At 37.7% G+C, this 72,089-nt stretch overlaps 2 protein-coding genes across 3 annotated transcripts; both read right to left on the reverse strand.

Annotated features, from left to right (window-relative positions):
- Positions 1-7,035: 7,035 nt before the first annotated feature.
- Positions 7,036-35,073, reverse strand: LOC134535699 (cytochrome b-c1 complex subunit 8). Its single transcript, XM_063374896.1, has 3 exons — positions 34,974-35,073; positions 27,386-27,551; positions 7,036-7,212 (listed from the first exon to the last, which is right to left on the reverse strand). Exons 2-3 carry the CDS (start codon positions 27,534-27,536, stop codon positions 7,118-7,120), a joined length of 246 nt encoding a protein of 81 aa, XP_063230966.1. The 5' UTR covers positions 27,537-27,551; positions 34,974-35,073; the 3' UTR covers positions 7,036-7,117.
- Positions 35,074-43,373: 8,300 nt separating this feature from the next.
- On the reverse strand, positions 43,374-45,077 carry LOC134535698 (uncharacterized). Of its 2 annotated transcripts, XM_063374895.1 has the most exons (4): positions 44,774-45,077; positions 44,471-44,611; positions 44,136-44,224; positions 43,374-44,008 (listed from the first exon to the last, which is right to left on the reverse strand). In XM_063374895.1, the coding sequence occupies exons 1-4, from the start codon at positions 45,075-45,077 to the stop codon at positions 43,499-43,501; spliced, it is 1,044 nt and encodes a 347-aa protein (XP_063230965.1). In that variant the 3' UTR covers positions 43,374-43,498. The 2 variants fall into 2 exon arrangements, with proteins under 2 accessions (XP_063230965.1, XP_063230964.1); XM_063374894.1 differs by having other exon boundaries at positions 44,471-45,077.
- Positions 45,078-72,089: the final 27,012 nt, after the last annotated feature.

The raw sequence follows: 72,089 nt of genomic DNA on the forward strand, positions 1-72,089 counted from the left end.
AGATATTCACGGTGTCTGACCCACTCAGACGAACTACGGTCACCGAGCACCACCTACCGACCACCCACAACAAACCGGTGTATGAGCCCCCCAGAGGATACGGTTTCCGGGAGCAGGTCGCAGAGATGCTTCGGGATGGTGTTATTGAACCGTCGAATAGTTGCTACAACGCCTGCATTGTACTCGCGCCGAAGGACGGGTCACTGCGGTTCTACGTGGACTTCCGGCCACTAAACACAATCACGGTTAGCGCCCCGCCACCCCAGATCAGCGTAGAGAACGCGGTAGCAGGACTAGGACGAGCAACGGTGTTTAGTACCCTCGATCTCAAATCAGGGTACTGGCAGGTTCTCATACGGACCGAGGACCGCGAGAAGACCGCGTTCACCATCCCCGACGGCCGCAAATTCCAATTTCGAGCGATGCCATTCGGACTGAAATGCGCCCCCGCGACGTTCCAGGGGATGATGACGCGCGTACTAGAGGGCTATGTCGATCGCTTCGCACTGGCTTACCTCGACGACGTAATCGTATTCTCGGAGACCTGGGAGGAACACATCCGGCACCTCACATTAGTCCTAGAACGCCTCGCTACCCACCACTTGACCGTCGCGCACCACAAGTGCCACATCGGGACACAGGAGGTCGAGTTCCTGGGGCATGTCGTGAGCGCCGCGGGTAACCGGCCGCAAGCGGGCCACCTCACGAAGATCGCCGAAGCCGAGATACCACGAACGCGGAAACAGCTACAACGCTTCATCGGCCTGATCAACTGGCTCCAGTGCTACGTCCCTAACTTCTCGAGGACAATAGCCCCCCTGACGGACCTCCTGTCACCCCAGTCACGGTACAGATGGAACGACCACGCCTAGCGCGCATTCGAGGAGATTAAACTCGCCTTCACACAGAGTCACACGCTCACAAGGGTAAACCCAGAACGTCGCCTCTACCTACAGACGGACGCGAGTACCCTCGGAGTGGGCGCGATACTATACCACGTAGGCCCAGATGGCGAGCGTGAGGTCACAGACTACACTAGCGCAAAGCTCGGCTCGGCGGAGCGCCGATATCACAGTAACGAGCAGGAGTGCCTAGCCGTAGTCTGGGCCATGAAAAAGTACCGGCCACACCTCGAGGGAAAGAATTTCACACTTAGGACAGATAACCGATGCCTGACGTGGCTGCACACAATGCAGGGCAGGAAGGGCAAGCTGATTCGGTGGGCCTTGTTTCTCCAATCATTTGATTTTGAGGTAGAGCATGTCCCCGGCACCGAAAATCAGCTGCCCGACCTGTTATCACGAGAACCCGACCAGAACACCGAACTGCGGGACGACGACGACTGGGACGCCATGTTACCACCAGTCACACTGAACCCACTCGAACACGGCGACACGACGTGTAGCCGCCTCACGGCCGAAGCCAATGACGAGGAGGGACCGCCCAACACTGCTGCCGACTTGTATCGACGCGTATGCCAGGCCCAGGAGACATCACCCGACGCCGACCGCCGGCATCGACAGATCCCCGCGGCCGAGCACGGTACCTGGCGCGTACAGGACGGCGTAGTAATGACACGGACCCCAGGCAACCATGGCGACTGGCGGACCTACGTCCCCACAGAGGCGCGAGAGGCCACGTTACGATTCAATCACGACCACGACCTCGCCGGGCACCCCGGGACAGACATGACCCGCCGCGAAGTGGGCCGACACTACCACTGGCCGGGCCTGACCCACGACATCCGTGAATACGTACGCGAGTGTGAGGTCTGTCAGAGACGAAAGGCACGTCGACGGGACGGGGAGGAGCAACAACGTCCTAGGGAGCCCACCACCGCCTTCCAGACCATTGCGCTGGACGTGATGGGTCCCTACCCCCGCACGCCCCGCGGGAAACGCTTCCTGCTTGTCGTGACAGACTTGTTCACGCGGTGGACCGAAGCGTACCCGTGCAGCAACATCAGGGCCACCACTCTCCTTCACATCCTGACCAACGAGTGTCTGTCACATTGGGGCTACCCCCAGTCCATCTTAACAGACAACGCCAGCCAGTTCCTGGGCCGTCAGTGTAATACATCGATACGTGTGTGAGCGTTCCCCTGGCGGCCTTCTGCCTGAATTAGTCAATGAAACCATATGACATAATTATTCATCCCTCGTGTTGCGTTATTACCCCCACCAGAGCAATCCGGCAAGAGACGAACAGTCGCTGGTGTGACGTAAAATTTAAATGAAATAATTCCTAAACATAATAACTTCAATTTGTAGAAGGGACGAATGACCTTGGTTCAGCTTTAATAATTAATGTAAGAATTTAACGTCATTAAATTCTCTTATTTAACATGTCACATTGGAAACTAACGTAATGAGGTCAACCCTGGCGCGAGGACCACCGAGCCTCAGCCGGACGCCATGACATGACGCCAGTACAGCGCGACTCGTGGACCGGGGCGGACGCACGTCCCACGGAGAGACATCATCCATTGTCTGCATTGAACTCACTTCTGGTAATTATAGTCACTTCCTCGAAACCTCTTTTTACTAATCTCTCCGTGCGTACCCGGTCCAATTTTCGGTCCAGGACCTAATCCGGCCGCATAAATCTAAAACCCCCCTGCACCAAACTTGGTCCGCGGGGTAGGTTCAGCATCCGGCACGGGCCGTCTCCCGAGGAACAGAACTTTAGTTAAAATCAGTCGCTCCGGCACTGACACCACCCGTAAGGGAACTTTGAACGAATTTAGCTGCGGTCCGCGCTCCACTACCGTGGACGCGAACACCGCCTCGATACGTAGACTTACGGGATTGGCCGCCTCCAATCACCCTCACCCCTCGTGTGAGTAACCAGGCTCAGAAACGCCTAGTGCCACGCTAATAAGTAATAGTTAGTGACTTTGTACGGCGCCTTGAAACTGATCGTTTTCGTTTGTAAACTTGTGCAACGCACCTCCACGTAACATTCATAAACTTGTGCAACGCATCTCCACGTAACATTCATAAACCTGTGTAACGCACCCTCGTGTAACATTTCTTTTGTAAACTTGTGCCACATTTTATTAAGTAACTTTCAGACTTAGTTGTGTGTAATTGTGTAGTTTTTTGTATTTTGTATATGACGCACGTCATTTATTGCCTCATTTCAGCGTATGATTATTTAACCCTACGATTCCCAACCACCGCCGAGTAGGGAATTCCTTAAACCCACGCAACATCGCCGACGGTCCTAGTGGGCCACGCAGGGCAATCGATCCCACGACCCACCTACCGACTAGCACCAGAGCTAGTCTGGCGCCCATCCGGACACATTACATTCACAGCAGCCACTCCCGCTAGGAACCGCACCGGGACTCGAGCCCGAAACCCCGGACGACAGCAAATCTTATAGAGAAATCATCTACTGGACTGCAAAGATGGAAATTAGTTGATTTATCTTGAATTTTAAAAGCTCCTATGCAATAACAAGTTAAAGCATATATAAGAAATGAGCCTCTAACACATTGCAAACGTAACCACAGAGGGGTGCTGTTAGCCTGGCATGCCTCGGTGCAGTCTGCCTCGGACGAATCAATTCTCTTCACACTTTTGGGGGCGATTCAGACATTTAATTACCATAAATTTGGGAGAAGTAGAGTGAAAATTGATTGAACACTTTTTTTCCTAGCTAAGAACAATTAGTAGCAAGGCTAGTATTTTCACTTGTCTTTATTTGTAAACTGTAAAAAAAATGAAATTAAAAACTAATGATTTAACAAACTGCAGTCATTGTGGTTTAGTTCAACAGACTCGTGCACAGCAGTCTGCAGTGTCCCAAGCATCGCTGTTTGGCTCCGTGTTGTTTCTCGCTGCAACACTTACGGGCCTTGAATTGCCCAGTGTCGCGAGCATTCCTTCTATTGACTTAATTTTGCCTTGCGTAATTTAAGTACTGAGCACCTGTTCCTGAAAGGTGTTAAGTTTGTTGCCTATGTGGTGGGGTTCTAGGTATTTTTGTGTAAAAGAATAAATTATAGTTAACTGTATTTTGCACATGTGGACCTTTTTTTTCTATAGAGCTGTATGAAAGCCTCTGAATTTCTGTCAATTATCTTAAATTGGTCGTGATTACGAACAAGAGCCCTAGGCCAAGTTTGTTGTGCGTTAACCAATGGTTTGAAGTGTGCTGCAAATTAGACATTCTTCTCAGCACCATGAATATTCACTTTTTTTTTGTACTTTGATCAGTATAAAGAGGCTCATCTAGCTTCGGTATCCTAAGGGGACCTTATAGGTGTGACCGCAGGGGAGGAACTGTTCCCCCTCGTCTCTGCTCCTGCCGGCAGCTGGGCTCTGCCAACTTCGTCAGGCACGGCAGGCATAGCCCCTCCTTGAGCTTCTCAGGACCCACATCCCCTCCTCATCTTCTCCTCCCGTGAGGCTTCTACCTGCGCCCACGTTGGCCCCCATGCTCCAGAGGAACTGAAGCCCCTTAACTCCCGCCAGTAAGCTACCTCCCCTAGACATTACATGCCGCTGCGTCTCTGAGCGCCACCTAGCAGCGCTGTAGCTAACTAAGGTCGGCGTTACTAAGTTTAGTTTCACTTCTCTGCCACCAAGCACCACTAAACGGATGGTCCTCCTCTAAAATAACCCCCCCCCCCTTCCCAACATGCCATTCAGCATTGAGGCCCTTAGTACAACGAATACCCCTCCACCCAGCCTCAACTTTTTCTTTTCGCTACTTACCAGTCTTCTGGCCAGCACACTGGAGACTAGAAAGACCATAAGGCAAAGAATATTATATAATCTTGTCATAAAAACCATGATAAAAGGCCCCTTTTTTTCAAATGTGGTGCCTGGACAAGTGCAGTGAGTGCTTGCGGGTTGTCTTCCTCGTAGGCGGTGCTCACCTTGCATAGTGCTGACTTGCTTGTGGTGCCTGATCATGAGCAGTGACTGTATTTTCATGTATTTGTGTATGTTTGTGCTAACCATTATTTTTTTGAACTGTCAGTGGGCATGTCTCAAATTTAAAATATAATATATGTATAAAATAACTTATCATGTCCGTGGTCCTACACGTGACCAATTGAAGACCTATTACTGTGGTTATTTCACAATTTATTTTTAAACATTTCTTGGTTCATTTAACATCTTATCTAGGAGTTTCAAAAATACAATATCCAAAACAAACTGTAATTTTTCAATCACTAGAACATATTAAAGAAGTATAACAAAATGTATTTGATTGTTTGTATTGTTTGATTGTTATTTGCTGTGCCCACCTTAAATTTTCCTCATTTGTTGGTGGGCATGGTACAAATTATAAATATTAATATTTTTTTTAGTAATTTTTTCACTACGATTTTTATCGTTTCTAACTTTAAATGAATCTTGCGGATTTTAGTTGCATTCATGACGCAGTACTCTCAAAATTCAAGATTTATTGTCATGCAATATATTTATGCAACACACATTTTTGAAGCAGTTAAAAGATATCATTTAGCGATTTCTTGTGCTTGTTTACCAACCAAATATACAAAATTAAAGCTAGATGCTTAAAAACTCTTGAGCATTCAATTTCATTGAAATAAATTAAGCTGGAGGCAAGTGTCTAGGTTTCAGGAGATATCACCTACAGGCAGAAGTGTGATCTCAAAAGCCATGTACTCTCTGGAAATAAACTTCCCGTCCCATGCTAATGTAACCCCACCATTTGTACTTTAACATCAAACATTGTATGTGCTCATAAAATTAGATGGTTACTATATACTACCAAACTAAATACCGTATATACCCGAATCTAAGACGACCCCCAAATTACAGCCTCATGTTTACAGGAAAAAAATTTTTTTATTGTATCAAACACATGCCAACAAATTAGATATAAAATTGAAAATATGAATGTTACAAAGGATTTCAACCACCACTTTTTTTCCCCATCATCTTGAAGTTTTTGTCATAGAATTCTCTTTCCCTTTTAGTAAAACGGCTTGCAGACGTACCTCTAGTTTCCAGGTGGTCGGCCATTTTCACATTATAATTTGTGTTTAAAATGAAAATAACATAACTTGCGGAACCATTCGTCCAACTGAAAAAAATAATCACAGCAAGGAAATACTAGGTTTGTTTGACTGGAGGTCTCTCGTGCTCCTCGGGAGTTGAAAGAGTTGGGAGCAAGTTGACCTGAGGGCAAAAAGAGTCGGTAACTTTTAATACACGAAGAAAACGCTATTTGTTGTAAAACAATGATGGCGGAAAATATAGCAGACATCGTGAGATATTTGTTTGGAAATGAAAATTCATCTGAAGATGAAGCTGCTATTGATTTACCATATATTGGACTACAAATTATGAGAGAGCTTGATGAAGGTAAAAAATATAAATATTGCTTTTTGACTTAAACCTCCTGTTATGCATTAGCTAACCTGTACTAGGAAACAATTGCAATTCTTGTGATTGTTAAATAAAGGACGCCAAATAAGTTTTATTGAAATGTTTTTCCGCTTCAATGTTGTCATCTATTAATATATTACCGTCATCACATTATATAGCTTGATAACATATTGACTCCATCGTGAAAGTCGCGCCAAAACAACCAGCAGACGACTTGCCCTCGCAACTCTTCCTCGAGAGGAGCAGCATCGAGAGCATGACCTGAGTGACCTGAGAGCAACTTGCCCCCGCGAGTAAAACGACCATCCGCCATACTGTTTCCGAAAAAGGGCGCCCCGAGTGTTGACAGGTCAAAAAGAGACCTCGAGTCAAACAAACCTACTGTATAACCTACATTAATGTTTTTGTACAAGAAACTAGTTGATAAGATGGACACCATCTTGTGCTATAGAACATTCCAAAAACATCGGTCGTAACTTGTGCAGCAGTAACTGCTGCACAACCCGAAAACATTGACTCAAAATAGGTATGTTTACCTAAAAATCAGTGTATCTGAATCTAAGGCGACCCCTTTGTTTTGGATTATAAATTATGGTAAAAAATGTCGTCTTAGATTCGGGTATATACGGTATATAAAATAGGGACAAGAATTTTAAAATAGTTAAATAGACTTTGGATTTATTCTATTTACAAACACACTAATTAATTAAATACATTGTTGATATAGAATAACTTCAAATTCATTACTGGTCATCTTTGAAGTCATCTGGGTTCTTGCGCATCAACTTATCATGTTGCTGTTCTCCCAGTTGGTAAACTAGCAGACCGAGGATCACAGCTGGAACCAAATACATACATCTTCAGGTACATCATTCCGGTTCTTTTTACCTTCATGTTCACAAGTAATACGGAAAGTACACTAGGTGAGAAATATTAAGCAGGACTTATAGAAATTTCCATTTAAGTGTGAAAAAACTACAAAATGTTTTTAATACTGTGAGTACACTACTAATATTAAAGCCATATAATAACAACATGACTATATCTTACAGAAAAACCCTGTTAAAACGTTTTTCAAGGGGACTAGACGCAAAAAACTTCTTAACAGGGAAAACTTCTTAAAAGGGAAATACATTTGCTTCATAAAAACAAATTTTACTCAAATGACATACAGCTTAAGCTTAGCTCAAAATTACACTTACCAATTTTCATCGGCCTGCTTGAAAAACTATAGAATTATATCAGTGAATTTAATTATTTAAAATGAATTTTTCTAACAAGCAAAATAAAATAACAATTATCAAAAGAATAGCAAAACAACTAACATTTACTGTTTGGAAAAATACTGCATTAGAGTTGTTTGTTTAAACACATCATCACAAAATTGTCCAGTTCCCATAAACTCTTCCTCTCACTATCTGGAACCGCTTGTCCAGGTGGTCAAGGGTCAAGGGCTTCAGAGTAAGGTGGCATGGGAGTGGAATCACCATCGCCAGTCTCATCCTCAGCTAAGTCCTTGTGTTGTGCACACAAATGTTCAATGGTTTGTGGCTCACATGGTAGAACCCCAGCATCATCAACTGAGACATAATCTTCAAAAGTGCATGAAAAATTTAGTTGCTCTTGGAGAGTTTTCCTATATGCACGGCATGTAGAAGCACATGCAATTGATTCAATGTCCTCACATGCTTTTTCAGGGAAAATATAGTTAACTTGTTGAGCACCAAAGCCTGCTTTTCTGAAGCAATTGCTAATGATGGCTGAGTCAAGCATTTCCCATGAAGCAGCAAGAAAATGCATGGTGTCCAGGATGTTGATTTTATAACCACTCGTTTTGCTACTTTTCATTCTTGTTATACCATCTTTTATCGCATAATCGTCGCACCCATATTTTAGGCCATCAAAATTTCGATTAATAAATTTCTCGCGTAAACGTTGCATGATGTTTTTGGTCCCACTAGTAGCTTCCGAGCGCTCTGTGTAGGTATCTTTTCCGTATAAAACGGCGTATTTTAAAGTAGAAATCTAATATTTATTCGGAAATTAACTATTTTACTTATTTAATTAGCGGAAATACGAAGCTGTCTGATGTGTAAATTTTCTTTTAAAGACATTTTTAAAAGTTATTTCCTTTATCTGATCATCTGCATCTCCATGGTGTACTGCTTATGGACATGAAGCCAGCGCTAGTTGGCATCCTTCATGTTTGGTTATGTTGCTTCCCGTATAGAGCGTGCACACGTAGTTGAATATCGATATCTCGCTGATTAGGTGCAATGCGCGCTATCTGTTGACTGCCTAGTTAACTACATTTGATGGCCTGCACTCTTTCGTGATAAGTGTGTCTATGACGATAGTTAATGCGTTAGTTCACGTCACATATTCAAGTGGCTTATGTTCGGGTCACATATTTTGTTTTTTTATTTAAAGTTGAAGAAAGGTTTTTGTTGTATGAATTAATATAAATTGTTTGGCGTGCTCTTGTATAATCCACCTTTTTTTTTATTATAAATAAACATACTTTCCATGAACTGGTTTTGTTTATATGAATAACTTTACCTAACAAAAAAAAGAAGCATTTATGCGTTTTTCCGCATAATCGTCGCGACCCTGCTTTTCAAACTTGATTTTGGTATAAAATGTGTGACGATTATGCGAGAAAACACGGTAAGTCGTAACACAAGGCGCTTACGAAAATGCTGTTTCAGAATTTTTATAATTCCCTGGTCCATGGGTTTTAGCATGGATGTTGAATTTGATGGGAAAAATTCAATCTGGATATTTCTAAGGTTGGATATTTCCTTGGAATGAGCAGGACAGTGATCCATGAAAAGCAAAATCTTCTGATTTTTGCACCCTATCTTTGCATCCAATGCTCTCACGTAGTCTTCAAAAATGCTGCCTGTCATCCACACAGACTTGTTGTTTGCATACTTGCACGGTAATGTCTTTATGATGTTAAAACACAAAAGGTTTTTTTTGGTTTCCCCATTACCAACAATGGTAACTTTTCAATGTCATCCATGTTGGCACAATAACACTGTCACTCATTCCTTAACTTTGTTTGCCTCCATGGCATGTTTCACCTTTTAAAACAAAGGTTTTTTCCAGAAGCATGTTGCAAAACAGACCACATTCATTGACGTTGAATACGTTTTTTGGTTAAAAGTCCCTTATAATTGCAGGCAACTTTGTGTTTATCCAACTCTGGACAGTATCATCACACACACTCTCAGATTCCCCACTTACAGTTCCATACACAATTAATTCCTACTCTGTTCTTAAATCTGTTGAGCCAGCCATTTGAAGCATGAAATTCAACACACAAGTTATGTGCTATTTGTACAGCTTTCTGTCTTAAAATGGGGCAGTCCGTTGGAATTCCAAGTGCCCTCTGTTTTTTTAAACAACACCAAGAGTAAAATTTCAAATTCTTCGTATTTACCAATCTTCATTTTTTTACACTTTGACGTAACATTATTAGCCAAAAGTTGGTCACGCTTCATCATGATTCCGTTCAAAGTAGACGGCGACATCCTGAGTTCTTTTGCCATACTCACTCTTGGTATCAAAGGATTTGCATCAACTTATGATATTATTTTCAGTTTTTCTTCAAACAATAACGCCTTCCGTAGATGCGATTATGCACTGTTTGCCACAACACTAAACATTTATTACGCTTCATAACCTTCAAATCACACCTAAAAAGATTGCAAACCCAAAACATGAGTAATGGCTGGTGGTAAATATGGTTTGCTGCGTATTAATCAGGTGTTATAACTCGAATAGTAAAAAAGGCGCGCAGATGAAATAGCCTCTCAGTCTATAAGAATGCAAGCAGATGATTGGTCGAAATTAAAACTTGTAACAGCGTACGGAGTCCATCACAGGTTTCAACGGTCATGCACTATTCGTCAGATGTTCTGCCTTGAATAGGGGAAATGGAGTACCATGGTTGCTACAGAAATAGAATCTTAGAATTCCCTGACTTTTCCCTGTTTTCCAGAAATTTAAGAGAAAAATTCCCTGACTTTCTTATGAAGTACATACCATAAATATTAACGTGCATATGATTAAATGTAATATAAAAATTTCAACATGAGGTAAAATAAGGTTTTTTTATTGTGTTATTTTGACGGCAGAATTGCGAAGGAATGTGTTTTTTTTTCCTTCGACATGGCTGGTGAGAGCTCTTCGGCCCATATTGCCGAGTTGAATACTTTAGTAGCACAAAGTGCAGTACGCAGAATTTATGTTTTTAGCAGAGGGTTTGATATGCTGAAACTGTGACTCCTTGAGCCAATTCTCCTTAAAAGTTATTTTCTTCGACATCTCTAAGCTAAAAACAAAAGTACATATTAATATTTTCAGGTTAGGTTAAAAAATTATTGTTTATGAATTCTTAAAAAAATATTACTACACAAATACAGAAACTATTACAAATTCACACCTAGCAATATAACGGGCCTACTTAGAGGATTACAATAGCAGCATTACAACATGCAATAGGGCCTACTCTTACATTCTTACAATGTTAACTAATGATTCTGGGGAAAAACATGTTCAGTTATGCATATTTTTTTATACACAATGTAAGTGTCACGCAACAGAACTCACGGATTATAACGGTTGAAAAAAAAAAAGTAATTAAAAAAAATAGTTAGAAAAAATGCAAAAACATAACCGCACACAAAAACCACGTGTTTTCGTATCAGCTTGGTAGTTTTCAAAATGAGAATTGGTATTGCTTCTTTATCAAAATGCACTTTATTTTCTTATGATCGCATCAAAAACTAACTTCACCTGAAACAACGCCTTTAAATTCATGTAATAAGCTTTGTACTCATCTTATTCCACGTGAAAATAGCCTTCAAAAGATAAACGACGCCATGCCCGTTCTGTAGTTCACTGTATGGAACGGAAAAAAACACAAAGTCTCAAGGGCAAATTAAAAAGGATCAAAACACGAACAAATGAAGGCCGGGTTCGCTAGTGAACAAACGAGTGCCTGGATTGGCCAGAAGTTATGGTGGGTGGTTGTAACAGCCTATTACAACGGACATTCGTAGACCAAGTAAAAAAAAGTTGCAGTTGCAGTTGCAGTGTGCCTTAAGCAGCAGCCTTTTAGCGGAGTCGTTCGGTAGCGGTACGAGCGCATCAAAACAAAGCTTTGTTTGAATTATAAGCAACTTTAAAATTTCCAGAATTCGTATAACTTTCCCTGACATTTCCCGAAATTCCCTGACCATTTTAATTTCCCTGACATTTCCCGGTTTTCCCGGTTTTCTAGTCCTGTAGCAAACATGAGTACAGATGGAACAGCCTCTCAGTCTATACAAATGCAAGCAGATGATTGGTCGTAATATACACTTGTAACGGCGGCGGCGTCTGGCAAAGGTTTCGACAGTCTTGTATAAGTTCAAATTATTTCATTATCGTTCAGAAATAAGTTAATTTTTAAAAATTAACAATAAATAGAATTTAAAGATAAACCCTATTATTTTATTTTATTCCACAAAAGCTGAACATTATATGCGGGAAGCATCTATTAACGCAAACGTTATGAATGGGAAAAATTATCATAAGGATTTATGGAAGTGACCAAGGAAATAATTTTGTGAACTTAATAAGCAGGTTAAAGTATTATGCTGCTCGTCTTAAGTGAGTTCTACTGCATTTCAGACCTCAAAATATAATATTACTAATGTTTCCACCGGCGCAATTAATATTTTAATAATGATGTAACAAGAAAAATAAAACTTAAAAATTTTCTGTGTGTGTGTTACCGGTGGTACACATACCACTAGCGGTGTGTGGCAACGTTGCAGGTGGTATGTGATCAAATGCTGTCAAGTTAAGTTCCATTGACCCTGATACTGAAAGTTTGATAATGGCCAAACAGCAACAACTTTCCCACTAAACCCAGGTGTTTTTTTATGAATCTTGATTTTTGTACTCAATTTGAAATAATTCTATAATTGTTTGTTTTCAGAACTATTGGTTATAAATAATACTGCCGTTTTGCAACAAATTTTATATTTTTCCTAAATTTCAAAACTAACTATAGCTTATATATTATCTAAAACTAATAGATTAAGTAAACCTAGTGCCTAGTATACACCAATGTTTCTAAAAATGTCAAGTGGTACACAGTTGCTAAAATGTTGGGAATCTCTGAAATAGGGTAAAGTATGCCATCACTCGAATTGCTCTCATCTGTAGAAACAAGAAATGGTATTCAGGCCAAAGCGGAACAATTTTCTCTAATCACTTAGTACCTACATTACATATATTGCCTTTGTACAACTTCTTTGCTATCATAGAACATTTTCCTAAATAATGGCTTTGCGTGCTCACCACAATTGAACGAAAAGTAATGTTCTTTAAAAATTTATACTTGACCCATTGCATCATTTTCTTTCACATGTACCATGGTCTGCATTTCCCTCGTATAATTTTTGCACTGCTCACAAACACCAAAAACCACTAAAAATGCATTTACATACATGATATTAATTTAAAGATTAAAGTAACTACAGCAGCACTCAAGTTCATCCTTGCCAAATGAATGAGGCCTAGGCTCAGGCATCGTACAATAACCTTAGGCATGTTTGTGTATTTTAGATTATACTTCATTTATTCATACTTATGTATTTAGTTGTAAGTTTATTTGATTGGTTATTTTATATTAATTAAACCTTAAACTGCTAAGCAGAAGGTACATAAATTTAATTAATGAATGTAAATGAAAGCCTCAACATTTGTTTGATCTTTTGAGTATAAAAGTACTTTAACGTGTGCTAAGAAAACGTTAATCAAGCTACTACAGTGGTGGCGAGCGTCTGGAGACAACGGAAGTGCGGAGCAGTGTGCCGCAGCGAGGCAGCGCAGATCACTTCGGGAGACGTGTGTTGCTGTGCGAGATGACGGCCCCAGGTGCCAGCAGATGGTGGGGATGTTACTGCGAGCCCCGGCTACTCACACACGTCCGAAAACGTAGGTAAAATATACACATGTTAATAATTTACGATTTTTAATTGTGTTGGTTACTAACATTAATTTGGTAATAGTTCCATGATTGTTTTATTGCAGAATTGTAATCCTAGTGTTACCTCTCTGACATTAGCAATGTAACAGTATTAATGTTAAATTGTAATTTTTTTTTAATTGTTCCAAGCTAGCAACCACATTGTATGAATTAATGTAAATTGGTGAATTTTTAAAGCTAATATTAATATTTTTATGATAGGATCATTGAATGTATATAGTTAAAATGACAGTGAAATTCACGTTGCCCACGTAGGCCTTTACATTCATTGGACTTACTGAAGTATATTTTGCAGTCATAGTAACATCCACATGAAAATTTACCTTTTGATTATGACATTTTGATCAACTAGAGACTTAAGCATTCAGTGATCAGTGGAAGACCTGTGGTCTGAGTTGAATCTCATGCACAATTAATACCCTGAGTGAAAAGCCTATTGAATTTAGTAAAAACTTCAATTATTGTGGACCCAATAAGAAACTGTATTGAAGGTACTAACTGACATTCCTATAAAGAAATCTTGACTAGACATTTGTGCCCTACCTAAAATCCTGGAATTAACCCCCTCGGGCCTGCTAATCATAAGCTCTGTGTGATGGATACAAACAATGGCATAAATTCAACTGTCCTAGAAAATAGTAATTTCATTTATTTAGTACAATGTACATGGGTGATTATCACGAAAGTGAGTATTTTAAAGTCCCAAACAAATTCTAGCTTGACTTATTAGTTGGGAAAAATAATTAAATTTGTGTATTTTCCTTTCATAACACACTGTTATGACATCCTAAAGTTATATTATTAATGTAATGCATTATGCATTAAAAAAATTAAATGTACTAAATATGTCTTTCTCCTGGTATGTCCCACATCTCAGATAGTGCAACTTACTGGTATGTCATTAATAGTCTTATTGAAAATTGGCACATTTATATATTTTTCCTTTAATATAAACACTTCAATGGTAAGTTTAATTTTTTTTCTGATTTTTATAAGCCAAGAGAAATTTATTATTCAATTTGTAGTTCTGTCCCAATATTTCCAGGTCATTCTCCTGTAACAAGGGAAGTTTCCTGAAAATAGGTTTCAATGATGAGACATTTTGTATTGGGTTGGTACACTGAATATTTTTTACTTTTTGGAGGGAAAGACATTGCAAGAAAATGTGTGTGATTTGTTGCGTGTTTTCTGAAGAATAGCAAAGTTTTGGATTCAGGTAAGTGACTGTTTCTACTGTCATTTTCCTGTAAGCATTTTCATCTTAAGTTCAAGTAATAAAAGTTTTTATTCTAACTTAAAATGTAGATATATTAATTGGCAATTCATTGTAGGTGAAATATAACCTCAAATAATGTTCTAAGACTTCAGCCATGGAGTAAACCAATGATAATGTCATTCTCCTGGTATGAAAGTCATTCTCCTGGCTTTTTAAGGTTCGGATTTTACCAAGAGAATGATTCAAATCCAGGATAATGACACACTCAGGCCAAAATCTTTTTTTCTTCTCTACATTTGCCTAGCAGTAAATAAAACTTTTAAAGTATACTTTATCATACGCATGCAATGAGGGCCTATTTGACAATAGAGAGAGGAACAACTGAAGAAAAACGAGATACTGAAAAAAGCAGAAGAAGAATGTACATTTCTCTCCAATAATTCACCACCAAGCAGTGATTCGGAAAACATACGGGAAATACCAGAATGTGAACTTTCAAATTGTTTCACACATTCTAAACTTCAACCATTAACAAATGACTCTACCAGTTAATCACTTAATGTAGCTTCTACGTCTTGTGCGAAAGTTGATGGCAGAAGGAATGCCGGAAAGAGAAGAAGGAGAAAAGAACTTCAAAACCTTAAAAATAAATTGCGTGAAGGTGAAAGAAAAGCAGCAAGGTATCGAAAGCGATACCTTAGATTGCTTGCAAAAATCGAAAGTGACAAGAAGAATGCTACACCTAGAAAGAAAGTAAATGGTTTCTTGAAAGGGCGGAAGGTTGATAAAGATATTAAACGAAAGCTGTTTTTTGGAGAAGTATTGGTACGTCAGCTCACCCAGAATTACAACCAAATAAAATCTCACAAGACTAAAAACAATTTCAAAAGAGTTATTGCTGGAAGAATAGTGAAGAAATACAGATGCATGACCAATGTATTCAAATTTTTAAAGAATAGAAGCAAGAATGTTGAAGAGAATATCAGAAGGAAGTCTAATGAAATGGCAAAACAAACAGTAATAGATTTCCTCTCACAGGATGAAAACAGCACACAATGCTCTGGAAAGAAAGATTTCATAACAAGGTGTTGATTGAAGAAACAAAAGAGATATTTGAACGGTAGTTTAAAGGAACTGTATGTAAAATTTAAAAATTTGGATTTGGGTATTAGGCTGAGTTACACTACATTCTGTCGATTCAAACCTTTTTGGATTGTTGCACGCAAAGTAAACAGTTGGAATACTTGTTTGTGTATCACTCATAGTAACATGGAAATGTTAACAGAGAAGTTGCATGTGAGTGATGTGATAAATGCTAAAAAGCCAGAGGAAATAATGGAAATGTTGTGCTGTGAAAAGAATAGTGAAAAGTGTTTGTTGAGAAAGTGTGATGAATGCAAAGATCAAGTGATTCTTTATAAAGAATTAAATTTGTCTGATAGTATTGTTTATCACAAATGGGTAACAACAACAACAAAAGAAACTCGAGTAGTACAAGGAAATGAAAAAGTATTTCAAATTACAACAAAAACTGAGATCAAAACTGACATTGGAAATGCTGTTCATGAATTAGAAAGTACTATTGTTAAATTCATGAATCATGTGGCGAACATCCATCATCAACATCAATACATCAAAGAGTTGAAAGAAAATATAGGTTACGAAGAAGCTCTTTTCCACGTGGATTTCTGTGAGAATTTTTCAGCCAAATATTCAGAAGAAGTACAGGCAATCCATTTTGGCGCTTCAAGGCGGCAGTTTACATTACTTACTGGTGTTGCTTATTACAAGGCTGAAGACATGGGAAAAAACTTTTTTTCATTTTGTACTCTTTCTGATAGTCTTCGACATGACCCTGCCGCTATATGGGCTCACCTTGATCCAGTGGTAAAATATCTACTTCAGCAGTGCCCCCGAATAAAAATTGTTCACGTTTTGAGTGATTCACCATCCACACAGTACAGGAACAAGAAAAACTTTTACTTGTTTCAATCTGTGGTGTAACGATATCTATTGGTAACAATGACAACTTGGAACTTTAGTGAGGCTGGCCATGGTAAAGGAGCACCGGATGGTGTCGGTGGATGTTTGAAACGAACAGCAGACAGCATTATCGCACAAGGAACCGATATTACAAATCTCCCTACCTTATTTGACAAATTGGAAGAAAATTGTCCAAACATTAAACTTTGGAAAATCTCTGTGAACAATATTCTCAAGTTTGATGAGATTCTGCATAAAGGAGGAAAACTTGTGACTGTAAAAGGAACAATGAAAGTCCATCAAGTGACAGTTACTTCTACACCCAGCACACACAGTTACAGAACACTGATGCTTGCAGTGCACACTGGATCAAAATTGCAAGCATTTTGGGATTGTGTTCTCAAGTGACTCACAAAAGTCTCTCATGTTGGTCAAACAAGGTAGGGCATGTTATCAACTTCGGTATCTTTTTTAATTACTGTATGTACTATTCAACATTCAGTTTAATAGCTGATTGTGACATTACATCAGGAAATAGCATTCTAATGTAGCCTAACTGTTAAATTGGCATCATCCTACATTCAAATAGTTATATCCTGTAATCAATTAAGTGCAAAGGGTATCAACATAACTTAATTGAACAAAAAATTCATAAGTATATGATTTTAATAAATAATTAATTTACATTACTAACAGTTGAAGTCAAACGACATAATGAGCGGAATGCAGTAGGTACTAATGTATGTGAAACTAAGATGTTTGAATTTTTTTCAGATACAACCTCACAATATTCAGTTGGGGAATGGGTAGCAGTCACATATGAAGGTCAAACCTGCCCAGGAGAAATTACGTGCACTGACAATGATGGAGGAAAGACAGTGACAATCAATGCAATAGAGCCAACTAATTTAGGAAGAACAGCTTGGAAATGGCCTTCTCCAAGGGATATTCATGTGTACATGATTGATGATATCCTACGGAAAATTCAGCCCCCAGTTCCATCAGGGACTAGAGCATCTCAGTTTGTATTCTCAGATCCTATATAAAAACTGTGCAAATTTTGTATTTGTATCATGAATTGTGTTTACAAATTAAACCATCATACAAGTTCAGTTTCTTGTCATTCTCCTAGAAGTTGTCATTCTCCTGCCTCCCAAATTTCAAAATTGGTATTCAAGTATTTACAGACATCAAACTATGTGACCAATAGATAATTGTAATTAAGTACCCTTTTAAGATGAACACTGATTTTTTCCAAAAAAATTTAAGAAGTTTAAAAATCAAAAATATTGTAGTACCAAAATCCTTACTTTCATGATAATCACCCACATATAACTATGTATTGTGCATAGTTTTTATATGTGTAATCCTTTAAGTATTTACACGATTGTTTGTTGTATTTGATTACTGTATTTTGCATACGTTTCGTTAAGTAGTTCTAACGATATTGAAACCCAGTAAAAGTATTATCTATTACATGGTATATAAACACTAGTGAACTAATAGAGAATAGTATATGGTGTATTACTACATTACTTTAAGTAACTATACTCATAGTAGATCCAAATATACAGATGAGTCACAAGTTCAATTAACCCTATTATAACTCAGATTGGCTCGGCTAAGAGACAACCTGACATACAACATTCACAAAACACTTGAAAAATGATAAATAATAATAAATTTCACCAAAAATTGATGCTATAAATTTAAAGGTTTAATAATTTAGTTGGCAGTTTTTTACTGAAGAAAAAATATGTAATAGAAGTTTTATGTAGACTTATTTTTTTAATATCTTGCATAAAAACAAAACACCGTCCACCATTATGCAATCATAACAACAGATCCACACAGTTTTCATACAACAAAAATAAAATTTTCCTGCTTGATATGTGAATGTGACGACATCCGTCGTGTCCATCCTGGTCCCTAGTAGTGCGGGGGTTAAGGGTATGAACCTTGCACTTTTTGATAAAAGCAAGCCACTTCGTATACTTTATAATTGAACACTTCTCAACATTTTTATAAGTGGTGCTCCTCGGTAGCCCTCATAGGGGGGCCGGTACCGCCCTTAAAATGTGCCAAAATTAAGTTTTTCTCGTTTATTTGAAAAACGGCGGTTCCGGCGACAAATATAGCCATACTCAAAATGAAAGATATTTTAATTTCCTACAATAATGTTCCTTACTATTTTTTAAGAAGAACTTACCGTTTGGTAGATAAATAATAATTAACATTTAGAATATATTGATGAAGTAAGAAAACCAAACTCAACTACATTATTGGCCAATAGTTTTTATAAAAACTTAAATACCTACATAGAACAAAATCATTTGTATATTTAATGGAACATATATTAATTACAATAATTAGTAATCGAGACTTAAAAATAAAGTTATACTACAGAAATTACAAAAGTCGCGCATTGTGCCAACTCCTGGAATGGATAATCCAGAACAATTTGAAATGTCTCGGATACTTCTATGTTTTGCGTGTTGACTAGATGTTATAATTATGAAGACTTTGATAAACACAAATCTGTATATGAATTGCATATTTTAATGCTACAAAAGTTGCAACAACGTATTTTGTTTATGTGTTTTGGAAACTATGATGAGAAGAATAACAGAAATACATATAGTTACCATATTTAGTTGCTTGATGTTTCACATAACAGTAAGTTAAAAAGGTAATAACAGTGTTTTAAATTTAAAAAAACTAATTTAAAATCGAAATATTTATATATACAAAATTATATACAAAAATAATCACTTCACATCAATAAAACTATGTTTATATTCATTCGAACTTAAATGTCTTTTAAAACATGGCAAATATAATGCAAAGTTTGTTCCCAGTTATGTAGGCCTATTCCTGTAATTAGTACGCTTTCCATTACCTATTAAATCAAAGTATTGGTTAAATTTCAACATTTCTTTAAGACATTGTAACAATAAAACACAAATTCCTGCCACCCAAAACATGCATTACTACTACAAATAAGTAAGTAATTACGCACATTAAAATCATTTGTAGTCGGAACTGCATTCACCACCACAATTGCACAAAGCAGTGCACTTGAGTTGTACTTTTCAACACTTTCAGTGTGATGATTACCCTTAACTTGCATCCACATCGCACTAATGCAGACATAGACTCTGAAGATTGTGGAAGAGTCATTCAGACTGGCTGCCATTCATCAACATCTTTCCTCCAGCCATATTCTGCAGGACTTGGGATATATGACAACACATATTCTAGGTTTTAGAACAAGTTTCAAAACATCACACCGAAAAAATAAATGAAAGTTTAAATAAAGGGAAATACATTTTATTCTCACCTCAGGCCGTGGATTTGCTGCGTTACTCCAAACACAACCTCCTTGGTAGGCAGCACGCTTGACATGTAGGTAAAGGGCATCCAATGTAGGAGGAATCGCTTCCATTTGCCTGCCTTTCTTGGTAAAAAGAATCTTTCTACATTCATTGACACTATTCAACTGACTTCTTCTGTCGGACATTACTATGACAAATTTCTGAATTATAGGCATTGCCTCACTAACTTCATTTCTTGCCATGGACAAAACTCCCCATATAGCCTCACGAAATGCTTTCCAGGCTTCCCATGCCGTTTTCTTTCCCTTTCCGCTGAACTGCGACACTGTGTCACAGCCAGTAAACGCGTGGAATATGGGTAATGCAGCTGACCTCTCGGGGCCCAAGACTGATGAGATTTTATGAGCTGCTACAATACGTTGATGTTTTCCAGTTCCAATGGAAACCCGCAGTTCTTCCAAGTTCTGAATCTGACTCACAAAGCATACAGCAAGTACAAGTACGTCAGTGTTCACGGTTCGTATCATAATTTTGGAACAACCTCGTGCTGCAGCATCTGCAGCATGAACTATGAGTCTGACATCGGCCTCCTCATGTGTACAGGTGCATAGACTGTCCATATCTTCACGTTGTACAGAAGTAATCACATTTGAGTGCAGTGTAGAATACACTTCTATGTCAGTAGTTTTACATGCTTGGATGGTGTGTTTTCCAAGATATTTAAAAAGCTCTGTTTTATTCTCACTATCTCTAAGAAAACTTTGCCAACTATGAGGAATTTTGGTAGAACTCATGACTCGTATTCTTCTTCCACTGCCTCGTTTTGTATGTACAAAATTCTTGAGGCTATCTTTGGTACACAAATCCCAAATTATATCAAGCCTTTTGGCTGGCAGTGAAAATATATATGGAAGGTATTCATCATCCAAATAGTCATGAAATGTTTGTGCACCTTTAGGTTGAAGCATGTGAACAATTGCAGCTGCATCCAAAAGTATTGCATTCACTGGAGGTAATGTTGAAACTGTAGCCTTTTCCGAACTTGAAAGTATGCATTGTATTAAATCTGATTTAGATTTACATACACGTATTTCACCACTAACCGACAGTGAAGGTGGAAAGCACTGATTCTCATGCTTAAAGGATTCATCAAGATGACAGTATCGTGTTTGACAGGCTATGTATACTCTACCATAAACGGAGCAGTCGTTTTTCAGGCCAGCGAATTTGCCATCCCCAACTTTCTTGGTGGAGTTTTCAGTTTTACTGAATGTAGGAAACTTATTTAGTTTTATGGGTTCCATTATACCCAGAGTTGCTTCTTCCAGTCTTTCATTCACAAAGCGCTCATTTAACTGTTTTCCCTCTTTTACAATAATCTGGACAAAATTCGCAACTGTACTATTTGCAACCTCCCTTGTAAATAAATTATAAAGTTTGGGGCTGTCTTCCAGAAATGGGTTGCCAAGGTTATCTATCACCGCTCCCAAACATTTTACATCTTTCTTAAAACGACTCTGAGCCGAATTGGTGTCTTGATGATGTTTGACTACTACATTATCAGGATCAGCCGAACATGTTCCAAATGTCTGAACTATAACATACAGCTCAGGACTAACCAAAACCCATTTGTTTCAGATTTAGAATTTTCTGTTAGGCCAGCTATGCCACCATCGCCATTCAATACAGCATTAACCTGTTCATGAGAATGATCTAAGGCAATGTTTGAGAATTTACTTTTGGATTTTGTTGCCACAAATGCACCAGATTAAATTTTTTTTTGCGATTTCAGGATGATCAGGTTCCAAGTTAACCATATCTCTAATATGAACTGAAAGCCATCGAGCATAATGTGTGTGGTCTAAAGCAAAAAACCAGGGCAACAGTCTAATCATAGCTTCAATGTGTACTTGTCAAAGTCAGCTTGACGTATGACACGAACAAACTGTAATATTATTCTCTCCAGATGCATTACTAATCTCCAGAATTTGTGTTGAGGATAGAGCTTGCACCTTTCTTCATCCCAATCTTTAAAAACTAGCTGACATTCTTCATCGCATGTTTTCCTGTAAACATTATATGCCTTCCTTTTCGAGGAATACAGAGCACAAAGAGTAACTTGATGGGCATTTGCTTTACCTTGAGTCGTGATTTCAGCTTGTACAACAAGCATTTACCCAACCACTGTCCTCAAGCCAATGGCCGACTGCCCTGAGCGCAGTAAGTTCTATGTAAAGTTCTCCGAGCATAATAACAAAATATGTTCCCATGTATTTCTGGTTTCAGAAATAGTATTTCCTTGGCAATAGCATAAAGTGGTTGATCTACAGATATAACTGGCACAAAATAATTATACAAAAGTCTTCGTATCTCTTAAACAGTAAGCCCTACTCAAAAAATAAAAGGGAACAAGTTTGAAGGAAATTTAAATATCTTTCAGTTTATAAATAACTGTTTTTGTCGTTGGAGCCACCGTTTTTGAGATAAATGAAAAAAATTGAATTTTCGCACATATTAAGGGGGGTGCTGGCCCCCCCAGGAGGGGTACCGAAGGGCACCACTTCTGAAAACTTTCAGGGGGGTGTATTTATTAATTGTACGAAGTGGCTTGCTTTTATCAAAAAGTGCAGGGTTCAGCTGATTTTTTGCTCTTAACCCCCGCACTATAGGCCCGCTGTTGCCCAGAGTGGAGTGTAACAAAGTGCTCTGAGTGGTGCTTCGAGCGGTGAGCGTACCCGAGCGCGGCGGCTGGTGTGACGGACCGTCTCCCACGCATATCGTGCTCACCGTGCGCCGGTGCGTGGGAGGCAGTCGTAGCTCGTCTGAGCGCTGCTCCGCGCTTCGCAGCTAGCGACTCGTGAGTGGTTCGCCGTTACGACATAGACCGAACCACGGACATACATGGACCGAACTACGGACCTACATGGACCGAACTAAGTGGGGTCTCGAGGGGTCGCTGTTGTAAGCCACAAGGTGAGAACCCGTTCACTCCCCGAGCTCCAGGCTGGCCGGCGCTCTCGTCACAACAGGGAATCACTCGCACCAGGGGTCAGAGAGCCAGGTGTCGTCAAATGTTTATTAATATTCGTAATACTCACTTCCCCATTTTACATTTCCTAAATAAGTGCCGAAGTCCCTTGGCATCGACGGTACAAGCCAAGGACAGAGGTGTCTTTGGGACGACGGCCGACATCGTGGGCTGAGTGCTGAAGACGGTGGTCAATGAAAATTCAAAACAGATATCCTAAACGAGGTTGATTACCGGCACAGCCCGAACCACAACCATACAGTTTGTCCTTCAGCATGTAACCTTGCAAGACCCTGTCCCCAGCTGATTATAGCCTTCAAGGTCGTAGTGACCTAGTTTTTCATATTTGTATTTTATGCTTGGTAATATGTATTCTTGTAATTAAATTTAATGTTGAAGTATTTTATTTTGAAAAGCCTTTTAACAATAACTTTATTGGTTTTCACTTTGATGGCTTGATTATTATTTATGTAGGGGTGGGCGAAGCTTCGAAAGTTCGAATTCGAGTCGAACATTTGTTATATGAGAATTCGTACTTGGAAAAAAAATTATTCAAAGTTCGAAAAATAGAAAAAAAAAAACATTTCAAGAGTTTTTAAGCTAATCTTTTACTATACATACATTGCCTAAAAGTTAAAGAATGCCTACGATCAATAACATCAACTTGGAGTTAATTTAGCATAATGAGAACACACACATGCTTAGCCTAACCCTATATGCCTGATCATTAAAACTAACCTCAACCATAATACAAATATGTTCGTTATACTTCGTTCAACTTACATTGGCGTAGAGTTAAATAATTGTCAGTATGGTATTTTGCTGAAAAAATGGCAAATAGCAACTCCCAATGAATTATTTTCATATTTAGAAATGTGCCAGATTCATTCCCGACTTCGGTATTAGTCTTAATTTTCCCCCACAACGGCTCTTTTTCCATGCATAAATTACGTCAATAATGATTTAACGTGATACAATATTACCAACGGACTTATAAAACAGCAGTTACGGCACTGAATCCAATGAAATAAGATTAATGAATAAAATTCATTTATAAATAAACGGGGAAAATATTCCATGGATGGAACAGTAGAAAAAATGAGTTTCGTGAATAATCGTAAACAAAGATGGCAACCATACAACCACTCCGTTTTTCACCCACACACTTTCTACACTTCTTAGGCCAGGCCTGCTTTTGTGCAAAGAGAAAAGATAAATATTTTTTTTTTACGTTGAAAGGAATGTACTAAACGGCTGTGCGCGTAAGCTGAAGGCCAAAAGTAAAAAAAAAAAGTTTATATATATTTACGTTCAATCGTTCTTGTTCAATATAATTATTATTATACGATAACAACGTAGAAAGTTCAGCCGGCCGTATAAAATGTTACCATAGAGTATTTGGTTGTATACAAATAGCAAATGTTATGTTTTTGGCAATGGTTCAAAAGGCCTAATTAATGGAGAATGTTACGTTGATGGTTAAGTTAGGTTATGTATTAGCAAACTTGTGTGAAAGATTTTTAGCAGTTTACATTATTTGTAGTTGATATTCAAATAATGGAAGAAAGCACTTCTGGTTTAAATCATGGGCCGCCTGCCAAAAAACCAATAAGTCCTATTTGGTTGTTTTTTTTTACCAAGAGGGCCAATGGGAAAGAAGCAACTTGCAAAGCATGTCAAAAAACATATAAAATTCCAACAGGTACTACTACAACTCTACAAAATCATCTGAAACACCACCCTGTACAATTAAATGAACTAAAAAGTCATGAAAAATCTGTCACAGTGATAAAAGAAGAAAATCAGTTGTCCCTGAAATATGCTTTTCAGAAGCATTTACCTAAACATTGCTAGTTTAGTGTTGTTTGGTGTTTGCATTAAAGAAATTCTTTGATTTGGCCTAGTATTCAATATTCGATTCGAATTCAGGAATATTTATAAAAATTTGCTTTGAATTCGCTTTGAAATGAAAATATCTATATTCGCCCACCCTTATATTTATGTAAGTTAAGTTTCATTATTTTATTGCAATCAATTGTTATTTTTATAATAATAATAATAATTATACGAGTTTTTCATAGTTGTTTTAAGACAGTGAATACTGTGAGTAGAGAGAAAGGACGATTGGCGACACAGTGGCACCAAAAGACAATAATTTATTGCATCCTGTGTAAGAGACAGACAGACATTAGCCCAGACCGAGGGAATATCCGAATTCTAGGTTAAATCAAAAAAGAGATGGAAGGTGTGGGAGAACGACCAGAGACATGTGACCAAGCGAGGGGAATCACTAAATAATAATTTAAGAATAAATGTTGTAGCCAATCATAAGGCAGATTTAGGGGATAGTCCCAGCTAACTGAAATGCTCCTAGTGTGTTGTGATGTGCTGTGTTTCATCAGTTGCTGTTCGAGGACTGGGCTAAGAGGTCGTGCCGTCTCGGCACTCAATGATTGAGTAACAAGTCGTTGGAATATTTTTTCAAGTGTTTTTGTGTACATGTAATCCAGACCAATTTTGAGTTAGCTGGGAGGTCTGGGTTGTAACAAGCACATATCAATTAACTGCTTGAGCCCCTGCCGAACGCAACTTATTCAGACAACATCGAGCAGAGAAATGGCGAATTGAAGCTACTGCCTCCAGCCACACAAGGAGGAGGAGTCACGTGACCTACTGCCCAATCACAACACAGCTTTCATAAAACAACCAATCACAACACATTTCACTACAGAAAAACTTTCCAGATGTCCATGCATGTTTTACTGTCTCTCTCTTTCTAGTCAACTGATAAACGCTTTGGGAAATCCACAAGTTCAACTTTCCCATCATAAGAATACATACAGAAATTGCCAGAATCCCCTGGCAGTTGAAAAGTCTGAATGAACCGTGGCACCGCTGAGTTGCGCACATCTCTCACTCCAACAATAACAAATGTTCTAGAATCATTATTAATGCTTCTGAATTACTTCAAACATAAAATATAGGCATTAAAGATTAAAACCAAATTTAGAAGTAAATAACACACTGAAAAAATGCATTCACACATATAAAAAACTTAGTATGAAAAATGAGAACCAGTAAAAATATACCTAGTCACACAGCTTTTCTAAATAAAACATCTTAACACAAAAATTATTTACAAGAATATTAATAATGATAAAATACAAGTATAAGAACTAGTACACTATAACCTTGAAAACATATAATCAACTAATCCCTATGAACGAATATAACATCATATTAATTCCTCAAAATTCTTTTAAAAGCTGAGGAGGGCAGGTCTTGCAATGTCACAACCCGTCACGGCAAAGACTTGAGAAAAATATACGGTCATCGGAATTTTAACCTGAAATTGAAATTGAAATTGGCATTGTAATAGGCAGTCAACTGCAGGTATGCGACAGATTGTGACTACTGTTGACACGCTGGTATTTGAATTTTTTGAATCACTTTCAATTTGAGAACTTGGTTATATCTAATGTATTTCACAAGCTGCACACAGAATTATGAGAGACTCATAGAAAAAACGTGAAGAGCAATTTTAAATATTTTGGCACCAAATAAAAACTGTGATGTACTTTTAGCTTGGTGGTTACCGATTGTTAATTAAGGCTATTTCTCAGGCCATTTAGGTAACAGGTCTAATGAAATTCTTAGTAGGGTTTACACATGTTGTAGGTAATTTAATGAAGTTTAGAGTTTGTTAACGGCAGGTAACTGTTGAGCTTATATTCTTTTTTTCTGATGGTAAACAAAATAACAGGAATATTGTAATTTGTGTGTATATAGATTTTAAAGCAACAATATTTTAGTATTGGGTAATCTTATTTTATAATATTTTCTTTAGTAATAACATTTGTGACTAGCTTCCTTGAATAACTTTATGGCCACTGTAACAGCAATTCTTATTTACTGATGTGTGCCATACTAAGATGTTTGGTGAATAACACTGTGCTTGGGTTTATGGTGAGAAGTTGCAGTTATTGATAATCATGCATTTTTTCCATTTCTCTTCTAAAGCCACGCAGTCGTCTTGCGACTAACTCTGCTAGATGAAAACTGGGTAATACGGTGAAATATTGTGACCGTCGTTCCAAGGATTCGAGGGTTTTGAGAATGGAAGTAACCGTGGGATGTCCTGGAGCGGCGGCTCTGGTTCGAACTGGGTGTTGACCGGCACTGCACACTCGCAGATTCTCTCACACTTCATGCACCAGAAATAAAAAGTTAAGTTCATTTATGACCTTAAGAGCAAAGCACATAATAACTATAAAGATTATTTCCAAAAAAAAATTAGTACTTTCTTTAATATAATAAGTATTCAGGTCTAAAATGTAAATTTCATTAATATACTAAGTATACAGGTCTACACTGTAAGTTTCATTTCTGCATGTAACTTACGTGGTGCAATTTTGAAAATGGATGAACGAATGCGGAAAGGTATGTTCCAGAGGCCTTTCAGCGCTCCAGCGAAGGCTCTCTGTTCAAATGGTGACAGCCGATACTGAATGATTCCACGAACTTTGGCCAACTCGCCAAAATGCTGACCCATCTCTAAATTTAATTTCTGGAAAGAAAAAAAACAACACACAGAGCGTTAAAAATGACTAAATTAAGTTTGCCTTTTTTTTAAAGGTTAACAGAAATTAAGTACATCAAGACATTTTCTAAGATAAAAGAACTCTATATTGCATAGGTAACCAACAATAAATGCTAGTCCAAAAATGTTTTGCATCACTTTCAAACTCTCGCTAGTTTTTTATGGATACAAGTGTGGTTTTTTTGATAACAGGATTGCCACATTACAGTTCTGTCCACCGAGAGTGGAATACGATCAGTACCTTAGCACTGCATCAAGCAGACGGGTCAGCCCTGCCTCGCACGGCCCCCGCCGGGTCCAGCAGCGGCGTCACGTGCCTCCGGGGGACTGGCGACCACAGGGACCATTCACTGGGCCATACAATACACTATTTCTTGCTTTCTATTCACTTATTTTATCACCCCAAAGTTTTTTTTTTGGTGTCATTAGATGAGTACTTTCATTTGCTGATCACCGAAAAGCTTAGGTTACATGCATGCACTGGTCTCTAGGTGATGCAAAACATTTCTGAGAAGTGTACAAAGGTGAAATTCCTGTTCCATTTCAAATGTTGACTAAGTCAATGGATGGATTCAGTTTTTTTAAAATAACTGACTGACCAATCATCCAGCTTACCTCTGAGAAGTACTAAAGCCTTGTTACATATTTGTACCTAGTAGTTTTTATCAAATATTTAAATGCTTTGCAGTTTTATTTTAACTTGTGCTATGATTAAACATAATATTTTCCTTATAATTATAATTTATCATCGAGTTATCACTTAATTGTGTCAAGAAAGTTAAAATAAGACAGCTCCTATTTAATCTGGCGAAATTATACTTGCTGTAAGAAATTTTTGCTACAATTTAATACTGAAGAATACTTGTCTCCTAAATTGAGTAGGTATTTGATTTAGGATTTTGGAGTTGCTGTCAAATTTCACCAACTTTGAATAATTGCCATATTTATTTCAGTTTATGTCTGTTGAGTTGTTTAGCTTTTGAATTGACAAATATTAGTGCTACAGAGGAAAGTGACAGTTGCAAATGTTACAGCTGAGCAAACTATATAACCTGGGCTATTATCAAAGGCTTATGAGAGCATGCGTCAAATAAATAGTTGTGAAGGAAAATAGAATGCTCTTGTCAATGTAATTTCTTGCTAGTGAGATTGTAAGATTGTGAAAATTTATTTATTTATACATAAATTTTAAAAGACGTCATATTGAGATATTGTGGTACTGAGAACCCATATAAATATGTTACTGTGGTCAAGTAAAATCACCTGAAAGGTAATTGTTTGCAAAGGGGAACTCAGAGGTGATAGTGTACTTTAAGTGTAAATATATATTCTGAGATTCTGTGCTAGTTTTACATCATAAATCTATAAGCGGGAATATTTATATATAGGTACTGAAACATATACATATATATAATTTAAGAGTTGGCCAAGCAATAAAATTTTATAGAATTTGTATAGCTATTTATATTAAATCATGAGAGTGTGGTTTATCTGCAGAATAAACTGGTCTTTCATAGTTCTCGTGTTGATTTTTCAAAATCCACGCAACTATATTAAGTTGTGCATACATTTTATTTGTTCATTACTGTGTGCAGAGGTCTACAAATAACTTGCAAGTTATGATTAGAGATTTATGCAAATGTCTCATTCCGTACGAAATCAACACACTAAAATAAAATAAAAAATGCCCTACAAAAATTCCAAATGACAGAAGTTAGTAGATATATAACGGCTGTATATGACCAAAAGTGGTGGCTGGTGTATGTGTTGGAGAAGAATTAAGAAGATGAACTGAAAGTGACATTTCTGCATCTGTTGGGCTTCATCAACATTTTCATATCCAAGAAAATCAGACATATTGTGGATACCACTGACAGATGTACTTTGTAAAGTTGATCCTACCATTCCTACAGGAAGGATTTATGTAATTACATTTGAAGAAGCCATAAAAACTTCACAAATCATGAAGTTCTGAATAACTTTTGCCCAAGATGTAAGTGTTAAAAATTTAATTTTAAGTTAATGATTAATGTAATATAGTAGAGAAATCTGTAGTAGGTAGGCTAACTGTTGCATAAAACACTCTTTTTAAAAATTATTATGTAATTATGAACCCATTAGCCTCCCACTTTGAAATTTTGAGAATCACTTACCAAAAGTATTAACTTTTTGTAGGAATTTTTTAAAAATTTTCAAAAATGCTCTTTTTGAGAAAATCTAAATAAAAATTTAGAATTTGATTTCTCAAAAACTGTTTTTTATAACCAAGTATGTTGTGTTGTGCATCAAACGAAAGAGCATTTAAAACTGAGAAAGATGACACCACTCCCATCTCCCTAGCTCAATTAGGAGACAAGCTATGGTGATCTGAAAATATGTTGGTTACTTTTTTTTGGCGGATTTTGGGTAACTTTACATAGCCGTAATTTTGAAACCATTTGAGATATTTGGAAAAAAAATTTTTAAAAAATGGCATTTTTCTTAATACAACTTTCATACCAAATTTCATCAAATTCTGAGGTGGTCAGGTCTATACCATGTGTTGATTTGATATGGATTGACCCAAATGTTGGTTGGGCATATAGTATGGCAAATACATACCAAGTTTTAATGCATAATGTTGTGGTGTGTAAGAAGAAAACGTGTTACCTGGGTAATGATAATACAGCGAAGAGTTATGTTTACACTGAATGCAATCACAAAGCCTGTACATATACTGAATCTGTACAAAACATTTACACTTCATTGTTTGTATAACGTAAATGAGTTACAGATTAATGTGTTTAATCTCTTAAGATTTAGCTTTTCGACGTGCTTTAACTTTTAATGATTTTCATAAGTTCCCTAAATATTGTTCATACCAGCAATATTAATATATTTGAGAAATCTACCAATAAATCTAACTTGTCTTAGTACTAATTACTTTCCTCTCAACACCCTTCCCCTTTGGATTGATGAGAATGTTAAAAGGCAAAGGTGGTACCACTCTGCTGTTATATGCTCGTCTGGTTTACTGCGACAGCTGCAGCTGAGCACAATGCCGACGGCTTGGGTTCAAAAACTCTCCCAAGCAGAACTTAAAATCAATTTAGCTGCGGCAGGCATTGGTGTGGGGGAAAGCAAAGATATTGATAATTGCTTAAGGAAACAGTTTATTGTCTACATAACGTGGACTAGCAAGGTGACTGATGTATATGAAAGATTGGAAAGTGGCTCAAGGTGGAGGAGTTTAAAATACCAATGGTTTTGGCGTCCTTCCAAAATATGCCGCAGTTGAAGTAATATGAGCCCACCCAGTTACTAAAGTTTATTATAGTTGTTGACAAAGTAAAGCTGTTTTTTCTCCTGGCTTTTGATGTTGAGCTATTGCAGGAATTGAACCCCAGGAATCTGGGCTCCGCTACTAAAGCACATGCCGATGGCCACTTCACTGATGACTAACTAGTATCATGTACTCAGTGTGAATGCTGCCCAATGTAAACTATAAATGGTACTTTTTCAGAACCTTTAATGAAGTAGTTTTCAGGGAAACTAGAGTTAAGTCTGTAGTGCTCAAAAACACAAAACTGAGAATTTTTTATAAGTTGTTCTTTTTTTTTTTTAAACAAAAAAAACCCGACCCTTACAATTTACCATCACTATTCTTCCCCCATCCTGAGTTGTTTGATAGTAACCCCCAGGTATTTCCACGCCTCAGCCTTCCGTATCTCCTGCCCCTTGCAGTAACAAATTCCTCTAATAACGTCCTCCTCGGACGTACAATTTAAAAATAAAGAGTAACAGTAGGTCGTGTTCACAAGATTTGGCCGCCTTATTTTCGAACCTACTGATTCATAATAGCACGTAGAACGGTAGCGTGCATGGGAGACAGGTCATGCGCATAGGAGGGATTATGACTATATTTTATTTCCGTTATGGGTGCATGGTGCAACAGCCAATGAGAGTATATTAGGTTATTTTGGCATGACTAAAGAACTGTTTTCATTTATCAATCATAGTGTGGTACGAAATTGTCGAGATATCTAATGCTCATGTGTAATTCCTGCTTTAATATCAATTACTATTACTTATAAAATAGTCACTAGCAATTAATGTAAATAAAAAGTAAATATGTTTTTACGTTCTAAGTGTGGCCCGGCCAAGCACATAGAGAAACGTAACAAAAGACCAACAATGTTCTTTGGGAATTTTTCTTACGATGGTTGCGTTCGTCTTTTTTTTTTTTTTTCAGTTATAATTTTAATTTGGAAATAAAAGAGTTTATTAAATTACCTTTGTTTATTTCTTTCCAATAAAAAAAATGTTTTCTCTCATCGTTACATGGCATCAGTACACAATTTTACAAATGAATTTAATTCGAAAGCTTTGTTACTTGCACAGTTTTTTTTGTTTTTTCTTATACAAATGTTTACGATGTCTTTGAATTTTGATAGGATGAGGTCCAAATACATACCACAGCACCATACATCTTGCCGTTGATGGTCGAGGAGTCTTATCACTCGCCAAAAAAAAAAATTTTTTAGTAATGTCCCTTGGTTAACTACATAACTCAAGGTACCGTCGATCACGGACCGGAATCACGCGAAGTCGGGCCGATGCCAACGCCTAAATTTCTAATTAAATTGTCCGAAAATAAAGAATTTAGGTTGAAAAAATGCAGCCTGGCCCCAGCCCCTAGGCGTAAAGTTGTCCCTTAGTGACTTTCCATTGTGTCGTGACTGGCCGACGACGCGACCCAGTTCGGCGACGATCGAGCGACAAGTGAGTTGGTCGACGAGACTACCTTCCCTTGTAAAGGTGAAGACAAGGGAAGCAACCCCGTGGGCCAACTGACCAATCAGAGTACAGAATTCAGAAACATGACCATATAAGGAAATTCGGACGGGCGCATCACTCCATGACAGGGCTCGCCCTGATTGGCTGGCTAGTGGTAGCCTCCAGACACCCTTCAAGACGGTCGCTACAGCTGTGCGTCCACGTGACGCGTAAATCCCAAACACACATTTACAAAGTGAAAAATAACTTTCTGGCGCCAGTGTGTCGCGCTTGTCCGCTCTTCCTTCTGTACCTTCCAGACTATTCTCAAAATATTACACTAGCAATATCCAATAGAATTGAAAATTACCCAACAAATTTAAATACAATGTTCCAAATTTAGTAATCAAAGTTGAAATTCATACCGTACTAGAAATTCTAGTTTAAAAATTATGTCCTGTAAAATTATAGTCTGCACTGCTTTAAACAAAACAATTACTGAAATTAATTATCAAATATCAAAATTAATTATTATGAACTGGAGTTAACCAACAAATTAATAATTAAGTATCTCATGAATAAGTATTTTAAAGCTTTCCATGAAATTTAACCAAAGTAATTAATAACAATTCATAACAGATCTGAACCATTATCCTTATTTACATATTAAAAAATTATCATCCTACATAACAAAGTTATTCTTAATCAATATTCTTATGACCAAAAAAAAATATATATATATATATATATATATATATATATATATATATATATATATATATATATATATATATATATAAAACTAATTGTGCATTGCTACAATGTTACATGTTTAGAATGGTTAACTAAGAATTTTACATTACTCAATTTATTTTATTATGTTGAAAACACAGTTTTCATAAATAACTCACCAAATGTCCTGGGATAGTAATCATTTGATAATTAATATAGTTATTTTCTAACACTACCAAAATATGTTGGATAATACAAAATTTATTTGGCTACAACTAAGCAACATTTCAATTGTAAACCGATTTTGCACAGGTAGTGTGCACAGTTGTGTGCATGTTTTTTTCATTGTGAACTCAGCTTTTGGCCCTTCTACAATATCACGGTGACTGACCTGTACAGACAGCTCGACAATGCTGAGCACTTCCGTGTACGTTGGCTCCATGTGACCAATAGAAGCAGAGTATTTGGCTGCATGATAGCCATGTTAGCTTAGGTTATAAGGGCCGGTTTCACTAACTTAGATTAAGCAAATAATCTCGATTAGTTGCAATATAAACTCGTTTAGTCGATTCTGCATTTCACCAAATGTGTAATCTCGATTTTCCAGAGTAAAGCGAGATTTTATATTAACTGGCCAAGTTCATCCAGTTTGCGCAGCTAATCTCGCTTAACGTATGTAAACAAATGGCTCGAGCAGCTTACAATGTTATATTTGAAGAAGATTCGGATGGAGATGATTTTATTCCCTTGTGTCGACCTCGTACAATTTGCGAAAGGAGTAATTATTTTGAAAGCTATGATGAAGTGGACTTCAGAACCCATTTCAGTCTGTCGAAACAGTCTGCACATAGACTGATCTAACAAAACTGTCTTCTCATGTGGCGAAAGATTTTGACTTCTTTGTCGCTTTTCTTTAATTACAGCTGAAACTGCACCATTGCCAATCATGTTTATATGCGATATGAGAATTTCCACGGTATTACTAATTTTTCAAAGAAATAAAGTTTTTTTTTAGGTTGATGCGGCCACCATAAATTTCGCTCGGTCAAAAGCTACATCTACAAGAGGAAAAAAAAATACATATTCGGGTATCTCAGACAGATATTTGGGTATATTCGCTAGGTAATGGGTGTTTTTATGTGGAAGGCATTTCTAAATCGAGTTTTAGAAATCTTGATTAATTTAAACTTGTGTAACGATGGTGAAACACATGTCGGAATTAAACTTACGATTATACTTCATCTAGTTTTGTAAATCTCGTTTTGTAACAAAATTAAACCTGCTTGGTGAAACCGGCCCTTAATACGTTAAATATTGATTCAAGTACAAGTGTTTTATGATTTGGTGGTTTACTTTCACTACTTATGTAGTCTTGAAGAATAAAATATTATGAAATTGGTATTTCGTAACCTTAAAATGCAATGAGATTGGTTGCTATTTTTATGTTTCTGTCCATTGGGGGAACAGCAGGAACACGAAAGTGAAATGTTACAGGAAATCCTGCTCCGTTTACGTGCCTTTATAGAACAGGCCTTAATTGTATTTAGGCCTTAGTTGTACCTAGGTCTTACATAAGAGAGGTTTACTACGTTAACAGTGATGTTAGTGTAGAAATGCGTTTGTGAACGTGTTTTACAAAGTTAATGGTAACTCTTACTAAATCTACAACTAAAACGTTTGAAACGATTGTAGCAAGACATAATTACTAAACTTATTTTTAACCTTCAGCTCTAGTACCTATACACCTTATGAAAAAAAATTAAAAATGAAACTGCTGGTAATATAAACTTAATAAACTACACTATTTTCTAATGTCGAGTTTAAATAATAAATACAGTAAACAGGCAAATTTAACATTAAAACAGCAAGCCTCTATTAAAAATAAAATTAGATAATCCTCACTTATATTCGCCAATTTTTCGACAAATGCGGTCGTTAGCACAGAACAGTAATAACAAGGGTGGTCGTTAGCTATTGGGCACCACAGAATAAAACTATCGACCTAATCGATTGATCAAAAATATCGCTATTCGGGACCACGATAATATGGATAGGTCTAAGGGCGACTTGCAGAGTCGTTCCGAGAATTCGAGTGCGAGTGGAGTTTGAGCCGAGGAATTTTCATTGCACAGTCGAGAACGGAGTAAAAACGAAGTAATATCCGAATGAAACCGAGTAAAAACGAAGGAATGTTGGAGTGTACGCGCAACCACACTCCGAGGGCACTCCGAGGGCCCTCGGAGTGAAATCAAATATTGTAATAGGATAATATGGGAAACTCAGGCCAATTAAAATTGGCGAAGCGCGAGACACCAGACTGCAGCGCATTCTAGCGGCGTGGACTGAAGAAAGCCCCGCGTAATTTAATTTTACGTGCATATTAAAGGCAACATGTTTACACAATTAAGTGCTGTTTTTACCAAAACTAGAAATTCAAACAAATTTAAAGGCTATTATTCATACAGAACTGTTCTCAGGCTTTATTTAAAGGTATGTGTCAAAGATAGATATGTAATTATGTGCAAAATATAATCTATCAAAATAACTGAACAAGTAGTAGGTAGTATCTAATTGGTTTTCCAGCTGTTTTATTTTTAAGGAAACAAGAACTAGTTTTAGTAACGGAAGTAAATTGTATGTATGAAATTAACTTCTCACCTGAAAATGTGACTGCATTTTAAATAAAAATCCTTAATTAAACCGAAAACATACATATATATATATATATTTATTTATTAGGTTTAGAAGACTTGATGATAGTATGATATTGAAATTGGGAGAATTATTAGAAGGAGACAGCGGGAGGCTATAGAAGTGCATAGAAACTAAAATCATTAAAAGTTCTTATGTTGTCACCACCGAGTTAGGTTATGTTTTTTGGTCTGGGGTTATAAGTGTAGCATTGCATGTTTGTTTAAGAAAGATCTAGACATTAATAAAGAATATTAGTTTTGATAACTATTATAGTTTTGTATACATAATTGTATAGTTAAATATGAAGTGACTTTTGAGCATCAATAGTCATTGGCAAAAAATGTTGACACCCTATTTAACAAAACAGACTTATGGTATAGGATAAGTGTAATTATGACAAAACCTAGCTGCAAGTGTTAACACATTGTTATTATTAACATTAAAAATGGTCTAGCAATAGATAAATTACTACCAGTAGTATATTAGCAAGAACCTTCTTAATTCCAGAGTAGTCTAAGGCATGCCACATTTTTGTTCACTATGGATGCTGTAGCGGATAAGTTTTATTCTCCATCAAAGCAGTGTTATTCTGGAACTGCTGTTTTTAATATTGTTAGGTTAGGTTGAGTTCAGTTAATTTGAAGGTGATCTCTGCATAGCTTGCCAGTATACAAGGGAAATGGCTCACTTTACAATAATTACAAAATTTTATACCGAAGTATAAGCATATATTAATTTTACGGCAGTACTTTTCATGTTAGGAAATGAAAATATAAATCGATATTAGTTTCCATGCAAGACAAGGTGTAAGTACCCAAATGATAGACCTGTTGTTCCCACCAGACTGAAGAATGGTGAATAAAATGGGAGTGCCCCGGTAAAACCCCCAGGCAATGCAAACGTCCACCATGTTTCCAATTAGATAAATATCTGTGCTGGGAATCAATTCCCAGTCACCTTGGGAAGCGAGTGTTATCACTCAACCAGTGCATCTCCGTTGGAAGTATTTCTATTTACACACACTACATAATATAGTAAAGTTGATATACAGGAAATAAATTCTTGGTGGACATGTAAATACTAGACTTTGTCTAGTATATAAATATGTATGTCATGTTATATCAGGTTTCTTCCATTTAATATTTTGGGAATTCCTTCAATATTAGTTATGCAGACACTCATATGTAATAGCTGTACTGAAATTTTTTTTAATTTACTTACTTCCACTGGTATATATGAAATGTGCATTCCAGTTACAATATGGAACAAAATTAATTTCTTTATAATAAATAACATTTTCAATACGAAAAATACTGTGTCATCATGCAACAATTAACTTGATTCAAACTAGTTGAGCATGTTAAAGAGGGCGAGGTTAGTCAGCATTTATGTAGAACTTCATATCCATAGGAACACTAATAGCATGCAAGTTGGGATTGTAGAAATAAAAATACAACCTCCACACACAAATTTTATATATTTATTTGTGCTATAAAATTTTTTTTTTCAATTGTGGATTACTAGTCATCAAGATATATTAGGGCATAATCTCTTGTAATCAGATATTTTTTAAGATTGGTTTTACAGGATGAATACACAGGACATCAAATTGAATATCAAAAATTGAAATACAGTTGTTGTACTTTAATGAAACACATTTCAATATAACAGAATTATACCAAACCTTTTCATAATTACATACTTTCAAAATGCAGAAGTAACTACATAACATAATCCTTTAAGTGCATTATTCATAATATTTGTAATATCTGCTTCTAGAAATATTACAGAATACACTTGATGGTTTAAAAATTTAATTCTTACAATTTTTTTTTTAGCTGTAACTTAAAATTCGACGTACCTACAGCAACCAAACAATTTTACCGGCAGGTGTGACACAAAATTAAAAAATTTTCTTCACAATGATATAAAGAATCAACACATTTCAGATGTATGTATTAGCATTCTTCTTGGCTGGTTTCAATTTTATGTAATTCGACACATTTCTAGCTTCATTCATTCAACCACTATATGAATTGGATACTTCATCTTAAGGTTGCAACATAAACATAAACTTTAATGTCATTAAACTCGTTAAGTATAATAGAAATTGTCAACACATTACAATATAAGTACATGAAACATTTATATATACAAATAAAATATTACATTATTATAACTTAGAAAAACATAAGGTCACTAAAATTTAAATTGTTACATTCTTCCAATGAATACAATGCATAAGTTTTAAACCACTGTACCAAAGATCATCTTAACTTATTAAAAGATACTTAACTGTAACCTGTTACAACAATTTTACACCTATGTTATTTAAATTCATCTGAGTCTTGGATAATAGTCTGCAATTAACATAAATTAAATCTCTTATTTCTAGTATTGTGATCATGCACACTTTTTCTTAAGATATGTCGCTAAATTACTTTTAAAAAACAATATACAAGGTAACGACATGAGTATCTTAAGATTTATGAAATGCTCTCTACATCATTCTGTCAGAAATTCCTACCATACTTTTGATTACTTTTTACTGCCATAGAAAAAGCCATACGCTCCAGCTGAATTACTCCATACTCTAATTCCATAAAGGAGATGAGTATGAAATGAAGCGTAGTAGGAATTAATTACTTAGTAAATAGGTTCGAAAGACGTTTGTTAGGACATTTGTGTAAGAATTCCAATTTAAATTACTCTCAAGATAAATACCAAAAAAATTTACAGTATTTAATTGTTAAGTTTTTAAAGAAAAAAAAATATTGTTTTATCTTAACTCAGTAATGAAACTTATCAGAAGCTTGTAAAATTGTGAGATGTAAAAAAATATGGATATTTATCATTATTTATAAAGGTAGTGTAAACAACATATAAAATACATTTCCCATTTTGTACATAATCAGGTAAGTCATTAAAGAAGATTAAAAAAACAATGGTCCAAGGACTAATCCTTGTGGTACTCTATCTTTTTAAGGCCCAATATGCCTAATGTTTTATCTTTTATTTTGAAAATTTGCATCCATTTAAATAAGAAGATAATAACATTAATTCCATGTTCCATCCTATAGAATTTAAAGATATCTTTAAACAACTTGGATAATCTCCTTCCTGAAACAACCAATTAATTAAGAAAGTGACAGGAACTAGTCATACATCATGCAATTGCCTAATAATTTAATTAGAACCATAATAATCCTCAGAACAAGAATTACTTAAACTAAAGAAAACATTGTTTACATCACTTACTGTTATTTCAATACATTTAAAAATTGATGTACCATTTTTTTGTTTGTGACTTAACAGTTGTAAAACATTATCCAAATCAACACCATGATCATTGGGGCCTAGCATTTTCACAAACATTTGCAAAGCATTGAACTGATATAGGTGTATCTTTATTTTTATGTTTTAATTTTTTATCTCGGCATTGATCGCTCTCCAAGCAGACATATATTTATTATTAAAATTATCCATATGAAGATAGTCATTGTAAAAATACAAAATGTCTTGTTAACATCATTTACTATATCAATAGAAAACATAAAAAAAAAAACAATTTCACAGTTGAAAAATATTGTAAATGTATACACAAGTCTAAATTATTTGTAAAAGTGCATTATTCTGAAATAAATATATATATACTGTAGGGCCGCGACGTCTTGGCGTGTCGTTTTGCGGGGAAGCGGGGAAGAGTAAATGAGAGGGGAAGCAGCTGCGCGCGCACATCAGCCGCTATGCGGTTCATAGCAAAAACATCAGGCGCCACGCTCTCAGTCTGAAGTGAATAATGGAGCCCGACGCAGGACGTTCAAGATACAATAAAGTAATACATAGTGGGGAGAGGGAAATTATAAGTAGTGTAATCCAGTGTTGTGATGAAGAAGCTGCCAACAAATGTCTGCTAGTACCTCTAACAAATGCAACCGAAAGAGCTGCGCGATACACAGGTATAAGCCAAAGATCAGTTTCGCGCATCCGAAAACACAACAGAGAGACGACAAATAAAAAACAAACAACAACATTATAAGTTTTTCAATGCATTCCCCGTAATTTCACCCGCGGTTTGTTTGTTTTGCATTTGGCAATTTTCCCAACTTTCTGCACCGCTTGTTAGAATATTTTTTATCTACAAGTGTAGCCGATATTGCTACACATTATATTGTATTTGGTATATTACATGATATTATATTACATTATATACATTATATATTGCATTATATATTTTATAATATATATGATTTTATGATATATATTAATGTATATTATATTAATACATTATTTATTTACAATTTATATGTTTATATTTACATATATATATATATATATATCACTCCTTTATTTGACCGTTAAACAGCCTCTCATGTTTAATTATTCATTTCAAGCCAAAAAAAAACTGGGAAACGTTTGTTGTCAGTTGATGACTTTGATAGAAGAGTGATCAGAGACACTAGCCACGAATTTTATGCAGTAAAAAAACGACAAGGAAACTACTGCCAGTTTTGAAAGAAAAAATCGGATGGAGTTAGGGAAAGACATCGCTGCGTAAAATACTCAAAGAAATGGGTTTTGTGTGGAGAAGAAGCCAAAATAAGCGAATGCTTCTTCTCGAAAGATCTGACGTTGTTGCTTGGCGATAACGGTAGCTGACTCAGATGAAACAGTGCAGGGAGGCTGGAAAGAATATATTTGACATGGATGAATCCTGGGTTGACACTAATTTAACCTTTCAGAAATGTTGGCAAAAGAAAGGTGACGCTGAAGGTGTAGGTAATGGCAACAGGAAATGCAGCGCACAGACTGATAGTTTTAAGCGTTGGTTCTAGGCAGGGCTTCCTTCCCGGAGCCTCTCTTGTTTATAAAGCAAGCACAACAACAGGAGACTATAAAATACGCGAGGATGGTTTGTTATAAATATGGTTTTCGGACCCCTCGAAATTACTAAAATGGTTCTTTCAGAGTGCTGTTATGGAAAAAATACCAACCCGTGTGCATAAAAGTGGTAAGGTTCTTGAAGTGCGTGAAAGTGTCATGTCGATCGTCTTCACATTTCAGCCAAACCAAATGGAAAAGTAAGCATCAGCGAGGGAGTTACATGCAAGTCTTAATTAATTGTGTTTCCTACAGCAACCCACAATTACAAATTTAGTTCTTAACTTTAAAGAATTGTATAGCTATGTTTAACTATATTTAACTAAGCTGCCCAGTCGAGCAAATGGTGCACTACCTTTAAATAATAAATTACCGTAAAGCATTATCACATCTTTGTATCATTAAGATCTGCGCTGTGTTGCACCGTACGTGAGATTGTTCTCGACCAATGTTTTCGGAACGGCATGGAGACTTCCAGGCCGTTGTTATCTGCGGAGCAGACAAGGCGGGACGTGTCGATTACAAGGTCGCTGAGCTCTAGGGAGTCGATCCGCCAAGACGTCGCGGCCCTACTATATATATATTTGCATGAAACTACAGTAAGTGTCTTAACTATATATACGTTGTAATTTTTGCAGCCAAACACCGCACAAATATTTCCGGCCATTCTGAATTACTGTTCACATAATAATGAGTTCATTTATTCGCAAATAGAACCATAATCTTATCACACCAAACACACTTCAATGCCTTTTACCGCCGTTTCCAAAGCGTAGGTTCAGTCCACGCCGCCAGGTTCGCTGAAAAACATGTCGCGCATTTCTTTTGTCTGTTTCCCATATTATCCTATTACAATATTTTGTGAAATATGGAAAAAAAAAATCAAGATGGCTGCGTTGTTAGAACCAATTGTGGAATGTCTTGATTTAATTGATGAAGTATTTCTAGAAAATGAAGAAAGAAACGTTGCCAGGGATCCACGTCGGTATTTGAGGGATTTTGAAAATCCACGAGAGTGGTTTAGGGCCGGTTTCACCAACAGGGATAATGCTATTTTATCGAGATAAAGTTCAAAAATATCTCGATGTTCTAGTTGTTGTGTTTCATCACACACTTTATCTCGATTTTCTGATATTATCGAGATAGAATACTTAAACCTCGGAATTTGGTGGATAAAGTGAGAATATCTGGATAAAGATGTAAAAATAAACAAACACATCACAGCATGCATTATATTTTTGGAGGAAATATGGCTCGGGCGATGTATAATTTAATTCTTGAGGACAGTGATGATGAAGAACATTTTCGCGAACGTCGGCCACGATGGATTCAGGAAAGAAGCGATTATTTTGAATTGTATGACGAGGATGATTTCAAGATTCACTTTCGTCTTTCTAAACAATCGGCTATGTTTGTACTTGAACATATTGAAAACCAACTAGAGTTCCCTTCTGACAGGTAGGTTTATTTGATTCTAAACATCCATTTAAATTTTCTAATTAAATCTAGATTACTAACAGTATTTATTTTTACTTTTAGGAACATGTCAGTTTCACCCATGAATCAACTTCTTGCAACACTTCGTTTTTATGCAACGGGATGTAACCAGCTGTCTGTTGGGGACTACGTTGGTTGTAGTAAACCCACAGCACACAGAATAATCCACAGGGTTAGTTGCGCAATCGCTGCTCTTCGGCCTCAATTCATAAGATTTCCTGAGACCAGAGAAGAAATTCATTCGGCCCAAATGAAATTTTATCAGATTGCAAAATTTCCCAGGGCTATTGGTGCAATGGATTGCACCCATGTCAGAATACAGTCACCAGGTTTGTTAAGAATATCATTGAGCATAGGTTCAAAGTGAATGATATGTCAAGGCATATTGTTAATACAGAAAATATTTTTTTTCAGGAGGAGAAAATGCAGAGTTGTACAGAAATAGAAAAGGGTACTTTTCTATCAATATTCAAGCCATTTGTGACCCAAATGTGGAATTCAAAGATATTGTTGCCAGATGGCCTGGATCCACACACGATAGTACAGTCTTTAATAACAGTAATAGAAGAGCATTCTTTGAAAGAGGAGCATATGGAGATTCGGTATTGCTTGTGGATTCAGGCTATGGTTGTAACAAATATCTAATGTCTCCATTGAACAATCCCACAAGTCGTCAGGAACATCTTTACAACGAATCGCAAATACGATCTAGGAATCCAGTAGAACGAATGTTTGGATGCTGGAAACGGCGCTTTCCAGTCTTAGCTTTAGGACTGAAAGTCAGCCTAGAGAATGCTTTCCCAATCATTGTGGCAACTGCAGTGCTGCATAATATTTTGATACGAGCCGGCGAAGAAATTCCACCAGATGATCCTAACATTATTTGTGAAAAACCGTGGACTGAACTGCTGGAGGAAGGTTACATTAGGGATCAAGAAGGAAATGTGGAGAGAAGGGCCAGATATGATGTAGTGAGACGGTCATTAATTGAGAACTATTTCAGAAGGTAAGAACAAATAATATTAAATTTATCCGATTGCATATACAAACTCCTATCATATTTAATAATTTTTGTTGTCTCAGTTTGTTGTAGATGGCCTCGAGAAAAAATCATCAACAAATTCGTGAAGATGTTGCAGCAAGGATCAAGGGACAAAAACTGTAAAATGGTTTTATGTATAATTGTTATTAGTCAAATAATTAGTAATGCTACAAATATCAAATATATATATATAGATAATGATTTTCAATACAACTAGGTTTCATTACAAATATACGAAATCAGATGCTTTGAAATGCTCATTGTAAATAGAGTTACAAAGAAAAATTGTATACAAATTACATAAAACATAAAATTATAAACCATCCAATTCTTTCTTTAGTTTTTTAATCTGTAGAGTCATAAATTCAGTCTGTAGCTTTTCATGATTCAGCCTTTCTTGTTCTTGTTGCAATCTCACTTGACGCAGTTCTTTCATAGCTTCATTTTCTTCTGTTGCATATTTCTTACATAATTCAATTAGTTCAATTTTAGCTTTATGGAGGGCACTTATTTCATTGTTCTTGCTGGACTGCAATTTTGGCCGCCGTCTCTGAGTCCAGGAAGACTTCCCCGCGATGTTTGGCAACTGACACTCAAGGACTGATTTTGCAACATTGTTACTATTATCGGGAATATGGTCTCTTGAAGTACTTTCACAGTTGCCTTGCTCAGTGCTTACCATAACCGTTTCTTTGATACAAGGGAATATCACTGGTGAAACTGATGATGTTGAACTGGCATTATTTTTTGGTACAAGAGCAGGACATATGGGGCCTCTGAGCATTGAGGGAGTGTAGTGGGACCAGTCTCCATTAAGAAGTGTCTGCTGAAAAAAAAAAAAAGAAGACACTGTTATGTGAAAAATGTAAACATTCATCGTACTGTTAAGTTTCTTTGTTACGTTAATGTTATTAACATTTTAAACTGCTTTGTAATGTCTGCTACTTTACACTAGTTTGAGTCTCCAGGGTAGCAATGTCCACCATCGAACCTATTTCCAGCTCTACGACTGCATTTTCTTCTGTGTTGTTTGATTCACCTGGAACAATACTATTCTGGTTAGTTCACATGTGATGTTATAAGCACAACAACTTAACGGTTTAACAAAATAATACATATAGGTCTAACATTTCCAATGTTCGACCAAATATGAGACTTCTTTTATGTAAGAATGAAACTGATCAAAATTATTTTAATCAATCATCTACATCATTTACTACACAGAAAAATGTACTGAAGGAGAAGGCTATGAAAAACCATTACTTTGTAGGAATACTGTACTTACTTATGCATTGTAATGTATTGACCATTACTGCATCTGAGTCTGAGTCAAAGATATTATTGTGTCCTTTAACTACAGGTTTTATTAAAGTATATACGCGGCCCAAAATAGGGTCATTTGTACACTTTGTGGGGGGTCCTCCACCTGAAAAAAACAATGTATTCAATTTAATTAAATTAATTGTCAATGTACATTGCCATTTGTAAAAATATATTAAACCACTTCCTTTCACTTTGTATAGTAAGTCACAAAATAAAATGTTACATTTTGTAATACAAGTTGAAAATATTTTTATACAAAACATACCTGTCCCAGTTACCATCTGAACTTTTTCGTCTGCATACTGTTTCCGTGTCGTCTTCTTCAGATTTTCCCAAACAGATTTCAGGTTATCTGCAGACCTGTGATGGACTCCTGACACACAGTTGAAACTACTTGCAATAATTTGCCACTGTTTCAATTTGTTCTGTTGTGTTACTGCATCCGTGCGCTTATTTTCAATTATGTTAAAATGTTCTGTCACCAAATCTAACAAAACAATTTTTTCTTCTGGTGATAAATTCTTATTTCGTGGTTTTTTGGCGGAACAAGTGTTTTCTTTAGCTTCCATTATCTTTATTATCGCTACACGACTTGAATAACAACAAACCTACTCGCGATATTTGTTTACTTTTCTTCCGAACATCGAGATTTCAAAAAGAAAATCGGGATTTTATAATGAATATCGAGATATTATTATCTCGATTATCTGGGAAGAGGATAAGTCGTGGTGAAACGGACACAAGATCATCGCGATTAAAATTCAAGTTTAACTTTTTATCTCGATAAAAATATCTCGATTTTCCATTAAGTTTATCTCTGTTGGTGAAACCGGCCCTTAGTGATGTGCAGTTCAAACGACGATATCGTTTTACCAAGGATGTTGTTCGGCATCACATTCTGCCTTTGCTAGTGTTTGAAGAACCACGGAGTCGTCGAGGATTACCGCTACCGCCTGTCCTGCAGTTGCTAATTGCCTTGCGATTTTACGCAACAGGCAGTTTCCAGGTAAGCAGTCAGAAATCATAGTTACTAACCAATACCTTTTGTTTACAATAATACCATCTGTCACTCTTTGCCTAGGTTAGCCTATGTGCACTTCAGTATGTGGTGTTTAATTTGTGGTTTGCATAGGCACATATCGGTGCAATGTAAAATACTATTTACAAATGGTAGCAGGCGATTTAACAGGCGTTAGCGAGTCCACAGTTTCCCGAATTATCAGACGTAGCTCTGTCGGTTTAGTGCAACATACACGACATCTGATACGGTTTCCCACTGGCGATAAATTTCGCTTGAACAAGCTACAATTTTACAACATTGCACACTTTCCCGGTGTTACAGGAGTAATTGACTGCACGCGCATTAAGATCAAGAGCCCCGGCGGTGCTCGGGGAGAAGTATACAGGTACGTAGGTAAACATTGTTAAGGCATGTTGAAACATGTTCCGTGACAGACCTTAATATGAAATGTGAACTGTAAGATAAAATGTAATATTTCGTCTAGTTTGTATTTATTTAAATACTTAATACAATATTCATGTTAGCACATAGTTCTTTCATGTTGCTTGATTGTAATGTACTTCAATTTGTCAAGAGCGTTTTCTTGAATCTGGTAATTCTAAAAGCCACCCTATATTATGTAAAATTAAAATCCTCAAATTATTGTGTCAATTTCCTGACATATTTGTGTATTATCAAATTTAATTGATACCTTAAGTAGCTTTGAGTGTGTGTGTATGATATTAAGAACAAGGTCTGTTTTGCAAGGTTAGGTTCATGTAAATAACCTGGAAATAGTGTTATTGGTTAGGTCACCTACATGGTAATTATTCCATATCACCAAGTTCATTTCTTGGCTCGGAATTCATCATGTGGTACATAATGCTGTTTTAAATTACTAAGTCAAAAGATCCTTGACATTAAACCTAAAATTTCGCTATACAAACAAATTATGTCACTGGTCTTGTGGAAATGCCTTTTTTGTAATTAATTGTTACATGACAAGTGTTTTTTTTTGTCCATTACCTAGTGATGTAGTAATTGAAAACAGCAAACTTCAATTATCTAAGTATCAATGTATACAGGATCCTGCCATAAGGATCAAAGGAAAAACTTGGATATGTGATACAGAACTTAAACCTCATATGTACTATCCATTCTTTCTAATGTATAGCATTGTTAACATAGCTAACCAACTGTTCACTTGTATTCATGATTTGTTGACATGGCCAATGTAACCAACTCATCTCACCATTTACACAAATAGGTATTTGTGTAGGTACATAAGGTGTAATAATATGTTCTGAAAGTATGATTTTAAGAAAATGTAAATCTGAGGAAATATTTAAAAACAAAGTGGAATTGTAAGTTTTTCACTGAAAACAGACTGTTATTCAGAATAACATCAAATTGTTGGTGGACAGGTGTGACATTCGCTCCAATCTTTGCTCAGGGAAGCATAATGTGCCTTACCCAAATTATTCCAGTAGTGGGAGTGGCACTCTCTGGTATATGTTTAGACTTTATATATATATATATATATATATATATATATATATATATATATATATATATATATATATATATATATATATATGGTTAGTTTGAAACAATTTGTGTTTAAGATTTTCTTGAAATGTTCTCTAGCTTATTACTTGAGTTCCTTTATTGCTTTTAATTTACTTACAAATTGAATTATGCACTAAAAGTGTTTAAAGGGGCATATTACTTGTTTTCTGACAATTGCAGGCTAGAGTTTTGATTTTAGCCTATATCAAAGAATTTGTAATTTGTTATCTTTCTATTCAAAACATAATTATTGATATTTGTGTGTTTCAAAGAGGTCTACATTTTGCCCCTGTAATGTATGCATCTAGGTTATGCATCCATCCTAGTTAAAATGCTTTCACTAGGATCCAGTGTTAACTTTGTACAGTACACAACATTCATTCAATCAATAAATTAAACGTAAAGAAATACTACACAATTTGTGATGAAAATAAAAACTTTCGTCAAAAATGTCAACGTTTTTAAAAAAAATAACTAAATGCACTAGTAATTATTAATGCTTTTTGATATATTTTATAATAGTCCAGATCACGTCAGGGAATGAATGAACACTTTGAAATTTAAAATAAATATTTTGAGTAAATACTTGCTACTTGACTTTAATGTATGTAATGAAATAAACTGTCTGTGTGTGTGTGAAACAAACATGTTTTATAATTGAAACAAAGCTAAGGTAGAGACCATTTACACTACAGTAATGATAATCTACCTATAAACAATTATTGCCTTCATTCTAATGTATTAATTGGTTTGTTACAGGCCAACAATGATGTGCCAATCCCACCAGTTCCTCTGCGACCTGGGCGCGCCATGGCCATCAGGAACGAGTTCATCATCCGGCATTTCAATTAGCTGTTTTGAAATGATTTTACACACATTGTTTCATGTGGGTTTTCGAAATCCATGACCTTGATTGTACCGTTTAATAATAGTTTTGTTTGGCTGGAATGAATATTTTATGATTTTTGCACTCAGTGTTATGGCTAATTATGAATAATTCCTATTAATGTGTCATATACCACCATTAAGCAGTAAAATTTTCAGCACCACCAAGTTGAAGTCTTAAGTATTTACGAAATTTGGGCAAAAGTCTATTACCTACTTCAGGAAATGTTTCTGTTTTATATGTTGAGTACAGCTGCGATATATATGCATAGGAAAATTTGGCAAACTGTTGACTTGGTAATGCCTCAGGTATAATTTTTGAAGATTTGGTGGTTCTTCAAACATTAATGGAACAACATTGTTGGTAAAATGATATCTTCATTTGTTGCTAAGCCATTCCATTGCAGTTTCTTTAATCCTCCACATACCTACAGTCCCTGGCATTTTGTTTCCAACTTGTAAACAAATGTCAATTAAATGAAGAAATTTTACATTAACCTTCTAATAATGCAGCCTTCTACAAATGTCTTAGGAAAGAGGAACATTTGTTAATATTTTTGCTTTTTGATTCTTTTGTATTATAACTTGATGAAATAAGTAATGTTTTGTTAAAAGTATTATTGTGCAAACATATTTATGTTGTCTCAAGTTTCATTTTGTTCACATACCTATGATATAGGATTGTATTCCAGGATCTTATTTCATTTTACTTTTGTTTAGTTAAAATGGTTTATATCTTAAGAAAGAAAAGTAAAATAAAATATATTTGTTTAAAAACATTTAGATATACAGGTGTGGTGAAAATATGTAGGAAACTGTGAACTCAACTATGTATTATGCAAAAACATTGGGAATCAGTTGGTAAAAACTGGTTTCATGATTGAAATACTCTCGATGTGTTGGGTAAGAAAGTTTCCAAATGGAACATTGAAAATTAGTTGATTGTTTTGCAGTTCCTGTTGCTGCCGCCAGTCGTGGCTCCACTCAAGTGCTCGGTGCTGCGAGTTCCAGCCCCTCGTGTGCCAGCTGTGTGTGCAGAGCAGTCCTCGGTGGGCATGACCAGGAACATTCATACATGCAGGAATTACATCATATTGAAGATAATTTATTATTTAATGATTTTGCATGTTATTTAGACAAACACATTTCAGGGAAATTGTGGGCAAACTTTGCCTAAGCTTGTAGTAAGCACTCATGTGGTTTACCACTGAACTACGCTTGTTTGTTTCAAAGAAATAACTATATTCTTCTACAATGTTTTTATTTTTGGCAAGAAGGGTAAAGATATGAAAATGCAAAAGTACAGCTACAAATCTTTTAAATGCAATGCCAAAAGCAAAGATTTTACATTTTAACATTTTCCTTGTTACAGTTGTTTTAATTGTTTAATAATCGTGCATTAATACATACCTAACAAGATAATATCAAGAAATATTGTTATGCAACCTATTGAACTAAAACTTTTTAATGTATATATATATAATTGATTGTGTAGTGTATGTTATTTCTTGTGGCAACAATTTTTAAGTTGTTAATTTTATTGACTATCTTAGTATTTTAATACTATTAACACAAATCACAACATAGTACACAGTGTTAAAAGCCCTTCATAATTCTTGTACATTTCTGTCTGATGTTTCTCTGGAGACCTTTAGCCATATCTGTTTGAGATCTTATATTGACTGCTACTATATATGTATTTCATGTATTTATAATATGGTTACACAATACAAAATACTTTATGGTCACCTTTGCATGTTATTATTTATTTAAATTGTTACTTTTATTTAAACCACATTAATTAAATTGCATGCCGTATGTAATTTCCATCAGCTAAAACATTTCATGTACACATACATGTACATTACATACATATTTCACATACCGCTACTTTATGTTTATTACTTTCAGTATGCATCTGAAAATGTTCAATTTCTGTGAGTTGATGTTTTTGGATTTTGAATTACGGGATGTAGTATTAATGTGTGTTTCTTGACATGACTTTGGAAGAAACCTCGTCATGTGCTTCGTACCCCTTTAAGTAAACCTGTAATGTTATTGTAACTAATTCTGGCTCATACGTTTTGTGATTCAGCACACCCTGTTTTATTATAATTATATATATATATAATTATATATATATATTTGTACATAAATAGTAAATACTTTTGTCTCTTATTAAGGGCCACTTCAAAGTCCTTCAATTTTCATAAGTGCTGTGGTCCAAAACTTTTATGTATAACAAGTTGTCCAATTCATTGTTCATTTTGATCACCTTTAAATTCAAAATGGCACATTTTGCTGTCTAACTTTGAACCTATTAAGTAAATGTAAGTGGTGATTTAAGTAAACACCAGGGCTACAAATTTTAGATATACACTATGCTCAGATTTGATGTGTGGTATCAGAGGGTTAATCACTGAAATAAATTGTTAGACTAACTATTTAACTTTGTTATTCTGTTGAAGGTTTTGTGATATTACCCACTTTCTATCTCTTTATAGTGGTGAAGATGAAGTAAAGGTGTCCTTAAAACTCAGTAGTTTTTACTGCACAAGAGGGTACGAGCCATGAGTTAACTAGGTGATAAACCAAGCAGTCAGTACCACATTCCTTTCATTATTTGTGTGTATGCAAAACTTGTTATTGCTTTAGGCTTTGTGTGGTACATCTGGTTAACCTAAGTTAATGACACTGATATATTTAAAGGTACATTTGCCATTTTAAGATATTATTTGTGGTATCAATGTGTAGTTTAAGACAACATAACTTACAAAAAAATATTACTGTGCAGCAATGAGAATTAAGTGACTATGTAGTGACCCGTAGCAATATACTCTATAAATTATAATTATATTATCAATAGTGTGAGTTAAATTAAAATATTGTACAATAACAAGGAACGAGATTTCACTTTGAAATTTGATAACACTAAAATATCAGTAGAAACATTTAACGAAAACAAAATACATAAATGTGCAAATGGATGGAAAAGTTAATTATGTTTCCCAAGTGAAGATTGACTTATTCTCAATTTTCTCTTAATGGTGTTAACATTGTTGCATGTATTTAACAATGCTCCATTCACCAACTTTACATAAAGTGAAACATCGTTATTGCCACTGGGTAGGTAAGTTGATGACTCATGAGTGTGTGATGAAAAATAATATATGAAAAAAAACTACGTCTGCTACGAATAAGTTGCTGGGTTTTAATTACCATAGTTAATACAAACATGAAATTCTTAAAGCAACAATACAATTGTCTGCTTTGTATGTAATATATTACTTAATAATATACCTACGTTATTTGGCTTGCAATTGACTCTTGAAAATCATACACCCAAATACAAAATAAAGGTTTTGTGTGAATTAGCAGCTGTAGTAGAGCATCGAGGCTGAAGAGTAGGAGCAACATCCTCACAAGAACTGTCTGAAGCTGGGTCTTCTGAAATACCTATACAAAGAATGCAAATATGTTTAGTGAGGATGAGAAACAAAATATAATCATCTGCTGTGAGATTAATGTTTAACAAATTTGACATTGGTTTGGGTTTGAAGATTCTATCATAAATGTTAATTATTTAAAATTACACATTATCAGCCTATAATTTCTAAGTGCACAAATGAGATAAAATTCAACTGATGCATATAAATGTTGGGTCTGTGAATTGGGTGTAGTATTAATCAAATATGATTGAAACACGCATTATAAAGAGTGTAATTTTGTAACCAGACTTTAGATTGATGGTGTCATTCCTAATTTTGATAAATACAAGCATAGCAGGCAGGTACGAGAAGGGAAGAGGCACAAAACATTTGCAGCTACAAAAACCAAATTTTACATAAATAATAATAATAATAATAATAATAATAGATACACTATACGTTATGTACTATCCCTCTTTTTCCCATTACTTGTACAATATTCTGTTTGGTATCACTTAAAATAAGTGGCTTTTGCAAAATCAACACAAACTATTTTGCCATCTACCCTTTGTTATATATTTATTATATGATGTTGCAGTCACTGTTACAAAATACATCAATACGACATCATCTTACATCACACACCTCCTAACTGTCATGGGTGCCAACTACCACACCCATAACACCCTTAGCAATGTGTTGTTCATCAGGGAGCATGATGATATGAGTTTGTAACCTGTAAACCATTATTTTCCATTGGATTGTGAAATCATTTGGATGTATCATTGCAAAGTTGAGTTTTCTTTATTCCCAGTGAATGCTGGAATCTGCAAGAAATCTAAAATCTAATCTAAATAAAAATGTGTTGGTTCTTAAGTCAAGTAAATGTTTTTCCTTGTTTAGTTAAATAAAAAGAAATGTGGACTAAAAACAATTACACTAGAGTCCCGTTATAGCTAGGTGTCATGGTTCCGGGTTTGATCCTCGCTATAACCGTGTCCTCGCTATAACCGAATTGGACAAATTTTGGCCCCCAAAAAATAAAAATTAACCGAAAATAGCATAAAAATTGTGTTAAACCTGTATAATTGGAAAATAACAGGTTATATTAACGATATCTTAATTTCTGTGAGCAGATGTGTGAATTCTCTTTAAAACGATACCCCATAAGTACGGATGCGATCACCGATTGCGTCAAAATAACCAGAATACCCTACTATTGGGTACACGCATCAACTACCCGTCAATGTGTCCTCCCTGTATAAATATAAACCGCAAAACACTTAATTATCAATACAGTAAAATAAAACATTACGATCCCGATCGTCACATTACTTGTTTATTTGTGATTCCCGCATAACAACGAATTAGAACAATTACACATCTCTTTTAACAACCATAGCCACCATCTTGAATAGCTAATCCATTACCCAAACAGAAAACATTTCACTCTTTACTTAAAGTCATGTCCAATACAAAAACATCAAGCCATATACATAAATAAAATGTGTCCATATCCAACATACTCCCACCTTTTGATTATGTTACAAACAAATCAAAATACAATACATAAAATTAAGCCATTACACCACCAAGGTTTTCATCTCTTTTGTTTAATCTTTGACAAACCTAGATGGGAGCTTTACAACTCTGCCACTCCTAGTTAGTTTAACCTTATTAATAGGAAAAGTCACTGAATTTTCCTTTTCTACAACAAGGTCTGTTGGACTAGAGACTTCTAAAGGATACAGACGTTGCACTGGTCGCATCATTTCACCATTCATAGTCCTCAAACGCACCACTCTGACTTCGCCATCTTTCCCAGGGAACAGCTTTATCACCTTAGCCATGGGCCAGTCTATTCTCCTTTTCCCATCACTGCCGATGAGAACCACATCGCCTTCCTTAATGCCTCTGATGCAACCTCCTTTTCCTGGGCGCTGTAAAAGCTGACCTAAATACTCCACTCTAAACCGCTCTCTTAAGTCACTGCGAAGTCGTTGCAGATATTGAAATCTGTTTGACAGGTTCATCTTATCTAGATTATCAATATCAGGAACTCCCACCATCTGCTGATCCTGTATAAACATTGCTGGGGTTAATGGTTGAAGGTCTTGAGGATCATCTGACAGGTAGGTTAGTGGCCTCGAGTTTATTGTAGCCTCACAATCACACAGCAGGCTCAGAACTTCCTCATAGTTCAAAGATGCTTTATCTAAAGTGCGCCTTAACAACCTTTTCACAACCTGCACTAAACGTTCCCACCAGCCACCCCACCATGCTGCGGTGGGTGGAATGAACTTCCACTGAATCTGTAGCACTGCAGCATCAGTCTCAATCGTAAGAGTTTTGAACAAATTCACTGCACCTGTGAAATTAGTTCCATTGTCACTGTAAACAATTTTGGGCCTGCCGCGTCGTGCGATAAATCGCCGAAAACTAAGGAGAAAGCAACTTGTACTGAGGGAAGAAACAATTTCCAAATGTACCGCTCTGTACACGGCACAAGTGAACAGAACAATCCAAGCCTTACTCCCATCTCTGAGAGTCAGCGGTCCTGCGAGATCTACCCCAATGATTTCAAATGCTGAAGCATCTCTTACTCTGTCTTCTGGCAAAGCCACAGGTGAAGTACAAATACCTTTTGCTTCATATCTCCTAGTTATGGGACCTTCAGGCAGTTTTATTTCATTGACACAGCAAAAAAGTACATCCTCCTTTTTGTCCCATGACAAACCAAGCACTGCTAACGGCTCATTAACCACTTCTTCCTGTTGTATCACTGTGTGCTCCCACCCTCTCAGTTCAAATCTGGCTGTAGACATCAACTGAGAAGCAACACTAATAAAGTCATTTAGTTCCCCTTCATTATGAACTGATGTCACACAATTGTCTACATAGAATGATCGCTTGAGTTTTTCTGCTGTTGGCCCAAGCTCTAGTGGACAATTTTCCAAGTGATTGTTGATGACAGCAGTAAGAATAAATGGGCTACAGTTTACCCCAAATACTACACGGCAATGCCGGAAAACTTTTATCTTATTGACATCACCATCTGTCCACCACAAAAATCTCAAGTAGTCACGGTCACTCTTACAAACAGACACTTGCAAAAAAGCTTTCCTGATGTCAGCTATAATCCCAATTTATTTCTCTCTGAACTTCATCAACACAGAAGGTATCACTTCTAACAGATTTGGACCCTTTGCCAAACAGTCATTAAGCGACAGTGATCTGTTTTTCTTACACGAAGCATCAAAAACAGGCCTGACCTTAGTTGTGGAACTGCTCTTGAACACACCTCTGTGAGGCAAGTAATGACCATGTTCTCCAGGATCATCCTTCGGAACTTCCTCTATGACACCATCCTTCACCCAAGTTTTGAAGACTTCATCATAGTCACTGAACTTGCCTTCGGACTTAAGTTTAGAAGTCATGCGTACCAACCTATTCTTTGCAACTTCTTTGTTTTCCTCTAGGACATTCCGATCTTGTAACCATGGAAGGGCCACTTCATACCTGCCCTCACTGTTTATGTTCACAGTCTCTCTGAAATGATCTAACACTGCAGCATCTATTTCTTCTTTTGTTTTCACCTCACAAGGATCCTTTATGCCTATGGCTTCATAAACTCCACAAATCAGGTAAGATCTGGCTGTTGAGAAATAGAGTGGTTACTACATTTGCATAGTTAACACTTACTTTATGAACAGGCATTCTACCCATGATCACCCATCCGAACAGTGTTTCCATTGCTGTAAGTCCACCTTCCAGTTGGCGTTTGTTTCCTGTGAACAGTAGTCCTGCATAATCTGCACCAATTAACAACTCAATATCTCGCTGTTCTTCACCAAAGTCACTTAGCCACATTCCCTTATTTCTAATATCTTCAAGAACAGGTCCATATTTAATTCTAGGGATTGAACCACAAATGTTTGTCTGATCTAAGACTTGAACATTGCACGACTGGTTTCCCTTTAGACTCGCAAGTGTCAACTTATAACAGTGATGTACTTCTCTCTTTGATTTTGCACCACCGAATAACAGTTGCACTATGGTTTCAGAGCCAACAGGTACGCAACCCATACCATCCACAGTGCTTTTCAAAATATAAGAATGCTGAGAACCACTGTCTATAAGAGCACGTACTGTCCTACTCTTACCATTCGCTTCTAACTTCACAAGCAAAGTCTGCAACAACACTTCCTGAGAGCAGCATTGGTTGGACAAAGCACTTGCATTCTCTTCCTCTTCCTTTTGTTTAGGCTGCTTTACTTCAAAGTCTTCTTTGTTTATTGACAAGTCACCACACATTACTACATGGTGACGCTTCCCACAGACGACACATCTCATACTTGTTTTGCAGTCCTTTGACCTGTGACCTACTTTTAAACAAATAAAACATGCCTTATGCATCATTATTGCTTCTCTCTTCTTGTTAAGTGGCATTTTTTGTGCTTGAAAACACTCTTTGCTTTCATGTTGCCTTTCACAGAATATGCAGTCATCTCGCTTCTTGCTATTTCTTTCCCCCACAAACAAATTGTTTGCAGTAGGTATCCGTTGCTCTTGAGGTTGTCTAGTTTTAACCTTTTTCTCTTGATTTTCCAACACCCTGAAACCTGCTTTTGCAAGAGAAATCCTTTCTTCTCCTTCAACTTCGCTTCTTAGAAATGTGAGCAACTCTTGCAGCTTATCACTGTAGGTGTTAGGAGCACCATTTAATGCATCACGAGTCGGTTGACTCGAAGGACATCTCAGCCACGCTCTTAAAATTTCTTCTGGTACACACGACTCTACAAGAGGGAATAACATAGCTGCATACTTATCTTGAGTCATTCCTATTGATTCCAAAGCCCTTAGATGTGATTCCAGTCTATCGTACAACTGTGCCATGTCCAATTTGACCTTAGCACCTGTCACATTTTGTATCACAAGTCCTAACAACTCCCTGACGTAGAACTCAATAAGTAACTCTTCTCTTCCGAACCTCACATGCAGACTATCAATCGCCTTCTGGTAATTCTCTTTTGTTGCAGGAAAACTGTTGACAATATCACGGGCTCTGGAGCCAGCGATTGTAGCCTGTATTAAATATTGAAACTTATCTTCAGATTCAATTTCCTTGTCATCATGTATTCTCTTGAACTGACTCCAAAAACTCAACCAGTCTTTTATATCTCCACCAAATTTCTTTAATTCGATTTTTGGCAGCTTCAATTTATTCCTGCGAGAGGTTGGAGATGAGCATGTTGATACAACATCATTTTCACTATAAGCAGATTTGGCTACCTTCTCACTGTAGTACGCTTCTACTTTCAACCTCGCTATGGCTGTCTTGTCCTTATATTCTTCGATAGTAGTGTACTCAGCTTCATAAAGACTTCCTTCTTCATTTTCTTGCAATATTACATCAAGTACTCGTTCATCTAATACACTCATCTCTTGTGATAATCTTTCTAATTTTCCGATCATAAACTTGATTTTTTCTTCATTTTGTTCGTGTTCACTTAACTGTTCACATAACGAATTAAAAGTCTTAGTGAAAGATATTCTGACTGGCTTACGCTGTTTCACAAGGCCTTCCATCTTCGTTTTCATTATGATGTACGCTCTAAATTTCAATGATAAATACAGCGCACATCACGTCGGGGTCACCATTTCTATATTGGGTACACGCATCAACTACCCGTCAATGTGTCCTTCCTTGTATAATAATAAACCGCAAAACACTTAATTATCAATACAGTAAAATAAAACATTACGATCCCTATCGTCACATTACTTGTTTATTTGCGATTCCCGCATAACAACGAATTAGAACAATTACACATCTCTTTTAACAACCATAGCCACCATCTTGAATAGCTAATCCATTACCCAAACAGAAAACATTTCACTCTTTACTTAAAGTCATGTCCAATACAAAAACATCAAGCCATATACATAAATAAAATGTGTCCATATCCAACACCCTACCACGCCACGTAAGTATATCATCTCAGCCCGCGGCCGATGCAGCATTGTCCTGCTATCTATTGACGCGGGCTGTCTGCTGGCGGCCATGTTGGTTAGGGATGTTGCTAACAGGTGGTGCTAGTGTAGCGCGACGATTTAATTCCTTACAAAAAAGCAGGAGTGCGGCTGCGGCAACGCACGTACGCCTCAAACGAAATAGTCGCTGGAAAACTATACTTTTTTCATTTAAAGAAACCTGTCAACTTTTTTAGAAAATAAATTTGGGATTAAACTCAAACCATCACCACCCTTTTCCCGCACAAATACCCCAACAACTGACCGAAACAAAAGTTACAAGAAAACTGTCCTAGCGATTCGGAAATAAATATGGTAGTGCCGACTAGAGGTGTAAAAGTAACAAAACAATGCATACCCGTATGTATTCGTTAATATAACAATTAGTACTCGTTACTATCGTTACGTTACTCGTTACTTCTGATACCGCATAATTTGCTATGTTATGTTGCAGCAACGAATCCAGTCTTATTGCGTACGCGTGCAGTATGACGTCGCGTAAATAATAATAAATAGAATATAAACAATTAATAGTTTTTGTTAACCAAGAAACAATTAAATCTCATTAGAGCGGCTTCTTAATATTATCTCTTTTAAGATAACAAAAAAAACGTGAAAATATACGCGATTATAAAAACAAAAACATACATATTTCTAATTTGTAAAAAAATACTTTCTTACGTTTCTGTTCCAATCTCAAACTTTGTCTACACATGGCACAGATAACTAACGGAAGTTTGATAAAAGAAAGAAAGGACGGGATTCTATTTTTAAAGCCACGCACTTAGGTGGCGACTGCACGGCTGAAGAATGTGACAGGCGTCAACGGCAAGATGTCTAGTGGCGAGCGAGAGGGGTGGAGATAAAGCAGACAAATAACAAAAGCGCGCTTCAAGCGATCACGCCGTAAATTCCTCAAAAATACCTCGTTATAGCCGTGTTCTCGCTATTACCATGCTCGCTATAACGGGATTCTACTGTACATATATAACTTTTAATTAGCATCATGATTTAAAGACATTTCTAAATTCCTTATTGGTTCCTTATTATTAAGAAGAGAAATATTAGATGCATTATTTGTACACAATTGTAACAAAAATACAATTAATTGTAATTATTTTCTTCACAATACTGGAATTACAATACCTACTTTCAATAGTCGTAAGCAATCTTTAATTTGTACGTTAAGTAAAACAAATGATCTATTATTCAAAATCAGTACAAATTACAATAAAAATGCAAGGTTCTTTTCTGTATTAGATTGTATTTAAAAAAAATACAAATATACATAACTTAATTTTTTTGTGGTTAATAATTATATTGTTTCAAGTTAGTTTTTTTTTCCTACATTATAAATTTGTTAAGAAATTATTTACCAATTGTTAAATGTTGGGTGCATTGTTTTTGTTTTGTTGTCTTGTATTTTGTATTGTTTTGTTCTGTCTGCATGTATCTGTGTTGTTTGTATCGTGCCTACCACCCAAGGCCATATGCTGTAGGTAGGCATGCAACAAATATTAAATAAATAAATAAACAATGTGGCATTTTAATGTATTTATCCTGACCATTTACTTTTGGGAATGAAAAATTGTGTTCTGCAGGACAATCAAGCATCATTAGTACTCAAACCACCATTTTCTAATTTCTCAAATGTTTTCAGTCAGTACACTGGACATTTTGCTACTTTTGAATGAAGTATGAGAACAGACACAATACAATATTAAAATAGTTGCCTTGGGCAGAAGTCTGAGGGACTGGTGCAGTTGAAGTAGCAGGAGCTGGATCATGAGGCACAGCTTCCACAGCAGTCTCCTCTGGGACAGCAGCTGCCTCTTCCACCGCAACAGCATCACTGTCCCAGAGAAAACCAAGATTTTCCGTTAAGTGAGGCACTGCTGCAACAAGTGCAGGCTTGCTGAGGATGAAATGTCCACCCCCTGTTCCCATTCTGTACCGGGATTCTGCAGCCAGCTCCTTCCTCCTTTTCACCTTCATATTTTCCCAGCATTTTTTTAGTTGCAACGAAGTGCGCTGTAAAAAAATAAAAGAGGCATAAATTTCTAAAATAGTGACTAGAGTAAAATATGCACTACATATTTTAGTGTGTCCAACTTTCTTAATACTTAATTGTTAAAAGTTAAAGCTGAAATAATAATAAATAAATAAAAGTTTATTGAGTAAACGTTCAGTGTAATATATCAAAGTTAATTCTTTGATCCAGATGGAATGATCTTGTACTGTATATATTGTTTCTGTGGTACATGATGCTTGTTTAAATAATTTAGTACACTGAAGGAACCTGGACAAAACAAACTTGTAGCATTATAATGATAATTGTAAAATGCACATCAAGAAAATTATTCCCACAAGACCCCGAGATTGTTTGTAGTGTGGCACCCAGGTTTTTGTTATCTTCAGGCTCTTTCAACACACTCAAGCATCGTGTAACACATGATCATGCCATAAAGATCAAGGAGTAAACTTGGATATGTGATATGGAATAATTACTCCACACATGTTTAATTCAATTCAGTTGTGTACTAGCAAAATAAATGGTCACAGCTAGGGGTCATACATAATGATTGGTAAAATGATGAATTATCTAAGGATTTTTAAGATTTCAACTGGCATACATGCAGGAGTGTACGTTTTAATGGCAGTAGCATCATTGGCGGATCTAGGATTCTTGTTTGGGAGGGGCTTGACCCAGCTGAGGCTAGGCTTTATCAAGGCAAACACTAAAACAATAGTGGACCCAGATGCTTTTGGAGGGGGCTTGAGCCCCTTAGCCACCCTCTGGATCCGCTACTGAGTAGCATACACATGAAATTTGAAAAAAAAAAGCAGTATTAATTTACAAACATACCTTTCTGTAGTGTGAAGTTAGTCCATTAGACAAAAATTATTTCAGATAGGTACTTTAGTTCTAACCACCGATAAAACTATTGATTAAAATTGAGTACAAACCTGGCGATATTTTATCATGCATCCTTATTGAACCTAAACTTTACTTTTGAACGAATTCTTGCGCATTGAATTCCGTCGCAACTTGCTCCCAGGCTTTCTTTTATGCTGTCACTGATTCAAAGAGTGAAGCGGGAAAACTCTATCGATGTTTCGGATGAAATCACCAACATAACAAAGACAAAAATTACATTTTCAAGGCGGTGAATATCGAGAGAAATATTTCTCCCCGTGGGCGTGTGGTAACAGTTCCACTCGGCTTCGAGGAACCTCCATTTGACGACTCTGCAACGCACGGAGAAATCTCGAGTAATATCATCCGATTCTATCTCGAACTCCACTCACACTCGAAGAATTCTCGGAGTTTTGAGGCGGGACTCTGCAAGCGGCCCTTAATCTCCGAAGTTTCTCTCCAAGACTCGACACTACGTCATGTAGTCGCCAACGTCAAGGCATAGAGGCCTCAATTTTCTTAGTTTTAAATTTTGCTGCCTGCAATAGTTATTTGCTAATCTAAATTATTTATCTCTCTCTCAACATGTCTACCGCGACCATTCGTGCCGCGAGCTGCCTTCTCTGCTCCTGCAGCCAGCCTACATGACTTCACCCCGCTGTTTTGGGTAAGTGGTCGTCATCCTTCCCCCCCCCCCCTTTTTTTTTGCCTTTCACTGGGCATAGTCTTGCCCATGCTTAGCCGCCTGTTAACCAGTCTAAGTAATTTGGGACTTTGGTTGCAGGCGGGGTCCAAGTTGAGGTCCATAATCAGCCTCCAAGTTGAGCTCCAAGTTGTTGTGATTAGAAGTTGGCAGACATGAAGGCGAGCAGTATTCATGTAATGGCGGACCTTTCATAGATCATAACTGAAACGTGTTATTATGTCTTGTAAGCAATAGTGAATAATAAAGAAATAAAACATGGCGCAGTCGGTAGGATCACCTACAGGTGTTCAAAATATCTACCTAGCCAGCGGTGGGCCATGTGGCGCTAGTGGAACAAACTAGTTTGAACAGTCTCTGTGTGCGTGTGTGTCGGGCAGGTTAGACAATGGAGTCGTTCAAACCGCCACCGTGTCTAGCTCTCGATGGCAATTTGTGCGAAAATTATCGCAAGTTCAGGCAGAGTTTTGACATTTTCATGCTGGCGACAGGCTATGAATCGAAGTCGTCGGCAGTCAAGGTTGCCATGTGGCTCAATATAATCGGAGACGAAGCTGTGGAGCTATACAACACGTTTGACCTCTCGGACGAAGACAAGACGGATTTTACAAAGGTAACAGCAGCGTTTGAGGCCTACTGTAACCCGAAAAAGAACATCGTCGTGGAACGCTTTAAGTTCAACTGTCGTTCGCAAGAAGAGGGTGAGTTGTTTGACTCATTTTTGAGGGATCTAAAGAAACTTGTGAAAAGCTGTGACTTCAAAGATCAGGCAGATAGTGTGGTTAGGGATCGCATAGTGCTTGGAATTCGAGATAAAGGCCTACAAGAAAGATTGTTAAGAGAGCCTGATCTTAGCCTAGGCAAGGCAGTTGAACAATGCCGAGTGGCAGAATTAGGCAAACAGCGTGCAGGTGTTGTACAGAGCAAGGTGGTTACTCCAGTGCAACACCATGTCGAAACAATGAAGGAGGAGTCCCAGAGTGAACAGGGGGTCGATGCAGTTTGGAGGACATCAAAACAACAGAGACAACCTCAGCTACAGCAGGCGGTCAAAGGAGGCTTTCGGTGTCGACGGTGTAGAAGAGAGCACAAGAAAAATGAGTGCCCAGCATTTGGAAAAGAGTGCTACAAGTGTAAAAAATTCAATCACTTTGCAGTTGCATGTACTAGTCAGGTGCAAGAGGTTAGGGTAACTGAGTCGACATGTGGGCCAGAGGACTTCTTTGTAAGTACGCTGCATGTTGTAGGATCAGGCGAATGCCGTGCTATCATAGAGAGTGTCAAACAGTATCGTAAGGAGTGGGTCCAGGATGTGAGTGTGCGAGACCAGTGTGTACAATTTAAGTTGGACACGGGGTCGGAAGTAAATATACTGTCACAGTCTCTCGTAAAGCAGGTTGACGGCACAACTGAGCTAAAGCAACCTAACGTAACCCTGGAAGGATTCGGTGGTCACAAAATAAAGCCAGTGGGGGTGGTTTCATTTCTTTGTTGCACACGTGGACAGAGGAAACACAGTGCGCGAGTGTTGTTGGAATTTGTTGTGGTCAAGGACAATGATTGCAGGATGCCAATCCTGGGACTCCCAGGGTGCGTCCTGTTGGGACTCGTCTCTCGCAGTGTGGTTCACAGTGTGAGCAGTAAGCCAGCTGGTATCGCATCGGGTATCTCATACGCCGAGTTTACAACAGAGTTCGCGTGTCTGTTCGAAGGAACAGGGTGCATGCCTAACAAGTGCAGCTTGACATTGGACAAGTCAATACAGCCAGTCGCGAAACCCCCTAAAAGAGTGCCTCTGGCACTTCGAGACAGGCTGAAGCAGAAGTTGGAGGTCCTGGTAAACGTAGGGATCATTGCAAAGGTCGATCAGCCTTCTGGGTGGGTCAGTCAATTAACGATCGTGGAGAAGACAGATAAGTCACTTCGGCTGTGTTTGGACCCAGTGGAGTTAAACACAGCAATCAGAAGGGAATATCATATGATACCAACGCTGGAAGAATTAAGTTGTCAACTTAGCAATAAGGCAGTCTTCACGGTGTTGGATCTGAAAGACGGGTTCTATCAAATTGAGCTAGATGAACAGTCAAGTCGTTACTGCACGTTTAGCACGTCATTTGGGTGCTACAGGTTTAGAAGACTCCCATTTGGTTTATCCAGTGCACCAGAAATATTTCAACGTGTGAATGTGGAGAACTTTGGTCACATTCCAGGGGTAATAGTATATTTTGATGATTTGTTGATTGCAGCAGCTGACGAGCAGGAACATGACAAGATATTATTGCAGGTAGCACAGAGAGCTAAGGACCTTAATGTAAAATTCAACAAAGCCAAGATTCAGTTCAAACAACCTGAAGTGAAGTATTTTGGACATGTCTTTTCCAAGAACGGTATGCAACCAGATCCAGAACAGGTGCAGGCAGTGCTCGCGCTACAGGCACCCACCAACAAGGTAGAACTTCAACGCGTACTGGGTTTCATAAGCTATCTACGAAAATTTTTGCCTAGCCTAGCCACCATCATTGCACCCCTGCATGAATTACTGAAAACTAGTGTTGAGTGGCAATGGCTGCCGGTACACGACGAAGCATGGAGGCACGTCAAAGAGTTGGTCAGGACGACTCCTGTGTTAGGTCTGTTCGACACCAACAAGCCGTTGTCGATGCAGTGTGATGCGTCCAAGGATGGCCTGGGGTGTTGTTTGATGTGCGGGGATCAACCCATCGCCTATGCGTCTCGGAGTTTGTCTCCAGCAGAGAAAAACTACGCACAGGTAGAGAAGGAAATGCTAAGTATAGTGTTTGCGGCACGAAAATTTCATCAATTCATATATGGGAGTAACGTCACTGTGTACACAGATCACAAACCTCTTGTGCCCATATTTAAGAAAAATGTGGGAGAGGTCTACTCAGTACGACTGCAACGTATGAAACTTAAGTTGCTGCGTTACACACTGTCAGTGGAGTACATTCCGGCAAACTGATGCATGTAGCGGATCTGTTGTCACGGTCTTATATACGAGAGTGTGACGATGGAGAGGCTGAGCTGACCAACGAGATGGTTCACACCGTCGGTGTGTGTGACAGTGTTCAGATGTCAGAAGAGCGAAAGGCTGAGTTCAGACAGGCAACGTCAGGTGATGAAGTACTAAGTGAGGTGATGCAATACTGTCAAACAGAGTGGCCAGAACATAAAAATCGAGTCAGTCAACAGGCACAAGCATATTTTGTTCAGAGACATAACTTGCATGCCGACAACGGTCTCCTATTTCTAAATGACCGTGTAGTGGTACCAGGAACGCTGCGTCCGCAAATGCTACTCCGTCTGCATGAAGGACACCTAGGAATCGAGAGAGCCAAAGCTCGTGCCAGACAGCTGTTGTACTGGCCGAACATGTCAGTGGACATCGAAGCAACGGTTAATAGGTGTTTTGTGTGTCAGAAATTCAGAAACAGGAACACAGCAGAGCCACTAATTAGTCATGAGGTACCAACGCTACCGTTTGAAAAAGTTGGTGTTGATTTGTGTGACTTTGGAGGGAAGAGTTACTTGGTCTTGGTGGACTACTCTACTTTTCCAAGTGGATGGAAGTGGTACTAGTTGAAAACAAACAAGTTGGGGGTGTAACGACAGCACTGTTGACCGTGTTTGCAACACACGGTGTCCCTAAAGTGATCGTGTCTGACAACATGCCGTTTAATTCATACAAGTACAAGCAATTTGCAGCATGTTGGGATTTTGAAGTTGTGACAACAAGCCCAGGTTACCCGAGGTCTAATGGGCAAGCAGAGCGGGCGGTGCAAGTTGCAAAGAACATGCTCAGAAGATGCCTGGATCTGAAAACTGACTTGTCAATCATGCTACTTGAGTATAGAAATACTCCCCTGTCGGGAGTGGGAGTGTCACCAGCACAGCTACTCATGAGCCGGTGTGTGCGGACCAAGTTGCCAGTCAGCAAGAAACTGTTAAAACCTCAAGTACACACCAAAGTAACTCAGGCGTTACAAGACAGGCAAGATAAAAGCAAGCAGTGGCACGATAAAAGGGCGAAAATGAAAAGAGGGTTCAACCAGCAGGACCGAGTGTTGCTGTATAGAGACAGACAATGGGAACCTGCAGAAGTAGTGCGAGAAGCGGGGACACCAAGATCGTATGTGGTCAGGGATCAAGAGGGTCGGCAGATCAGAAGAAACTCTGTACATCTGAGACCGTCGGCTTTGCCAGTGGAGAAGCATGGTAGACGGTCCAGCCTAGACTTCAACTTCAGAGGGTTTACACCAGAAGAAGTAGCAAGGGGCCAGGGAGAAGACCAGTCGACCGGAGGACAAGGAAAAGTCAGCCAGCAGGGAGATGCTGCTGTGGAGCCGTCGAGCGGAGGAAAAGAAAACGTCAGCCAGCAGGGAGAGGCTGCTGTGAGTGAGCGTGAGAACAAGGGTACAGTTGTGGGGTGTCCGGTGCGCACAAAGAGTGGTCGGGAAATCAGATTGCCCGCAAGATTGAGAGACTAGTTTGTCAAACGTTGTGACAGTGCATTATTCGTTAGGGGATGGTGTTGTGATTAGAAGTTGGCAGACATGAAGGCGAGCAGTATTCATGTAATGGCGGACCTTTCATAGATCATAACTGAAACGTGTTATTATGTCTTGTAAGCAATAGTGAATAATAAAGAAATAAAACACAAGTTCCAAAATTAGCTGCAAGCTCCACTCCAAGTTTATCTCCAAAATCAGCCTCAAAAATGAGCTCCAAGTTCCAAAATTAGCTGCAAGCTCCACTCCAAGTTTAACTCCGAGTTTCTACTAAAAATGATTTCTTCTGGACGTTAATCTGCCGAAACCTCCGGTGCCAGGACACAGGACATAATTAAATTTCAATGTAATTTTTTTTTGAGCCTGCGAGCTAACTTAAAACCAGTATTAAATTCAAGAGGTATTATTGTGTTACTTATATATGTATTTTGTTGCCCCGGGGCTCCCTCCATTTTGTAATCAAGATGTTTTAATAGTACCAATGTAATTAAAAGATAAAATCAAAAGTAAATTAGTTAAGTAAAAGGGCACTTATATAAATCAAACCACCAATCTTGTTATTTCATTAGTATTCATCCCCGATCCACATAGCCTACTAGAGTTGCTAGGAGGTTATAAATAAAATTCTTTTATACGACGTCTGGGCACCTCTGTGATTATTGTTGTTATTGTTTTGTTTTCTGGGCTGACGCTTCCAAGGCCTTTTAATTTAATTATTCACTTTGAGTGTTTACCTGCAGCCCAGCGTTCGTTATAGCGTCATGTCGTTCGGTGCACTGCCCTACCCTACTCTACTTGGCACGTGCGGGCGTGTTTGTTTCAGTTGAGCTAATTCGGGTGTTGAGGACACATAACGGCCTGTGCTCTCAGAGGGAGCACCGACGGCGGTGTCAGTATTTTGTTGCCAGGGGCTCCCTTCCATTTTGTAATTAATGTATTTTAATACATGTGTACTTAAAAGATAAAGATAAAAGAAAAAGATAAGTAAATAATTTTTGGTAAAAGGGCAGTTATATAAATCAAACCAGCATTTTTTTAATTTCATTATTATACATCCTCGATCCACATAGCCTCTTAGAGTTTGTAGTAGGTTATAAGTAAATTCATTTGTACGACGTCTGGGCACCTCTGTGATAATAATTGTTTTTTTTTGTTTTTTTTTGTGGGCTGACGCTTTCAAAACTTTATTTTTTAACTTATTCATTTATTGAGTGTTTATCTGAAGCCCAGCATACGTTACAATACGCGCAGTTACACCCACTCAAGATCTGCGCAAGCCTCGCACCTAAATGGATCGGCCCTGTGCCTGTGATCATGGCAGGGAACACGGCGGTGGTAATAAAACTACCATCGGGGCGTGCGGCGAAGTACCACAGGGAAGACGTACAGATATAATTCGAAGCGGGGGAGGAATGGGCAGAGGTGACAGACGGAGAGACAGCAACCCCACTGTAGCAGGCGCAAGGGGCGGTGACATGGTCGGCCATGTCATCACCGGCGGACATTGAAGATGCGGACTTTCCAGGATTCCTGGAAATTCAAATGGGATGCGAGATGCACCTCTACATCACATAGGTATGGCCGAGACAGTTGTTCCCAAACTTGGAAGACGATGACACCTCTTTCCGCGGCTTCAACGAGGCCATAGGCGACGATCTCCACGACCACGAGGCTGACCCCACACCACTGATATGGGAACTGGACGAAGAAGAGGAGCTACTGGAATCGCCGCTAGAGCCACTATGGCCCCATGTATTACTCGCTTGTGGACGCGACATTTCGCATGAGCATGGAGGAACCAGTGGAACCCGTAGCGGAGCGCAAACAGCCCGTGAGAGACGTATCACAGGCTCCAACACCAGCACCTAAATACCACCTCTGACCTCGGCGGGAACCGGCGCCTCCTCGCTGCTGCACAATCCAGGACTAGAACTCCGGACATGTTCCAGAGGCGGACATGCACACACCCATGTCGGCATACCAGACTCTTTCACGGATTGGGGGGGGGGGGGGGGGGCAATTGACGTCAACCGGGCCTGCGTCCCAGAAGCCTGGTCAGCCTCTGCCACATTTCCCCTCACCGCCCATCCCACTTCCCATACTGGCAGCTGCTCCGTCTTGAGTACGTAGTCGGGTGGTTGAGTTTGAAAAGTGTGCCACGGACGTCAAGAGGGTGCTGTAGCAGCAGTGCACCACATCCCTTAAACTAGAGATAAACATTGTTCAATGGTATGTAGGTACACACACCACTAAGTACAGCCCCAAGTTGCTGCGTCACTTCTCTAAGTATATATCATAGAGGCAGTTTGTTAATTGGGTGCCGCTTCTCTATAGGCAGCCTTCTCTAAAGTAGGTGTACATCAATATAGAGAAAATAAAATAAGGGTTGAATAGAATTATAAGATGGTGTGTATCTTGCGATTGTGACACACTACTGTTTATTAAATAATAAACATAACACAAACAAATAACCTGAATAATCTTAAATCCACGCGAAAACAAAACACAATACAAGAACAAGTTCAGTTGCAAAACACTATGGATCGGAATTTTATTATGTGTTGGGATATGGTAGTGCAGATTGAGCGGAATAAGATTATGAATTAATATTGTTTCTTGTGGTTTCCTGGTTATATATAACTGCTTTAAAATACCGGATATAGATTGGCACAAATGTGAAATAAGTACAAGAGTTCATTAACTTTCAAATATAGTTTGTAAAAAGTTCGTTGACGAAAAACAGTTTAGGTGGTGAATATTCCAAATATAGTTAAAATTACAGTTGCTCAGTTGCGGTAAAATGTATGAAAATAATTATTAGCTCAGTTTTCAAATCTTTCATTCTTATGCCTCAGCTATAACTCAGGTTTCGCATAAGCTCCAAAATCAGACCTCTGAGTGGAATAAAATGTAATTACCGTAGAAATGTCAAATTAATTTAATACAATGTTCGAAAAATAATCTAAACTGTAAACAGGCTATTATAATGGCTTTAGAATAGTTCAAAAAGTTCACAAAGGTGTTTCAGTAAAAGTCCATTTTAAGGATGCTACAATGTTAAAATGGCTAAACTTTAGCGTCTAACATAGGCCTCGAATATAAGATGAAATTAACTTATCTCATCGGTGCAGGAACACGTTGCAAACACTCACACTAGAGTTACAACAATGCAGATTGTTTTAAATCACTTATATTCCTGACGATAAAAATATTAATTAAAATTGAATTATTTTACTAAGGCCGGCATCAGAATAATCCCTAACGTAGAGACGCCTTTTCTTACTTCCTTTACATAACTAATTACACGGCCGCACTTCCGCCTAGCAGCGGTATGCAGTTATCAAATATAGCCTGCAGCTGTTATTACTGCAGCCAAGAACAGGTAAATTATTAAGGTAATTAACAATCAAAGAAAAACAAAGTGTGAAAATATTATACATAAAATATCTGCGGTGAGAAAATATTAGAAATAACAGAAAAAAATTAAAATAATCACAGAAATAGGAAATCAGGTTAGGTTTGAAGGTGTAGCATCGGGATCGCCGCAAATATCAAACCGCGCGTCTGCGCGGGCGTTGTCACGTCGTCCCCTCCTTCCTTCCCCCTCCTTGTTTGTGCTTGCTTGTTCCTCGCCTCACCTCCTCCGGTTGGCGCATATGCGCTGTGCTGCACCTATGCTATATAAATGGCTATAAAAGGTTAATTCGGTCTTGTCTTGGCTTGTCTTGTCAAGTCTTGTCTTGTCAAGTCTTGTCTTGGTCTCTTTTGGTAGCTCGAGTATCTACATTGTCTTTGTAATCCAGCATGTAGTCAGTTAGGCTTAAATTTGTACGACGTGCGAGAGCGACCTCGGGGGAAAGAAAATGTGAGTTTGGTTTGATTGGAGTGAGGCGGTGGCCCTTGCCTTAATGCAAGCTTCTGTAAATTTTTGTCTGTTTTGTTTAAATTCCCTTTCGATCGCCACCTAGAAAATTATGTTTGGAATTACTTTAATAATTTAACTTCACTTTGTTTGTAACTGTTCTCCCCTGAGACATAGACGTACGTAAAACGTAACATTATTGATTTGTTTTAGAATGTAACTTACGCATGTAAAGCGCATTATGTAGTATGTTTTCCCTACATAACGACCTTGTTGTAATTTTGCTGTTTTCAATGCATCTACCTTATGACGCCCCCTTTTGATGTTCCGTAATGGGACAGCGCAATGTTTCGCCGGCATAACTTGTATAACGTAAATAGTAACCTGTTCTCTATTTTTTGTGGCCTTGATAATGGCTCGTTCACTCGAAATTTTGCTGTGTGTATTATCAATTTACTGATTCTGGATATTTTTGTTGATCTAATTGGTTGTTGTTAATTTATTAATCAATTTGTTTTTTTGGCCTAATTAAATAACGTAAATGTTGTTGTGCAACCAAATACCATTCCTCAATCCTTGCCATGCTATGGCTTCCCTCCCCGTCTCTATGCCTATAGGCATTTCAACTGCGCAACTCTTCTAGGGATTGAGAAGGTTAACGTGTATTTGTTCTTTTTTTGCATGTACCATGGGGACTCCGGCAACCGGGTGGATATATACCGTTTGCGGAGAGATGACCTAATCCAGGTCCTAACTGAGGAAGCTGTTCCTTTCGAGGAATACACAACTGTGGCTACCCTTCGTGAGTTGCTCGTTCAGCACATTCGAGGCACCTGGGAATCGTCAGAAGAGGTACCATCTCGGCAAGTCCCCACCCCCGCTAATCCTGTTTCGTCTAATTCTAGATTTAATGAAAAGGTATTCTTTGCTAATTTAAAACTTCTCCCTTGTCTTGACTGTTGTGAACCGCGCGCGGTTCTGGATTTTTTGATTGCGGCTGCATGCTTAGCTGGGTTAAAATTAGTCTGTGAGGCGGAGCTTCTGAAATCTCTCTTAAGCCTCTGTGGTGCGTCGTTTTTGCCACTGCTCACTCACGCCATTAGACGGAATTTAACTTTCGTGCAGTTCAAGACGTCTGTGTTACATTTCGCCTGTCCGCCACGTGTCTTGCAAACGTGTAAACGTGAGCTAGTATTCAGGTTTCCGAAGCCTGAGGAACCCTTATTACAGTTCATTAAATCTTTTGCGGCCAATGCTGAGGTGCTGGAGTAAAACCTCCCTGAGACTGAATTAACACAAACTATAGTAGGCAACGTGTCTCCGCTGGTGTTACAGTATAGCGCTATGCTAAGCCCTCCTTCCAGTCTGAGTGCTCTCTGCAAGTGGAACTCAGATGTGGATAATATATTTTTGGCTGTTAAAAAGTATCAGAAGGATTTTCATTCCATGCCTACACCAGGTAGTTTTGCTTCGAATTCTAAAATCAAATCTCCTAATTTTCAGCCCGCTTCGCATGTCAGGACTGAACCCGCTCGCGCTATGCGCGCAACGCGACACGTTGAGTGTGCTGCTAGTGTTAGTGATCCTTCTGCCGTGGCGAGTCTTGCCGCCGGCAGATGCCCAGAGTCGGCAAATGCGCCCGGACCATTCTCTAATCATCCCAGGTGTGCCAACTGCTGTACTTTCGGCCACGCGGTGTCTGAGTGCGCGTAGCCTGCCGTGAGCCGCAAACAGCGAAAATGTTTCCGTTGTAAACACATAGGGCATTACAGAAATCAATGTCCGGGAAACGGGCCTTGACCGGGCGTGCGAGTGGTCGCCATGGTCGTCGCATGAAGAAAGCCGATCATCATTCGTTCAATAATTTTGTACACGTTCGTCTGTTTGGCGAAATTGTTCCGGCCTTAATAGATTCTGGAGCTACCCGTTCTTTAATCAGCTCTGAATTGTTCGATGCATGTTGCATCAAATCTCCGCACTTGCTAAGCCGTGTAAGTACCGGCTCTGACGTAAAAATTTGTGTCGCCAACGGCGTGATTGTTACGTCAGACGTTGAAGTTGAACTTCACTTAAAAATCACGGGTTTCTCGTGGAATTGGCGATTTAATGTTGTTCCGGGGTTATGTCACCCGCTCATTCTAGGATTAGATTTTCTGGGGAAAACGCGATGTTTGTTAAACGTCGCTAATCAGGAACTAGTATTCCGCTTTCATCCTTCAAAGAAAATTAAACTTATTCATCAGGACTACACTCCTATCGCCATGTCGTGCGCCGACAATTATTCTGACGTCATCAATAGGGACGCTGTTATAGCTGACGTCATAAATATGTATTCTGACGTAATTACCAGCCGGATAGGCAGGTGTGATGTCATGCCCTATAAATTCTATCTTAAGGACACGACTCCCATCAGGGCAAAGGGACATAAAATTTCACCTCCCAAATTCATAAAATTGAAAAATATCATCGATCGTCTCTTAGATGCAGGAGTTATTGCTCCCTCCGTTTCCGATTTTAGTTCACCGTCTTTTTTAGTCCCTAAGAAGGAGGCTGGTGAATTTAGGCTGGTTCACAACTACAAAGAACTGGATGATAATATTAAAGAGGACGGCTACGAGTTGCCAACCGTAGAGAGCGCCCTCCAACACCTAGGGAATG

Source organism: Bacillus rossius, chromosome 10 (assembly GCF_032445375.1).
Source record: "Bacillus rossius redtenbacheri isolate Brsri chromosome 10, Brsri_v3, whole genome shotgun sequence".
NCBI lineage: Eukaryota > Metazoa > Arthropoda > Insecta > Phasmatodea > Bacillidae > Bacillus > Bacillus rossius.

Bases quoted from the DNA above. Each gene is read 5' to 3' on its own strand.
- LOC134535699 (XM_063374896.1), bottom strand. From the start codon at position 27,536: ATGGGTCAGCATTTTGGCGAGTTGGCCAAAGTTCGTGGAATCATTCAG. The intron at 7,213-27,385 runs GTAAGTTACATG...ATTTGGTTCCAG, and splicing joins CATTTTCAAAATTGCACCAC to CTGTGATCCTCGGTCTGCTA.
- LOC134535698 (XM_063374894.1), bottom strand. From the start codon at position 45,077: ATGGAAGCTAAAGAAAACACTTGTTCCGCCAAAAAACCACGAAATAAG. The intron at 44,225-44,470 runs GTAAGTACAGTA...GTATTGTTCCAG, and splicing joins CAATACATTACAATGCATAA to GTGAATCAAACAACACAGAA. The intron at 44,009-44,135 runs GTAAAGTAGCAG...TTTTTTCAGCAG, and splicing joins CCCTGGAGACTCAAACTAGT to ACACTTCTTAATGGAGACTG.